General features: G+C 51.7%; 1 protein-coding gene and 3 long non-coding RNA genes across 18 annotated transcripts; 2 read left to right on the top strand and 2 right to left on the bottom strand.

The window, feature by feature from the left end:
- Nucleotides 1–20,224: 20,224 nt before the first annotated feature.
- LOC140618699 (uncharacterized) lies at nt 20,225–23,311 on the top strand. Its single transcript, XR_012018772.1, has 3 exons — nt 20,225–20,400; nt 20,717–20,864; nt 21,284–23,311. It is a non-coding gene; the product is annotated as an uncharacterized lncRNA (long non-coding RNA).
- A 1,611-nt stretch (nt 23,312–24,922) lies between these two features.
- On the bottom strand, nt 24,923–33,263 carry CIMIP1 (ciliary microtubule inner protein 1). Of its 4 annotated transcripts, none has more exons than XM_072801554.1 (4): nt 33,138–33,263; nt 30,739–30,820; nt 29,205–29,306; nt 24,923–25,330 (listed from the first exon to the last, which is right to left on the bottom strand). In XM_072801554.1, the coding sequence occupies exons 1-4, from the start codon at nt 33,203–33,205 to the stop codon at nt 25,169–25,171; spliced, it is 414 nt and encodes a 137-aa protein (XP_072657655.1). In that variant the 5' UTR covers nt 33,206–33,263; the 3' UTR covers nt 24,923–25,168. The 4 variants fall into 4 exon arrangements, with proteins under 4 accessions (XP_072657655.1, XP_072657657.1, XP_072657654.1 ...); XM_072801556.1 differs by having other exon boundaries at nt 25,192–25,419; nt 29,120–29,306; XM_072801553.1 differs by having other exon boundaries at nt 25,192–25,330; nt 29,120–29,306.
- LOC140618700 (uncharacterized) lies at nt 27,010–28,134 on the bottom strand. Its single transcript, XR_012018773.1, has 2 exons — nt 27,688–28,134; nt 27,010–27,358 (listed from the first exon to the last, which is right to left on the bottom strand). It is a non-coding gene; the product is annotated as an uncharacterized lncRNA (long non-coding RNA).
- A 53-nt stretch (nt 33,264–33,316) lies between the features above and the next one.
- On the top strand, nt 33,317–45,284 carry LOC140618697 (uncharacterized). 12 transcript variants are annotated; one of them, XR_012018768.1, is made up of 9 exons: nt 33,317–33,652; nt 34,129–34,364; nt 37,466–37,567; nt 39,283–39,534; nt 40,604–40,727; nt 40,817–42,041; nt 42,340–42,515; nt 42,697–42,951; nt 44,448–45,284. It is a non-coding gene; the product is annotated as an uncharacterized lncRNA (long non-coding RNA). The 12 variants fall into 12 exon arrangements; XR_012018763.1 differs by lacking the exon at nt 34,129–34,364 and having other exon boundaries at nt 33,337–33,652; nt 44,448–45,283; XR_012018767.1 differs by lacking the exons at nt 34,129–34,364; nt 37,466–37,567 and having other exon boundaries at nt 33,338–33,652; nt 40,817–41,832; nt 41,932–42,041; nt 44,448–45,283.
- Nucleotides 45,285–69,391: the final 24,107 nt, after the last annotated feature.

The raw sequence follows: 69,391 nt of genomic DNA, 5'->3' as shown, positions 1-69,391 counted from the left end.
CAGCATCCCCTCTGCACTCCGTGCTCCCGAGAGCAAGGGTGGGGGGGGGGCGGAGATGGTGCCCTGGAGCTCGCTCAGACAGAGAACTTGGGGGTTTCACCTCTGAGGGTCACTGAGCTGTGTTGGGGGTGCGGCAAGATGCCACCAGCTGGAATCAGGCACAGGATGTGGACCTGACTGAGTCCCACGGGACAGGGCAGCTTCTGCTCCCTGCTCCTGGCCCCAACACCAGTGGGGGCGAGAGAGGGGAGAGAGGGACTGGACCCCAGCATCCCATAACCCGCTCTCCGCCACTGGAGCCATGCTGGGGAGAGGGCTCCGAATGGAACATTCCTTTGCTTATGCCACAAACTGTTGAGTGCATAGCTTGTGTTCGAGTGTATGGTATGGTTTAAACAGAGACGTTTTGGGGACATCTGGGTGGTTCAGTGGTTGGGTGTCTGCCTTGGGCTCAGGGTGTGATCCGGGGTCCTGGGATCTATCCTGCATCAGGCTCCCTGTGGGGAGCCTGCTTCTCCCTCTGCCTGTGTCTCTGCCTCTCTCTGTGTGTCTCTCATGAATAAATAAATAAATAAATAAGAGTCATTTTGAACAGAAAGGGACAGTCTTATTTATAAGTTTATATTTAATAGAAGAAATTGCTACACTTAGAGCAGAATACTTCCACAAAGGTTGCTGGGTGGAGGGGGAGGCAGGATCCATCACCCTTGCCCGACCAGGGAAGTCCCTCCCGACACTTGTCCCTTATCTTCAGCGTTTTCCGAGCATCTCAGTCATGCACGTGGTGTGCTGTTTCCTGATCACGCGGTTCCAGGTGTCAGGACAGGCTTCTTGCCGGGAAGCAGGATTTGGGTCTTTCTACCCCTCAAGCACCCCCTGCTTGCTTCCCAACCCACCCCACCCCCTTCCGGTTATAGATCACTAGTCAGTGTTTCCAACACGAAATTGTAGGTGGACTGGGCCACAGGGTGAACAAACGAGGACATCCCTTACTTTCTGTCCTCTCTGTCTTTCCTGGGGTTACTGGCAACCGTTTTCCTCGTTGGTTTAGTTTCCTCGTGTGTGTGTGTGTGTGTGTGTGCACGTGTGTGTGGGTTTCAAACATACTAATTGACCTTCAGCTTTTCAGTTACCCGAGGTCCCTCTCTATGCAGATATATCCATCGTTCAATAGATTTTATCTTCCCGAAGACATTCTAGGACTTTCTGAGCGGGCTGCTCCCTTCACCTGCTGCCCGGCATCGGCCCTGAGCTCAGACAGGTCCGAGTTCCAAGGATCGCCTCCTCCACCAGGTACTCTCTGGATAGCCTCCCCCGCCCCGGGGCTGGCACCTCTGCAGGCCTAGGCGCTTGCCCGGCGGGGTGGCCCAGATGCTCGTCCCGGAGGGGTCTGGGCTCCTGGCCCCACGTCCTCCGCGGGCCGGGGCTGTGGTCCTTGCCCACGTATAGGGACAGCCGGGCGTGCGAGCACCCCTACGGCACCTCTAGAAGGCGGCCGGTTACCCCTGTGCTGGGGGCTGCTGTGGTCAGGACATCGGCTCACGCAGGCCTGCTGTGCCCTCTGCCCTAGCACGTGGCCCTCACTGGGACACATCTGTCCCCTGTGGTGGGTGCTACACCCCGCGGCCCTGCAGCTCGGTGCTCTGGCCACGCGGTCCTCCGTGTCTCACGGCCAGGTGCTCCGTTCCTACCCGCAGCGGGCAGCGTGCCAGGAGCCTTCCGGGCTATTTCTCCATAGAGGACACAATCTTGATCTAAAGCTTCGAGGTCTTCATTGTGACTCTCCCGTTGGGGCTCACCAGAGATGTCCCAACGCATCTTTCTCTCTTTCTAGTCACCATGGAATTTTCTTGACCCGCTTGCCCTGCAACCTGGACCTGCTGCAGCGTCCCTTCTGGCGCTGGGCCTCTTCCATGCTGCCCGCTGAGGGGCACAGCAGCAGCCCCGGGTGCTGAGCCCTCCGCCCCAGCTGTATGCTTCGCCCTCCCTGATCCTAGTGCCAGAGTAGGGCAGGGGTGGGGACGGTGGTGGCGGCGGCACAGGCGCTGTAGCACTGGCTGCAAATGGCCCCTCTCTTTCCATAGCAGACCCGTGTCCCCATGTTGGGTTCGGTCCTGGTTCAGGCTGTGATGTTGGGGGCAGACCTGAGGAGGGTGGGCATTGGCATATGAGGCACCAGCCTCCTCTGGGGCCTCCGTCTGTCCTTCTAGCAAGAGTGAGCTTGTGTCTTCTGAGAAGGGGGCAACACCTACAGGCCCATATGGTCCCGGGGAGTGTGAGAGTCAAGGCTCTTCAGTGCATTGACCTGCCTTGCGATGGAAAGAGACCAACTGAGAGACCAGAGAGAGCCAGAAAGCCAGAGAAGACAAAGGGAACAGAGGCCCAGCCAGCCCAGGTCCCAGCGTCCCAGCTGTGCCATCCCCAGCCTGCAGCAGAGGCGAGCCATTCGGCGAGCCCTGCCCGGAGCCCTGGCGCCAGGAGCCTGCGTTGTCAGTCCCAGCCACTACGTGTTGAGGTGGCTTGTTAGGCCGCACTACGTACCTGGAAATCACTCCCGTCAAGGAGCACAGGATCTTGGGGGGCGTGGGGGAAAATGTGCTCCAAACCCAGTAAGTCGGAGAAGTCCAGACTGTGATCAGGGCCACGGCAGAAACGGGGTGTGACTGAGTGGCCAGTGTGGGGGGGGGGGGGTTGTGGAAGCTACTTCGCTACGGTGGCTGCGGGCAGGGGCTTCCTGGAGGGGTGCGTTCAGGCTGCCAACAGAAGCTGTCACAGAGAGCTTACCACAAACCTGCTCCGGCCCGCCGAACCCTCAGCACACCGGTGAGGAAGGGGTCAATGTTCCTCCTGCTTTACTCAGAGAACCGAGTGACCTGCCCCACCTCACACAGCTCCTCAGGGGCCAGATTCGAAGCCCCAGGCTCCTGGCCTAGTGACAGTTTGGTGATGGGGACAGGATGGGCTCAGGCAACAGACCAGAGCCACAGAGGGTGCCATCGGCCTGCAGGTGGGGTGGGTCGGACACCTGGAGAGAATGGTTTGCTTTACCAGAATCTGGTGCTGCAGGCTTTTGTGAGGTGCCTGGGGCCCCCCAGAGGATGTGGGGGGAGAAGGAGTTGTCGATGTTGCCAGGAAGCTTGTCTAGGTGCACAGGTGAGCTAGACCAGGTGTACAGGTGAGCCAGACCAGGTGCACAGGTGAGCTAGACCAGGTGCACAGGTGAGCTAGACCAGGTGTACAGGTGAGCCAGACCAGGTGCACAGGTGAGCTAGACCAGGTGCACAGGTAACCTCGACCAGGTTCACAGGTGAGCTAGACCAGGTGCACAGGTGAGCTAGACTGGACCCGCCTCTCAACGCCCAGGTCCCCAGCCCTGTGATCTCTGCCCAGTGATGGAGGAACAGATCAACCCCTAGTCAGCCAGCCAGGTGACCACTTTTCCAGCGGTGCTTTGAACACTTACTGGCTGGTGAGTGTGGGGCGGCAGTGTCCACAAGGGACCCGGTAGAGAACCATATAATCACCAGCTGCGGGGGCATGTTTTGAGAGCAGGAAACGGCACCTGACAGGAGAGTCAGGGAAACCCTCATTGAGCAGCTGTGCTGAGCCAGAGTTTGGGGAGATGGGCTGAGGTTTCCGGGCAGCTGGCAGAGCTTGGGCCTTCCCTGGTGGTCCACACCCTCCCTGAGCCTCAGTTTCCCCACCGAAAGGATGGGCTAGTGGAACCTGAAGATATTGGAATATGCTGCTGGCCTTTTAGAATTGTTTAAAAATGATTTTCCGAAACTCAGAAGGGCACAATTGACTCACAGAACTTCAATAATTGCATTTAAATTGTTTGTACCAGATCTCAGCTCAGGAACACCCGGCCTGTTTTGTGGGTTACAATTCTCCAGGGTCCTTGTCTCAGCCTGAGAAATTGTCAGCCAGAGAATAATCCAGCTGGAGGCATAAATTAGGGGAAGGAGTTGCCATAGGCCACTGTGGAAACTAGTTAGCAGGTCCCGCACCCTGGGGCAGGATGGGGCAGGCCATCCCGAAGGGCTGGAGCCCTCAGGCACAGGCCGAGGCCGCAGACCACAGGTGGAATTTCTTCTTCACCAGAGAGCCTGAGCACAGCACTTACGGCCTTTCAACTGATTGGACCAGGCCCACCCAGAGCATCCAGGATGGTCTCTCTTCTGTAAAGTCATCTGATTAGGGACTGTAATCACCTCTACAAAGTAGCTTAGCAGCAACACCAAAATGGGTGTCTGATTGTACCATGGAGACTAGTCTGGCCAAGGTGACATATCCAATCCCTGCCTTTCACAGGTTTCCTTTGAAGATATCCCCCCAAATCCTGGGAGACTGGAGGTGATGAGAAAGAGATATAAATATATTTATCCATTGACAGGTAAGTATCTGTATGTGGATAATATATTTGTGTAAAATCTCTCCTGAGCCAGATGGGCCCGTTGACTCTCCTTCCTTTGGAAATTGGTTCTGCACAAAGGATTGAGATGTAATTTATATGCTTCCGTAAATGACAAGGGTTTGTCCGTATAATTAGCAATAATGATAAATAAAAATAAAATGTGGGCTTATCCATGGCCAATTATACATAATACAGAGTAATTCCACCTGTAGGGATCATAAACCACTGAGCGTGTGTGGGCTCCTGTCACCGGGAACTGCGCGAAATGACAGCTGACCATATAAAAATGGGTCACACATCATGTTTGAATGATGTATCCCTGGGGCGCAGGGGGCTGGGGAAGCCAGGTGTCTGAGGAGGAGAGAGGCCTGCACCCCAGTTCTCCCTCCCCTCCCCCTGGGTGGTGGGGTGCTGGGGCAGCTCCTCCGCAGGCCGAGCAGGTTGCTGAATATTCTCTGGGCATGTTCTCACTTCACCCCCTGGGCGAGTATCTCATGTGGACCGGGCCACTGAGGCTGGCGGTGACGCGGGCACGCGTCCAAGGCCACGGCGCCGGCGAGGCACAGCACAGAGACTTGGCAGGTGCTCTCCGCCAGCCGTGTCAATTATGATTCTGCTAATGAAGGTAATGTCAGCGGGCATTTACCGAGCGCTGTCCCGGTGTCAGGGACTCTTCCAGCACTTGCTCGTCGGCCCTTAGGAGATACAACCAGCACTCTCATTGTAGAGGGGAGGAAGCTGAAGGTCAGAGAGCCAAAGTCGTTTGTCCCAAGGGTCCCGGTGAGTGAGGCTGGAGCGAGGAGTGGCACTCAGCTCAGTGGAGACCCCCGCACCCCAACCCTGTGCCAGGGAGAGGAGGATTCAGAAGGGACTGGATGTTCAGTGACTTGATGGAAAGGCAGGGATGTTGCGCTCCAGGTTTTGGGCTCTCCGTGAGCATCCTCGGCAGTTGGAATGTTTTTTTTTTGTTTTGTTTTGTTTTGTTTTTTGCTGCCTGTACACATCCTTCCAAACCATTGCTAGGTTCTGAATTGCAGACTATGAAAACGGAGGCCGTCACCAGGCTTTTGGAAAGATGCTGGCTTAAGGCTAATTGCTTCACACGCATCATTAGCTCCTTTAATCCTCCCAACACCCCGCCTGGTAGAAACCACCGTGATCCTCTCTATGTGGCAGACGAAGAAACCGAGGGTCAGGGAAGTCCACTAATGTCCCCCAAGTGGCATAGATGGTAGTAAGAAGCCTTGTGGCGCTGAAGCAGGTGGGCCTGCCTGCAGAGGCCACCGAGAGGCTGCGGGGCCTGGAGTCAGGAGTCGGGGCGGGGGGCCACAGCTGGGGCGCAGACCGCGGTGAGGCGAGCAAGGCACTCGCTTGGGGCAAACATTTAAGGCGATGCCAGAAACAGTAATCAAGACAAATGATATTTTAATGCAATTTTAAAAAGATCAAAATTAATGCAAAAAACCCATGAACAAAAACATCAAAGCTTTAAATAAAGACGGATAAGTCACCGCTCTGCACCGAGCCGCCTTGGAGCCCCAGGCAAAGGGAAAAATCAGTAATACCGATCCTGTCTTCATTTAAAATGTTGATGTTTTTGTTCATCATGGATACGTCTGCAATGATCTTGAATTTTAGAATGTGACTTATCTTGAACACTTTTATTTTTTATTTTTATTTTTTTTAACTTGAACACTTTGGTTGGGTTTTTTGGTGCCTCTTTAAATTTTGCTCTCCATTTCATTCCACTCTCTGTCTTGGGGGTGCTGGGGGGGCGGTGTGGGCATTTCCAGGGACCCCCCCACCCCCGGGCACCGTGCACGCAGGCGCCACCCGCCTCTCCACGCCTGTCCTTGCCAGTGTGGGGCGGCCCAGCACCGGGACCCCCAGGTCAGCTCTCCTGGCCGGGGTCCCCCCTGCCCACTGTCCTTTCAGGTGTGGGCAGGCCCAGAGGGCATCCTCCGCAGAGAGGCCCTGGTGCCTCCCTCCTGCAACCCCAAGTGTGCCCAGCAGGGGGCGGCGTGGGCACGCGCATCCCCAGCCCAAGGCCGGGGCGGGGGTAGGGTAGGGGTGGGGGTGGGGGTGCAGCAGGGGAGGGCTTGGGGCGCAGGGCTGTTCCTTCCCACTCGTGCTGCTTTTCCCACGTCTTGCAAACAGCAGGACCAAGTGACCAACGGCAGGGCCGCACTCCCCTCCACCTGGAACTCGAGGAAGTTTGCACGTTCACACCTACAAACACGCATGAGTGTTTGCTATGTGTCCTCTCGTGAGCCCCCGCGGGGTAGATGTGCACCCCCTGGTTCAGCAGAGGGTCCCCCCCCGGACAAGGGGGAGCAGGGGCTGCAGACTAGTCTCCCCTGCTCCAGGCCTGGGTGTGTCCACCCTGCCGCCCTGGCCCTGAACAGCGGCCCCCACCCCTGAGGGGTTCGCAGAGCTGAGAGCTGTCACCCCCACATTGGCCTGGCCTGTTGCATGGAGGTGGAGGGCCGAGGCTGGCCAGCCCTTTGCTACCCTGCCCCCCACCCCCCAGCACAGACCCAAGCAAGGTGGGCTTGAGCCCCAGGGGCCCAGGGCAGCGGTTGGCCTTGATAACACCTCCCCTGTCCCACCATTGCCCCCACCAGCAATGGCACTTATTGGTGCACTTATTGAGCACTTACTGTATGCCAGGCATCATGGAAAGGGCTTTGTGGCATTTGAATCCTTAGAGTGGCCCCATTTTATGGATGAGGAAGGGGGACCAGGGTCACAGGGCCGCTAGGATTCAGTCCACTGGCCTTAGCTCTTCGACTGGGTGACAGAGGGGAGACATGGCAGACACAAGAGGAGGTGAAGGAATGAATGCATGCGTCCCGGCCGGTCCCTTTGGACACCTCTAGGAAGTGTGACGTCATGGATGAGGGGCGTCCCCTCCAGAAGGCGAGGGTGTGCTGCTCCTCCAAGGAGTCCCGCCCTCAGGGACACAGTCATTACTGACGTTTATGTCACGGCGACCATGTGCCGTCCCCACAGTAACCCCGGGAGGTGGGTATTACTGTTTTTATTAGCATTCTCATTTCCCCAGAAAATTGAGGGCCAGAGAGGTTAAGTAAATTGCTAAAGGTCACACAGCACAGAAGAGTGGACCAGGATTCTAGACTCTGCATTTGGCCCCAGAGCCAGCTCCTGACCTCCAAGGGATGCCACGCCTCCTGCCCCCCTGCCCCCTGCCCTCGAATGGGATGCCAGCATGGTCTGTGCAAAATGTAGACATTTCTAGAACTAGTGAAGAAGAGTCAGCACCTTTGAGGTCCTCAGGGAAGGTGGTATCCTCCAAAGAATGTGCTCAGGGGTCAGCAGACCTGGGTGTGTGGGGCCCCACGGCTCCACTCCTGCCTCTGCAGGCTCAGAGGGGGACACTGAGGCACAGAGAGGCCAAGGGCCTGCCCACAGCCGACCACCAAGGAGGCAGCCCTCCTGCACTCACTCCCTGTGGACTTTGTCCCTGTCGCTGGTCCCACCAATGAGCGGACCAGGGCTGACCTTTGAGGTGCTCCCGGGGTGGCGGGGGCACAGGTCCCGTGTCTCTGGTCTCCTCGGACCCCACTGTCCCCTGCCGGGCTCTCCGCTGGCCGCTTGTCCCACCTCCAGACACCATCACCCCCCACACACTTGGCCAAATTCGTGGCTTGATGCTGACCTTCTCGGGGTCCTTCCCAGATGCCCCCGCACTAGTTAGGCCCCTCACCTCTCCCGCCTCCAAGTGCTGGCCGGAGTTTGCTGTGCTCCCTTCGGGTCTGTGGCTGTGGCCTGAGCCCTGATCACCAGGCCGCCAGCCACGAGGGGCCACGGCACTCGGCCTTGCTCGGAGCGGGGCGGGGGCGTCCTGGGGGCGCGGCCGGGCGCAGGTGTGTCAGGGACAGAGTGCACAGGGGAAGGGGTGGGCCAGGCGTGCGCTCCAGCTGGGGGGTCGCAGGGCGGCTGGCAGAGGAGCCCGGAGCCCTCGGCTGTGGCTGCTGTTCCTTTTCTCGCTGAACAAAACGTGATAAGGAAGTTCCCAGAGTCCTGAGATCGAGTCCCACATCGGGCTCCCTGCAGGGAGCCTGCTTCTCCCTCTGCCAATCTCTCTGTCTCTCTCTCTGGGTCTCTCATGAATAAATTAATAAAAACTTAAAAAAAAAAAACTTAAAAAAAAAAAAAAAAGGAAGGAGCCCTTGGCTTTTGCTCCCCAGGGAACGTGGATACTCTCTGGTCACTTGCCTGTCCTAGCCCACATCTAGCAGGGCAGCTTTTCTTCTTCTGACAGGTGGGGCCCTGATGCCTTGTCTGCCCCGGGGGTCCCGGACGCCTCCCCGCCCTGGGCTGGGGTCCTTGGCACACACAGCGGGTGGTGAGCCTCCCGACTGCAGGCGGACGAGCTGGCAGGTGAGGGCTGCTCTGTCGTGGAGCCAGGAGGAGAGCCCGGCTGGGGAGGGTCGTGGGGCCTCACCTGGCCGTGGGGCATTGGCTCCTCCAGGTGCAGGAGACCCCAGGTAGCAAGAGAAGTTTCTGGGCCCAGGAGCCTCCTGGTCCTCCCACGGTGAGGATGGGGGCCTGAGCATCCCCCACTGGGCCTTCCCCAGGTGGGAAGAAGGGGGTGCCTGGAACCCAGAGGGTGGAGGTCTGGCTGGTGGTCTGGGTGGTGACCCGGGGCCTGTGCTGGCTGCGGAGCCCAGAAGGGGAGGGGTGGGGGAGGGAAGCAGGGGAATGGCAGGGGCCTGCTGGGCTTTCTGTGGGTGTCTGGCTGGTGACCTTTTGGAGGAATGGATTCAGAAGTGACTGCTATTTGTCGAGGCCCCCGTTCAGAGCCATCCTCGGCGTTAAATGTCAGGCCCCCACCGTCACCCAGGAAGCGGGAAGTGCATCCCGGCGGGATTCAGGCTGGCTGAGACCTGACAGGCTCAGAGCCCTCAGAAAACAAGCGGGTGGCCTCCTGCTTTATTGGAATATTAATTTGCGATGCATCCTCTGAGTGTTCTTTTCTTTCTATCCTTCCCAGAAGGTAGCAGGACTTTGTTCCCGACCTCCTTTGGGATTTTGGGGCAAGGGGCAGGGAGCAGAGTCGGCTTAATGATAACCCGGCTCTGGTTTTTATTTTTGAAAGGTGGGGTCTCCTTGGAGGGGGCGTGGCCGGGGTGACGAGAGCCGGGGAGGGGTTTTTCAGGGCTGGGGAGCCCCGGACCCAGCCCTTGCCGGCCCCGGGGCAGGTGATAGAATCCCGGCTGGCGTGAGCTGGACTCTGGGTGCTGGGCCCTGTTAACTCCGGGCCCCCGGATCCCATATTCGGCCGTTGCCCTCAGGGATGCTAAGGTCTGTGTAGTCGATGGCCAGGGTCCAGGGCCAAGTCATCACTGAAGCAGGCTCACCCCCCTGCTGGGGCCTGTGGGCAAGCCCCTTAGGGGCTGGGACTGGGATGGGAACGGTCCTGGCCCGTCTTTCCCTGACTTCCTCGCTTGCCCTTCTCTGGATCACCAGCTCCTAGTGCTTTGGGGGGACCTTGCTTAAGATGGGTTCCTGTCAGGGACAAGGCCTGCGATGCTCCGGGTAGGTGAGCTCATCCTCGGTCCCAGCGCTGGGACAGCTCCGAGCTCACCAGCCTCACTGCCAGCACGAAGGATCCGGAGCCACCGGGTGCACACGGTGCATCATTGCGCTCAGACAGCCCCAGGCCACCTGTCCCTGTGGGGACCCACGTCACCCGACTTGGTGTTGAAGGTGGGGCTTGAGGCCAGGCCAGCCCCAGCTAGTGGCCAAGGGGGCAGTGCAAGGTGGCCAAACAGGGGCGATGATTCCACCTGGACAAATGCTAATTGGAATTGTCCTCAGTGGGGGTGGTGGTGGCTGGTACTGGGGGTGCGTGGCCGGTGTACCACGTGCTGTGTGTCAGCCCCTCCCAGCGCTCCCAGGGGTGACAGGACCAAGTGGCCACCAGAAGGCAGCTCATCCGAGGACCCAGAGCCGGGATGTGACCTCGTGCGATCTGGTTCCAGGTTCGTGGCCCAGCGCACACCTCTGCTGCTTCGGGGGGGCTGTTTCTTTCCCAGGAAATCCCATCCTCCCCTCCTGCTGGAAGTTCAAAGGAAGAAAAGAAGAAAACAAATCAGCCCCTCTTGTCCCCTGCCCCCTCCTCCCTCCCTCCACTCTGCCTCTGTCCCTCTAGCCTCCTGTCCTTTGCATGTCTCTCTCTGTCTGCTTCTGTCTCTTGTTCTGTCCTGCCCCGTCTCTTTCTGTCTCTGTTTCTCCCTCTTTGTCTCTCTCTATCTCCCTTTACTCCCTCCCCGCCCCCCCCGGGGGGTGCTGGAGGTGGGGCTGTACTTGGGCTCTGTCCCACTTCAGGGACTTGACCTCTTCTATTTTGAGGGGAAGGCCCAGGCGTAATTAGCTAATAGAATCTCCTGCCTGCTGACAAATGGAAATAGGGTCTCGGGAGCGGATGCTGTAGGACCCATTCAAAGGGCCAGGGGTGCTGGGCCTGGGCCGGGGGTGCTGAGGGCTCTGGCCATGGCCATGGGTCTTCACAGACCCCTGGGCTTCCTCAGAGGTGTCTGTGAGTCCAGGGAGGGGAGGTGGGGTCCAGCAGCTTCTCTAAGGATTCAGGAACAGACCATTAGTGCATTTGGATTCTCTCCAAAAGGTTTAGAGAAGGGTTTGCCCTCTGCAAGCCCGTGGCTTTCTCCTGCTCCCGGGCCTGAGAACAGTTCGGTCTGGGTTGTTGTCTGTTTTCTTTCCGGAGCTGTCTGTGTCGCCGAGCTGGGTGGGTCTGCAGTGACACGCTACACGCACGCCCTGCGTCAGAGCCGGGTGTCCAGAGGGGATCCTGAGCGAGGGGAGACCTATTTCTGTGCGCCTGAGACAGAAGTTGTAATGAGCCCTTGCAATCCACCTCCTGTGTGCTCAGCTTCCTTCAGGGGCGTCTTAACATCCCAGGGTATGGAGGTTTGGATCCTCAGACTCACCCATCTGGCAGCTTGCAACCTGAAGCCAAGGCCTGGGTCTGAATCTCGAAGATTTGGCAGGAGATTAAATGTATCTGATGGATTTACGCATTTATGATTTATATTTAAACTTCTCTAAAAGTGAAGTGCGGCATAATGCAGGGAAGCACACACATCCCAAGTGTTTAGCTCAATGCGGTTTCACAACTGAACACACCCAGGTCACCATCATCCAGATGAAGCCACAGCCAGTGCCCAGCTACCCCCTCCCTCCTGTGCCCCCCCAGCCCCCGCCCCTGCAAAGACCCCACTTCCCTGACTTCTCCCTGCATCCCTTTCGCACTTTATGTAAATGGAATCACACAGCACATTCTCTTTTGTGTCTGGCTTCTTTGGACCAGCATGCCGAGGATTTATTTTTATCTCTGATCCCACCCGAGCAGTTTTCCAAAGGCAGGGAAAGATTCCACGACGTGGGTCCACCGGGTGGGTGGTGGCGGCTTACAGAGGTAGGTGCGGGGAAGGCCATCACCGGGGGTCAAGATCCAGGCTGGCAAACTGGCGGCTCCGGGGCCGGTCGTGTTCTCCGTCGGGTGTGATCTGACCTGTGCGGTGCATTGTAGATCCTTCAGCGTGCATCGCAAAGTTGAAAAAATAGAAAAGGATAATTTCACCCACAATGCCCAGAATGGACGACTTAAAAAGCCTCCAGTCGTCTTTGTGGTTGTTGCTGTTATTGAGGTGAAAATCACATTACGTGAAAGGAACCAGGTGAAGAGGCACCGTTCAGCACTGCTTAGCACCTTCACCGTGTTGCACAGTCTTCTCCTCTACTCCCAGACCACTCTCATCCTCCACAAGGAAATCCCACCCCCCGGGCAGCCTCTGCTGTCCCCTGCCTCCTCCCGCCTCTGCTGACCACTAACCTGCTTACCGTCTCCACCGGTTCTCCCTTCGGGAGAGTTTGCATAGGTGGGACTGTGCGTAATGCCCTCTCTCTCCATCCACGTTGTGGCAAAAGGCAAGATTTCATCCCTTTTGACGGCTGAGTAGTATTCCATCGTGTATATAGACCGCGTCTCCTTTATCCATTCGTGGGTCAGTGGACACTCGGGCTGCTTCCCCACCTCGGCTATCGTAAACAATGCCGTGGTAAGCGGAGTATGTACCTAGTTTTTTTGGATTCATGTTTTCAGTTTCTTTGGTAAATACCCAAGAGAGAATTACCGGATCATATGGTGATTCTATTTTTATCTTCACACGCTGTTTTCCGTGCAACAGGTGGCCTTTCGTGTCGGGATTCTCTCCTTTGGTATCATGTTGCTGAGGCTCATCTGCGTTGTAATACAGTAGGTGCTTCCTGCATTTCCATTTTTTTATTTTTTTAGTGACTTCTGGTCATTTTTGCTTTGAGTCATTTTTTAAAAAAATGAAACATTACTGGGACGCCTGGGTGGTGCCATTGGTTAAGTATCCGACACCTGTATTCACTCACATCATGATGTCGGGGTCGTGGGATCAAGCCCTGCCTGGGGCTCTGCGTTCAGCGGGCAGTCTGCTTGAGCTTCTCCTTCCGTCTGTCCCTCCCCTGCTCACTCTCTCTCTCAAACAAACAGATAAACAAACAAAACCTTAAAAAAATGAAACATTAACTGTTATGGTGCTAGAGTCCCCTTTCCCGCAGATCTTCTGTTCCCTGTTCTTCAACCCCCGTCATGAAATCAGTCCTGTATAGTTTTCTTTCTAAACTGGGAATTGAGGTGGGCACTTGACGGGATGGGCACTGGGTGTTATTCTGTATGTTGGTAAATTGAACACCAATAAAAAATAAATTTATTATAAAAAAATAAAATAAAATCAACACCTAAAAAAATAAATAAATAAATTGGGAATTGATGGGCGACCTGAGATCTGCACAGCGCCGCCCCCCAGGCGGTCCCGGGTTCTGCAGGCTGCCCCAGGCCCACCTGACCCACTTCACTTTCCTGCCGCCCCAGCCTTGGAGTTTGTAATCCCCGAAGGACACCTGTCTGTGGCCCATGGCACGGCTCTGGGGGAGGTTTCTCTCTTTGCAGATTCACGAAAAAAAAAAAAAAAAAAGAAGACATCACATCTTTTCCTTCAAGGTCTGACTTAAGAACGGGCCTCTAGTCTGCGAGACCGTGTTCTTTACTTTCTCGTTGTTAAATTGTTCTTTTATGCGATGGTTGTGATAGCGAGTGGTGCTGTCCAGGGGTAGGGAGGCCTTTTCTGTCAAGGGCCAGAACGTAGATATTTTTAGCTTTGCAGGATCTCCAGTCTCCGTTGTAACCACCCCACTTGGACGTGTAGCAGGAGAGAAGCCCCATCTGCAAACAAAGCCACCGGCTGCAAACAGTGCTGTTTACTAGAGTCCCAGTAAAACTTTACTGAGACGAAGAGATGGCAGGCCACATGTGGCCAGCCGTCGTTTGATGAATGGAGCTAAAGACGATATATTTTAAATATTCTTCACTTACAAAAACAAAAATTCAGTAATGAAAGGAGCTGCCCATTCCTGCAGTGGACACTGTTAGTGCTAATGAAGACTTCTCCACCCTCCTACCCCCCGCCTTGAAGCTGGGGTGGTTGGGAAACTTTGGGTAACGAGCCATGGACAGAAGTGACATGTGTCACGGACTGCACCGTCTACCACCACCATCACCCCCCCGAACAGTGTGGTCGCATGCCATGGGCCTCTTCTGTCGCAGAGGCGGGGGTGGCAGCGGAAGGGGCAGGGCCCACGGATCGCTGCGGGGGCCGCGGGGAAGCCGGGACTCGCGGCTGCAGCAGATGCTGTGGAAATGCTGGAGTCAAGAAATTCGTTTTTGACATGTCAACCTTGAGATGCCTCTGAGACATTCCAATGCAGGCGTCAGAAAGGCACTTGGAAATACGAGCTTATTTTAGAAATTGGAAACCGGACTGCTGGCATCTTTGGTTTAACGTGCATAGAGTCTTTAACAGGGATTTAAACATAAAAAATGAAAAGATTTTTAAACCTGTAAACATCTGGGAGGTTTTACATTTATGAAATTCAAAGCATCCCGCCTCCTCTGAAGAATTGGGTGCATGTGGCCATGCTGGGCCCCAACCCTGCAAGGGCTGAGCGTCAGCGGCCTCTTCCCACAGGACCTGGGCTCTACAGTTGGCCGCCGTCCCTGCCACTCCCAGGAGGGTCCTGGATCTGGACTCTGTGCCAGTCACCGCTCAGAATGCTGTGGTGGAGAGGAAGCTTAGTTATGTCTCCGTACTCCAGTGTCTGCTGAAGCTGGGGAAATAATGCAAGAGAGTCATGTTTCAAGGAAATTTGGAAGACATATGTTTTTTCTTATACTTGCTGCATTTTCTTGTGCGTTGGAGGGCAACCCTTGCTGGCTCAACCAGCAGAGGGATTTCAGCTGTCACCCGGTGTGCAGCCTGCACACCCAAGATCAGGATGGGCCCCGGCACCGTCTTGGTAGCTCCCTTGACTTTTGTTGGTGCAAGTGTGCGAATATGCTCCTATGTTTCAAGTGTCATTATGTTATTATAAAGATGATCAGGGAAGCAGGAATCGCTAAAACCAGGAGTGAGAAGAGAAGGTCTCCCATATTAATGCCATTGCCACAGACATGGGTGTGTTGTATTGGTTAGGGTTCTCCAGAGCAGTATCTCCAGTAAATATGCGTTTATTTGTTACGAGGAATTGGCTCGCGCAATTATGGAAGCTAAGAAGTCCCAGGATCTGCCATCAGCGAGCTGGAGACCCAGGAAAGCTGGCGATGTAACTCCAGTCCGAGTCTGGAGGGCCCCGGGGGAGCCGGGGAGCTGGGGGCATAAATCCCCATCCAAGGGCAGGAAAACAAGAGAGGAGATGTTCTTGCTCAAGCTGGCAGACAGGAAGATGGGGCAAATTTCTCCTTCCTCCACCTTCTGTGGATGGGGTGAGCCTGCACCCCCACTGGGGCAGGCAATCTTCTCTCCTGAACCCACTGATTCAAATGCAAATCGCACCCAGGAACACCTTCACAGATACATCCAAGAGCTATGAGACAACATGCACAACCCTGGCCCCCAGGGATGGTCATAGGAGGGCAGTTTGATGGTTTTCCGTCTAGTGTAATAAAAGAAAACAACACTAGACAGCAGGAGTCACATTTGAAGTACAGCACTAAATGGTACAGCGGAAGGTCAAGGGTTAGCAGGGACTTTGTGAAAATGTTTCTCTTTTCCGAGAAGAGAAACTTCCTAACGCCACGTAAAGTGACTGCTGGGATTTTATTTTATTTTTTTTATTTATGTTTATTTTTTTATTATTATTTTTTAAAGATTTATTTATTTATGGATGATAGACATAGAGAGAGACAGAGAGGTGCAGACACAGGAGGAGGGAGAAGCAGGCTCCATGCCGGGAGCCCGACGTGGGACTCGATCCTGGACTCCAGGATTGCGCCCTGGGCCAAAGGCAGGCGCCAAACCGCTGAGCCACCCAGGGATCCCGACTGCTGGGATTTTAAACACTAAACTTTCTTTTTTTCTTTCTTTTTTTTTTTTATTAGATTTTATTTATGAGAGAGAGAGAGAGAGAGAGAGAGAGAGAGAGGCAGAGACACAGGCAGAGGGAGAAGCAGGCTCCACGCAGGGAGCCCGAAGTGGGACTCGATCCTGGGACTTCAGGATCACACCTTGGGCTGAAGGAAGGCGCTAAACCGCTGAGCCACCGGGGTTGCCCTCTTTCTTTTTTTTTAAAGATTTTATTTATTTGAGAGAGAACATGAGTGGGGGGAGAGGGGGAAGGTCAGAGGGAGAAGCAGGCTCCCTGTGCAGCAGGGAGCTCAGTGCAGGGCCTGATCCCAGGACCCCAAGATCATGACCTGAGCTGAAAGCATGTGCTCGACCAACTAGGCCACCCAGGTGCTTCCAAAACACTAAGCTTTCAGGCATGTTTTTAGGAAAGCATTGCAGTTGAACATCAGAGGTGACTGTATTTTATTATAAAACTACCTTGTAGAGATTCTATCGGACTGTGAGTATTTCAAGGGCTGAGTGGCCCTGACTTTATCACCAACAGTACCTTCCTTCTTTAACAAATGCTAAGCATCTATTATGTGCCTAATTGTTCTGGACACTGTGTGTAATGGTGAGAAAAGCCACACGTGATTCCTGGCCTACCACAAATACCAAGCTTTTAGGGGGATAAGATACCAGCTAGGATGTTGCACAGATCGGTGGGGAATTGCTTTGTGATGAGCTGGTACAAAGGAGTGGTGTGTGTTGCTCGGATAGTGTGGAGGACGGAGCGAGGCAGAGAAGGCTTCTCTCAGGCAGGGCCACGGGCTGAAAACTGAATATGGTTTGAGGTTTAATAGGGATACGGGGAAGGAAGCATTGTCAGCTCTGGGATTCCTTTGAGTTTACTCAGAGGCTACATAATTAGCATGTCGCTGCTCCACAGATGTTGTCAGAAGACTCCGATCTCTGGGGTCAGGGATGAGGCACTTGGCTGTGAGCATCAGCCCATGTGCTGCTTGCCATCGGGTCCCACGGGGCAGTGTGGTGGGTGTGGGTCACTCGGCTGAGACCTGCCGAGTTTGGGAACCAGCCACTTTATAGCAGGCAGTAGGTAGGCCCGCACACCTATCCCCCAACTCTGACCCTGATGAAGGGCCAGGCAAACAGCAGGCAGGGACTTGTGTGCTTGGCACACCCAGGGCATTAGCTTTTAGCCTTTAATCGCTGCTCTAATAAATCATCACACATTTAGGGATTTAAAAAAAATTTTTTTTATTTATTTATGATAGTCACACACACACACACACACACAGAGAGAGAGAGAGAGAGAGAGAGAGGCAGAGACCTAGGCAGAGACATAAGCAGAGGGAGAAGCAGGCTCCATGCACCGGGAGCCCGATGTGGGATTCGATCCCGGGTCTCCAGGATCACGCCCTGGGCCAAAGGCAGGCGCTAAACTGCTGCGCCACCCAGGGATCCCCACATTTAGGGCTTTAAAGCAAAACCCATTTATCATTTCCTCACTCTGGTCAGAAATCCAGACGGGTGCTGCTGTTCTCTGCCTAGGGTCTCACAAGGCCAAAATCACCGCGTCAGCCAGTCCGAACTCTTCTCTGGAGTCCTGGGGGACAGTCCTCCCCCAGGCTAATTCAGATTTTTGGCAGAATACAGTTCCATGTGACTAGAAGACTGAGGTCCCCATCTTCTTGCTGGTTGTTGGCTAAGAGGTGTTCACAGCTTCTAGAGGCCGCTGCTTTCCTGCTCACGAGGCCTCCTCCATCCTGAAAACACTGATGACGAGTTAAATCTTCCTCATGCTTCACATCTCCCGACTTCCCCTTCTGCCTCCAGCCGGGGAAGTCTCTCCACTTTTAAGGGCTCATGTGATTCTCCTGGGCCCCCCAGGATAGTCCAGATAATCCTCCTATCTCGTGGTCAAAGGTGCCATGAAACAGGTGCCTCTGTGTCCTCAGAGTCCCAGATTCTGGTGAGGAGTGTTTGGCATCCTGGGGGCAGCGAGGGGATTTTTAGAATCCTAGTGCTCGTGTGCTCCGGGCAGAGGGAACAGCTGCATCCGGCACATAGTTAGCTCCCAGTGAGCTCATGGAATGTTCCCAAAATGGTTTTGTGGCATCTCTGGGGTCACAGAGAGTGGGGCTTGTCATCTGGCTCCACTGCCCTTGGTCAAGTCACTTCACCTCGTGGAGCTTCCATCTCTCTACCTGTGCGAGGGGCTCAAAACAGGACTGAGCCTGCAGGGCTGCTGACAAAAGGCAGAGAACTCAGCGCAGCATCTAGTTGGCCAGCCTGCCAACTTGGAGGCACAGGATGGGCTCCACTCAAGATTCGGTCTGACGTAGAGGCCGGTTGCAGTGCACACACCAAGAGTGCAGGAGCATATTTATTGCTTATGTAATGAGGATTCCGGGGGAGAGCAAGGCAGCTTCCCCAGCTGGTCTTAAGGGGCTCGAGAATGCTGGCAGAGGAGACTGTTGGAGTTGTGGTGGTGGCCGGGGCTGGGGCAGGGCTGAGGGTTCCCACACACAGTTTGAACTTCCCACTGTGCCAGAGAAGTGAATGCCCTGCTTACCTCCCAGTGTGCCACCGTGGGCAGAGTGGGAGACAGATGGGCGCGCAGTCAAACATCAAAAAATGGGGTCAGACTATCACACTGACAATTAGTGGAGCCCCAGTAGATGCGATCAACATTAGTTTTTATCTCCCCCGACCCGCATCCCCACCCTCACCTCCTCCCAGTGGCTGTCCAGCTTCCCTTTCCCTGTTAGGGGCAGCAGCCAGCTCAGCCCTGGCAGTGCACGCCTTCTGCAGGGCACCTGGCGCCCCAGCCTCCAGCTCTGGGGCGGGCTCCCCTCCACTGCTCTGTGCCCCCCATGTGGCACACGTGGGGTTTTCTTTGCCCGGTGTACCCCGATCAACATTCCTTGTGTGTCTTCGTGGGAATGTTATAGTCAGACATTGAGAGGCAAGATTTATTTCCTAATTAAATGAGGGCGTCCTGCACGGCAACTCAATCAATCAAACCCACATGCCAGCACAGAGACAACAGTTGCTTACACTCGTGCCTAATTTCTCTGGGGGAACAAGCGGCTCTATCGGTGTCGGGGATTCCGAGCCTGCGGCTTATCCAGGAGTTACTAGTGAATAACCAGAATCATTATCCACCCATGCAGAACACAGCTTATTAACCATAGGATCATGTCCCCAAACTAAAGCCCAGTCAGGTCGCCTTCTGGCAATGCGATTGATTACACGTAGCAAGTATAAAATCCACAGTTATTCCTGGCTCCATTTTTAATGTTTGAATGAATGGCCCAGGAAGATCTAAAAATTTATTTTTTCATGGGTGTGTGTGTGGGGGGAGCTTAATTTATTTGTGGATTTTGGAAGGGGCACCCAACTTTCTCTTGAGTCCTAGCAACAGCCAGGTCTTAAATGCGGGGCACTAAATCACAACCCCCAAGGACAGCCCGACTTTGTGGAGGTAGGGTCACTCTAATTAACAACAGTGACAGCAAGGACAGTAGCACCAGCTTCCCTTGGCTGAATCCCTTGGCCAGTCTGGATGTCTTAACAGATGCTTTATCACCAGCATCTCATTTTGTCTTTGTCCCGTTTCTAAAGAATCTCTTCCTTTGCTTTGAGGGATGGAACTGACTTCCTTGGTACATCCTCTATCAAGCCCATTCTATCCTCATCCCCACTGAACCCTACCCCAACCCCATGAAAGTGAGTTTTGTGGGCTATTTCCCAGCTGTGGAAGCAGGGGCCTGGGAAGCTGGACCACCTGTCCAAAGCTACATGATCGAAAGGGGAGGGTTTGGATTTGAACCCTGCTCTTCACCCAGCCCACTGGGTGAGCCCTGTGTCCTCACCTTTCCACTGACTCAAGAGAAGATATATCCAGTCCTTGTGGGACTGCTAAGAATGGTCTTTAAATGGTAATTTGGGATTAAAGGGATTGTGAATTATTTTCCTGGCTTTGTCCCCCAAACTTAAAATGACAAGTGTCATCAGGAATGCCGATCCAGCTCCTGCAATTTTAAGGAAGAGCTTCCTGAAAGATAGTCCCTGCAGAGCGCTCTGCTCCTCGTGGCGAAGTCCATGTAGTTCAGGGGAATGTTCCTGAATTCCGGAATTCTTCAGAGCTTGCGGGGATTCCCTGGGCTCTCCTGAACGTGATGGTGACTGGGTGGGTTTGCTATTTAGAAATAGCCTAGATTTGTTATCTGTTACCGTGTAACAATTACCCAACCTAGTGGCTTAAGATATCATTTGTGATGTCACAGTCTCTGTGGGTCAGGAATTCCAGGGCAGCGCAGTTGGGTCATCTGGGTCCAGGTGCCTCACACGGTGTTGCCACCTTAAGGCTTCACCGAGAAGGGTCGGTGGTTGCTGGCGGGATTCGGTTCCTTGTGGGCTGTTGGATAAAGCCTCAGTCGGGTACTCGTGAGCTGCTGCTTGTCACGTGGGCACCTCCACTGAGCATTGCACCACAGGGCAGCGCAGCAGAGCGGGAGCGGAGGGGAGGGAAGGCAGGGGAGGCCGCGGGAGGGGGTGGAGAGAAGAAGGCTGTGAGAGATGGAAGTCACAGCCCCTTTAACCTAATCTGGGGAGTGCTGACAACCTTTTAAGTCCAAAAATCTCTTATCAACCTCCAACTCCAAAACACTCCCAAATCAAGAAATATTATTAGTTTGATAGCAGAGCTCATTTGGCCGCAAAAATGTGAACTTAAGTGATAACTGACTCCTTAGAGTCTTGATTTCACGCGAACATTCTTTTTTAAATTTTTATTTATTTATGTTTTTTAAAGATACAGAGCATGGGGAGGAGCAGAGCGAGAGGGACAAGCAGATTCCCCACTGAGCGTGGAGCCCGACACAGGGCTGGATCCCAGGACCCTGAGATCATGACCTGAGCCGAAACCTAGATTTGGATGCTTAACCGCCTGAGCTGCCCAGGTGCCTGCCCCTCCATGTGAATATTCGTAACGTTTTGCTCCAAAAATAGCAATGGCTTTATTTTTGTGGGGTGCCCCAGACTTGCCAGAGGGGTTATGGGATAGCCAGGATCTGCACTACCTCAAATCCACAAAGTCCTAAATTCTCGCCCACGCGTGGTCCCAGGCTCTGAGGCCGTTATACTCCGGTGCACTTGAACGTGTGGCAACAGGAGCTGTGTTTTCTCGAGGTTTTATTTTATTCGATCATGTCATCCTCTTGTAACTCAAACGTCGGAGTTTCTAATTTGTCTTGGACTGAGATGTGCTTGGGATAGAATCCGTTCTGAGTCCCCAACCCAATTATGTTTTGCATCATGCCAGAGGCCACTCGGTTAGACGGAGGCCCATCTGGAGGTTCATTGCTGTGATGTATTTCAGCGTCGCGTACACAGGTTCACCAGCCTCGCCTTGACCTTGGAAAGGTGGCGGTATTTGACAGCGCGTGGTGACATTTATGAGCCCATTGGACACCCACAACGAGGTTGATTTCTACAGACGAAATGTCAAGTTTGAAACCATCCAGGGTAATTGAATCGTGGAGCATTGTCCACTTAGATCCTCGACTGAGGCCGTTGACTGGACACTTGTGCTCCGTGATGCGCCCACAGGAGCCGCCCCAATCGCGTTGGTCAGACGGAGCCTGGGGGGCACCGCGGGCGTGGGGAGGGTCAGGGCAGTGGGGTTTGACACCCACAGAAATGATGCCTCGTTTTTACTCTGTGAAATAAAACTCTCATGTGGTTAGTCGGTAAATACATCACTGGAGGCGGAACTCGCCAATGCCGTGGCCAAGGTGTTCGTTTCTGAAGCCTGTCTGCGCGTGACACGTGATAAGGGAAAGCGTGTGTACGTCGGTGTGTCAAGTACAGGTAATTTAAGGGGCATTAAACACGTGGCCATAAACTTGCAAGGGGCTTCCTTTACATTAAGGGAAAGGCCTCAAGTCGTTTCCTAGAAACGTAACCGTGCTTGTGTCTTCACTGTCCAGAGGGCGTGTGCGCCTTCAGACTTGGATTTGAGCCTCTCCCTCTTTTTTAAAAGAAGTTTTTAGGACTGTTAGTCCACACGCAGCACGTGACATCCCCATCATTTATCTAGTTCATAACTGGAAGTTTGTACGGTTGGAGTCCCTCCACCCGTTCTCTCCCTGGCAACCACCCATCTGTCCTCTGTTTTGATGAGTTTGGTTCCTTCCGATTCCACATGTAAGTGAGATCATACAGCCTTTGTCTTTCTTTCTCTGACTTATCTCACTTAGCATGATGCCGCCCCGGTCCAGCCCTGTTGCTGCCGATGGCAAATACAAGTGCCCACCACATCTCCTGTATCCGTTCATCTGTTGATGGACACGTAGGATGTTTCCAAATCTTGGATATTGATTGTAATTAATGCTACACTCGCCATGGGGGTGCAGGTGTCTCTTTGAACTGGAGGTTTTGTTTCCTTTGGCTACAGAGCCGGAAGTGGGATGGCTGCATCATATGGCAGCTTGTTTGCCTTTTTAAAGATTTTATTTAATTGTTTGAGAGAGAGAGAGAGAGCATAGGGGTGGGGGGAAGCAGACTCCCTGCTGAGCAGGGAGCCCGACGTGAGGCCCGATCCCAGGACCTGGAGATCATGACCTGATGAGCCAAAAGGAGACACTTCATGGACTGAGCCACCCAGGTGCCCCTCATAGGGTTGTTCTATTTTAAATTGTTGGAGGCTCCTCCACACTATTTTCCACGGCGCTTGCACCAGCGTGCATTCCCACCCACCGTGCGTGAGGGTTGACATGAGTCTCTCAGATGTTTCTTCTCCCAAGACACTGGCGTTGGGCAGGTGGGACCTGGGTATGGAGGTGCCCGTCGCCTCCCCTAGTACATGGTGGACACGAGGGTTCAGGATATCCTGCTTGGTCAGGACACTCGCAGGAGTTGAGACAGGTCAAGGGAGCCCAAGCCACTCTGGGCGTGCTGCCAAGCCACTCTGGGCGTGCACACGATGGAAGGTGGCTCTCAGATTCAGCTCAAGGTGAGGAATTAGAACAAAAAGCAGCCCCTGTCCACGGCGGTGCATCCCAGACCATGGGTGTTTGTGGCCTGGTGCTGGGCGGTCAGACGGAGGCGCGATCCTGGGGGGCCCGGTGATTGGCGCCCCATGGTCGCCCCTCCTGGCTGCTCCGCTCTGCCGCGGTGGTGGCAGCTGATCACAGTAAGCGACTCGGCTTCCTTCGGGAGCAGATGCCTTGCCTGCCGTGCCCCCCAGGAAGCCGAGACATTAGGTCTGCACATGGACGGGCTCGGCCAAGCATCGGCTTGTTTAGTCTACACCAGGCGAAACATCTGGGTGCCTGGAAACATCTTCGGAGTGGAACGGGCCACGTGACTGGTTCTCCCGGAGGCACAGCCTGGGTCAAGGGCAGGGAGAGGCTCTAGACGTGGGGGCGGGGGGCTGGGGTGGGATGGGGCTCCCAGGCAGGGGAGGAGGGGCGGAGGCGCATCCAGCTCTGCACTCTTCTGCTCTCCTGACCTGCAAACCGCAGGACCAAACCGCGTGCCTTAGAGGAACAGAAGGTCCTGTCGCTCTTCTGGGGTCTGGAGGCCCGCGGTCAGGGGTCACAGGGCTGCACTCCCTCTGCCACCTGGAGCATAGAACCCTTCATTGCCTCTTCCGGGCTTCTCGAGGTCTGCCGGCAATCCTTGGCCTTCCCTGGTTCGTAGACACAACACTCCGGTTTCTGCCCCGTCCCCTGCAGCCTCGTCCCCTGCGTGTCTGTCCTTCCCATGGCTGCCGTCTCCTCCCTGGGGGTGACTCTCCTCTTCCTGCAAGGACTCTGGTTCTATGGGATCAAGGGCTCTCCCTCCTGCAGGACGGCCGCATCCCGCATCTCGACCTCTGCAATGACCCTACTGTCTACTCCAGGTCACAGTCACAGGTACGGGAGATTAGGACTCCCACAGATCATTCTTTGGGGGTGGGGGGCTCCGTTCAACCCCTAATACCTTCTTCTTGGAACCTAAGGCGCTGTGACATTCTCCTTCAAATGTGTGGTCTGTGGGTGGCAGGTGGGATGTGGGCCATGACGACTGTGGGATTTCTTGGTGGCTGTGTGGCCACGGTGGCAGGTGGTGCCCCGCTCACAGTGGCTCTGTTCTTAGCACTGGCATAGCTGGCTTTGAAGGCCTGGAGCAAGAGGGCTGCTCGCTCAAATCACGTTCTGCAGACTTTACAGGGAACAACGTCTCTGAACACGAGAAGCCCTTCTGCCAGCGGCTTCTAGGATTGACAGGCTCTGAGCCCCCCTTGCAAGGAGTAGCCCAGATTCAGTAGGATTTCTGTCCCTCTGGTATCTGGTGCCCTCAAGGTCATGGAGTTAACTTAGAAGCCGGACAGAGAGGTCAGTGCTCAGGATGGGGGGAAGGTTCTAGATGAGAGATTCTTGGATCAGTAAAACACATCCATCCACACCTGGATAGGAAGGTGGACAGGAAAAATTGGGGTGCATGGGCCTTGTAAGTGGATTGCACCATATAGAAGTCCCCCCGGGCCCCAGTCAAGCAAACACCAGGAGGGACCCACCCCGTGAGCAGTGATGTGGACCAACTGAAGGGGAGAAGGTGTGTGTCTCTGGAGGGCAGGTCACTGAGCACGGCCCTCCCGCCCTGCCCACTCCAAGTCTGAAGAAGGCATCAAGCTCTGCTACTCAGGAACGTATGCAAACCAGCTTCCACAGGCAGCTTGCAAACTCTCTGCTTTCTTACTTACTCCTTGGGGTCTGGAGTGGTTGACTTATTGCAGATATTCTGGGAAAGGTGAGTCAAGGGATCCTCAAAGTACTCGTCCCTCCTGAGAAGCAGGACCAGAATATCTGGGTGCAGAGACCCCTCCCTGGTCAACAATCTCATTATAAACAGGCAATGAGAGGTATAGGGTTGAAAGCAACATTATAGGACCTAGACAACATTTTATCTTAAAATTAAATCATGTCTCTTTTCTTCAAGTCATAGTTAGAAATTCCCAAGATATCAAAAAAAATTTATCATGCATCTATTTTATCTTATTCAGTACATTAGCCAAGGAAGAGTGCGTGATGAGAATGTTCTGGAAGGGAGGGTCGATGAATTGAAAAAGTTAAAGTGTTATTTCATATGTTTTGCAGCATCCACTGAGCAAATGTAGAGGGGAACGGCATCTGCTGGGGAGCACTCCCGTCCCTGGGCATGGACACCAGGTGCCTGGTGGTTGGCCCGCTCTTGCCCAGAGGCTGCGATCTGCTTGGACTCAGTGGATGCCTTGCTTCGGCCAGCCTAGCTCTTTGGCATATGCCCCCTTGCAGCTCCTGATCTCATAATCGTGCTCCAGACACTTGTTCAGGTTCGGCACCCCGGATCTCCAGCCGATGAAGCCCTGGGTCGTCTTCGGGACTGGAGGGGACGCAAGGACCTGGAGCGGAAAGGCATGAGGGTTAGCCACCTGGAGCCTACAGTGACGTGAGCCATGTCCACGGGTGCATCAGGATCGGCATGTGAGGCCTGATGGGGAAAAGACAGAGAAGAACAATATCCTTAAGCAGAGCGCACCCAAGGTGAGCACCCTCCAATCAGCGGGATGCTGAGACTTCTCCCCGTGAAAGTCGTGAACACCAAATACCTTCCTTCCTTCCTTCCTTCCTTTCTTTCTTTCTTTCTTTCTTTCTTTCTTTCTTTCTTTCTTTCTTTCTTTCTCTTTCTTTCTCAAAATTTTATTTATTTATTCATGAGAGGCACAGAGAGAGAAAGGCAGAGACACAGGCAGAGAAAGAAGCAGGCTCCCCATGGGGAGCCCAATGCAGGACTCGATCCCAGGACCCCGGAATCATGACCTGAGCCGAAGGTAGATGCTCAACCCCTGAGGCACCCAGGTGCCCCCCAAATACATTTCTTTATGCGGTCACACTTACTACATTAATTCATGACGTCCACTAAAATATTTTTCACTTGACAAATGAGCAAAAAGCGGGGAGAAAGTCAGGTGTAGAAATATCAAATGCAACAGTTCACATGGGCCTTTACAAAATATACAACAATATTGTCAGATGGTATCCTGGCGGTTATAAATCTGCTGGTTCTGATCAGAAGGCTTTATGATACGTGTGTATACACACCCACGCACGCCCCAAACTGTAGAGACCACGGGAATGAAAGCAATGGAATTTAATTAAAAACCAAAGGGTTTTCATCTCTGTCTGAGATGAAAAAACAGTTTCATCTGTCAATTCCTTGGGAAGACTTGAAATATGTGGGAAACGAGGGCAGACGTTCCGGCCACATCCCGCCCCCCTTCCTTTGGAAATGATGTTCCGTTCTGCTTTTATGGGGTGATTTGAATGAAGACAACATGAGGAATATTTTATTTGAATGAAGACATCACAGGAGACCTGAGACAGCAGTTTCAGATGCTTGGGGTGGTGTGTTCCACGCTCAGCGCAAGGGATTGGTACGTGAGGCGTTGGTATAGGGGGTGGTCCTGGCGGGCTGGCTGCCGCTGGCACCCACAGCCCCCAAACAGATGTTCCTGGTGAAGTGCTAAAATTAATCTCCTGAGAGGCCACATTCAGGGAAGGTGGTCAGCAGGTGCTGGAGGGGCCAGTGCTGCCTCGGCTGTCCAGACGGGCCCTTGGGACACCCAGACTAGCTTTCACGTCTCCCTCCAACTCGTAAGGGAGATGCAATCAAAATCCACCCTGGGAGGCCACCTTTCATCCACCAGGTTGGCAGGGAGATGAAAACACTGCTGTTAACCAGAGTGTGGTCGCAGGACAGGTTGGCTCACTGTCCGTGAAGGGCACTAGCGCAATTATGTACGAAAAATGAAAATGCAAACATCCTTTGAGCTGACAGGTATTCCTAGGCACCTGTCCTAAGACATCGTAATATCTGCGCACATGCACAGCAGGGTTGTTGGTGTGGGAGTTTGCTGCAGCCCCGGGGGAAGAGCAGGTCACTGGACTCAGCCTACGTGTCACCTGCAGGGGACTTGCTCAGTGGATGCCGCACAGCAGTGTAACAGGGCGAGGCAGGTGCCTATGTTCTGAGGTGGGACACTTTGAACATACGCTGCTCGGAAATAAAAGGTGCAGGAGACACAGAAAATATGGTATAATTAGTGCGACAAGAAAAAAGAAAGGCTACAGATCCACGCACACACGCTTGCATATGCACGTCCAGTGTCTGGCCACAACGGCTCCCGAGGGTCCGAGCACTCCGTTTGGGGTATAGGACATCCGTTAACAATAAATGGATTTTTAAAAGACTCTAGCCTTCTGAAGAAGGGACGGGAAGGAGGAAGAAGGAGACCATTTCTTCAGCGAGGAGGGAGGTTCAGAAGGAAGTGGGCAAAGCGCCTTTCTCACCCGGATGAAGGTCCGTGACCCCCAGGACCTCTGCTTCAGTTTCTCAAGGACAAAATTGGTTTGGCGGTGATTATATCTACCTTCGAGGGTTGTTGTGAAAATAAGATGACGAGGTAAAGCCCTTAGTATGGCGAGCAGCCAAGACATGGTAAGAGCTAGGTTTTTTGTTTTTTTTTGTTTTTTTGTTTTTTTGGGGTGGAATAGAAAGACATAGCAAAACATCTGGAAGGAGCGGCCCAAGATGTTAACCACGGGTCAGGATATGTATGGATATTTTAATGTCTTATTTTTGCTGTATTTCTAAAATAGCAGTGAATCTGTGTTGCAGTATAACCAGGGGTCGCTCTCAGCGTACCTCAGGGGACTGTGCACCCATCCAGCCACCAGACGTGACGCACCGCGCACTCACCTTGTGCCAGCTGCTGTGTCAGACCCGAGCGCCTCAGGAGAAGAGACGCCACAGAGCCTACTCCTCCCACCCCTGGCCACCTTCCGTGGGCGTTTGCATCCCTTCAGGGGACAGGACACAGAACTGCTTTCTCCGAGGCCTGGCAGAGAGCAGAATCCAGGACCAAAATGACAGACCCGCGGAGGGAGGCCCGGGATGTACCCAGCTCAGCACTTTCTAGAGGCGTCTGACCCGCGTCCACGGCTGACCGGTCTCAGTGGGAAGACCTCCTAAGTCGTCTCCCCTCCGGGATCGCCCCATTACTCACTCAGCAAGCGCAGTGGTCTTTGAAAAAGGCAACCGGCACCGTGCCGCAGCCCTGCTTCCCATTGCAGAATGGGCCCCGCGCCTTGCTCTGGCCTCCGAGGTCCAGTGGGATCCGGCCCTGCCCGCTTCTCCGTCCACATCACTTCCCTCCCGCCCCGCCCCGCCCCCGCCTCACCCACCTCCAGCCTCACAGCATCTCTTGCTGCTCCTGCAACATACCGAGCTTTGCTCTGCCTCAGGGCCTTTGTGCATGCTCTTCCCTTTGCCGGAAAACCTTTCCAGGGCTGGCTCCTCATCACCCTCAGTCCCCAGCCCAGTGGGCGCTGTGCCATCTCCTGTTACCCTCCAAAGCCTCACCTGTCTCTTGCCTCCGTGGCATCTAGCACAGCAAATAGCAGTTTTGTGGAGGGGCGCCTGGGTGACTCAGTGGGTTAAGTGTCTGCCTTGGGCTCAGGTCATGATCCTGGAGTCCTGGGATCGAACCCTGTGTCGGGCTCCCCGCTCAGCGAGGAGCCTGCTTCTCCCTCTCCCTCTCTGCCTCTCTCCCCCACTCAAGTGTGCTCTCTCTAATAAGTAAAATCTTAAAAAAAATTTTTGTTGAATTTCTTGTTTCACGGTGGCCTCCCCACCTCCCTGCCCCCAAGGCAGCCTCGTGGGCTGGAGTCTGTCTTCTTGTTCGCCACTGTGTCCCCCGCTGAGCGCCTGGCCCCACCACAGCTAACGGTCACTAGTACTCTCTGAAAGTACCAGGTGACATTTCAAATCCTTGCCACTGCCTGCAGTAGGTGCTTCCGTGAGCCCCCTTTTCGGGGGGGAAGGAACCACAGTGCAATCGAGCCCCTCGTGAGACCACACAGGAGGTGTGCAGCTGAGCAGGACTTGGGCCTCCGGGGTCTGACTCCAGAGCTCAGGCCTCTGCCCGCCGTGTCTTACTGCCCAGTCCCTGCCAGTGTCTGCTGACACTGGTCCCTCATGCCCTTGGCTGCCCTCCCCTTCTGCAGAGCTGGCCACAGTGGCTCCTGCTGGCATGGGGACGAGTGACCCGATGTGCCCCCCACCTGTGGGCTGCAAAGGACATGGAGTGGAACCTGGCGTCCCCATGAGCCAGGGGCTGCTGTGGTCTTACCTTTGGCCGTTGGCTTTGTGCGCCCTGAGCGAACACACTTATTTCTTAACTTAGGAAAACAAGTGTTCAAAAGGACTTTGCGAACCTTGATGTACTTCTCCACTGGGGTCACTGGCCGGATGCGGAACCGCTGGGGAAGCTCGATTTTGGGCTTTAAGGTGGGGGGTTCCTCTTCACCCTTGAGCAGCTGCAAACACAACCCCCAGAGACGGGAAGCCTCAGGGGAGGGTAGCGGGAGCTCCCCCAAGAACCCCACGTTTTGCAGATGACCAAAGCCACGCTCAGAATCGTCGGTGGCTTGGGTGGCTTGGTTCAATCACACGGTTCGGAAGCGGCCGCTCAGCCTCCAGATACAGCGATTAACCGCCGCGTCCCTACCACCTTTAGCAACCTGCTAATTTATCCTCCCGAGTCATAATTCAAGAAAACTTCACTGGTTACTGACTCAAATAAAAGATTGCCAACAAGCTTCCAGGACCGATCTTTAAAATATTAGAGGAGAGCCCCCATCCTCCCACCCCCTTTTAATTTTTAAAGCAATTTCAAACTCTTTGAAATCTCAATTTAATTACATATAAGGAATATTAATATAGACTCTTTTTAATGCATTTTATATTAATAAGGACTCATTTTATGCATAACATTTCAAGTTGTATAACTGTAAGTATTAAAAAATCCTCATTAAGAATGGCATAATTTCAAAGCTAGTGGGATGGGGTGAATTACAAGTGGGGTTACGCTGCCTTGAATCATGAACGTTTTGAATTATGCGACTCTTCTGTGGGTCTGCTTCCCTCCAAAGAAATGTAGCTTCCAGGCATTGTGTCCTGGGGGGGTCAGTTTGGAAGATTGGAGCCTGGTGGCCACTGTCCTACCGAAGCCCACACAGGCATTTGGTATCTGTATGGTGTTTTATAAATCTGAGCCACTATTCTGGACTTGGATTTCATTTAAACATGTGGAATTCTGGGCTCCCTTAAACAATGGGAATATGCAGTTGTCTTCTCTGTATAGCAGCCCTCAGCTGGGGTGATGGAGCTCCCCCTGCCTGGGGCTGGGGGTCTCTGCTGGCATCTGTACTGCTCCCTATTCATTACCCTTGGTCTGTCCTTGTTACCTAGCTGGCTTAGGAAAAGACCAAGAATATTTTCCCAGTAATCCCTCATATATTCACCCGGCTTCTACTTCCCATCCCATCTGGACTTCAACATTGCCCAGCGAGGCAGCAGAGGACTCTCATCCTTTTTACAGATGGGCTGTCTGAGGCCACATGGCCCTGGAATCAGACACACCAGCTTCTCCTCTGTTAGCTGTATGACTTTGCAAGTCTCTGAGCTCAAGTTCCTAATTTATAAAATGGGCATAAGACAACGCCCTCCTCTGCCCAAGAGTCGTGGGGATTAAATGAGCTAGTTCAGAGGAGGTGTCTGGAGGATGTCTGGCATGTAGTAGATGCTCAATAAATTCACTAAAGGAAGGGACCTATAGGTTTCAGAGTTAGCAGTCTTCATACACAACGCTCTCTTTACCTTTATTCTTGCAAAGTATACACTTCCTGACCATGTATTCCTTGAAATGATCACTTCTATAACCTCTGGGCTCATCAGATCTCTACTCACCTCCTCGACAGGGGTTGTTAAAAATCCCCAGTTCTGAGCCCAGTTTTGCCGTGCTTCGCCTTCAGCCTTCAGGCGGTATTTCCTGAAAAGGAAAGTTCAAGAAGGGTTAAAGTAGCAAACCCTAAAAGGGTTGGTCCACTGGGGAAAAGGTTACATCTTGTAATGTACGTGGACTGGATGATGACTGTACCAGAGAGGAAGCCAGGTGTCAGGGGGAGCATGAGTCCCTGTTGCTGGGGACTGGAAGACAGACACAGTCTAAAGAACCAAAGGTGCTGGTTGAGTGATGCCTTGGGGAGAAGATGGGCCCTGAGGCTGGCTCTGCCTGAGGGGCCATCTAGGGCATCTAGGAACTAGACTCCTCACTTTGGTGTGCTGAGTGAGACATGTGGGGTGCAAAATGTAAGGGGCTGCTCTCACTCCAGGGTTCCTACAAGTACAAAGCCAGCATTTGCATGACCTTGAGAGTGAGCCCTTCTGAAATACTGCCCACCAGGTGCCCCACTTGCCCCGTCCTAATCTTGGCCCTGCTTTTGCTATATATATAATATACATAAATATATTTGCTATAATTATAATATATATTATATAGAATATAAATACAATTTATATATTAATGGCCTACTAGTTGAGAGCTGGTGTGTCAAAATTTTGATTTTCAAGTTTCTTTTCCTATTTTGGAATCAATGCCTGCCCCTCCTCCCATCCCCCAGTGTCTCAACAGTTTTGGAGGCCCCAGAACAAGCTTTCTCTCCCACCCCACCGCCCTGGACACTGAGCATCTTAAGCAGAGTATAGTCTAATGGAGATGTAAAATGAGCCTCAAATATGAGCCACGTACATAATGAACAATTTTCTAGCAGCCACACACACAAAAAAGTTTTTAAAGTGAAAGTAAGCAGATGAGGGGAATCCCTGGGTGGCTCAGTGGTTTAGCACCTGCCTTTGGCCCAGGGCGCGATCCTGGAGTTCCAGGATCGAGTCTCATGTCAGGCTCCCTGCATGGAGCCTGATTCTCCCTCTGCCTGTGTCTCTGCCTCTCTCTCTCTCTCTCTCTCTGTGTCTATCATGAGTAAATAAATAAAATCTTAAAAAAAAGAAAGTAAGCAGATGAAGTTAATATTACTTTTTTTTTTTCATGTGTGAAATCTTCAAAATCTGGTGTGTGTTTTACATTTACCGTTCATTCCAATTTGGACCAGTCACGTTTTTGGGGCTCAGAAGCCACTTTGGACCTTGGACAGAAGAACAGTCTAAAGGTTGAGCCAGCTATCTTCACATAGGATGGGCCATTTGATTTGGGTCTTGGAGGGTGAGTATGAGCTTGTCTGGTGGAGAAGGGAGAAAGAGCCACTTTATTTTGTTTGTTTATTCACTCATTCATTCATTCATTCATTCATTCATGAGAATAAATAGACACAGAACCACAGGCAGAGGGAGAAGCAGGCTTCCTGTGGGACTCGATCCCTGGACCCTGGGATCTTTACCTGAGCCAAAGGCAGACGCTCTACTGTTGAGCCCCTATGCGCCCCTGGAAGGGGCATTTTAAACGGATGGAACATGCCTATTATGGTGACCTTATAGGATCCAAGTAGGAGGTATTTGGATAAAGATAAAGATTAAAGAAATTACTAGTCGTGTATTTTATGCCAAATGATACTGGCTTTCCATGGACAAGAGTGATATAAAGTTTCCTATAAAAATAAATTTGAGTGAAACAAAACCAGTTTAAAGAAAATATGAAGAGATTAACACAGCTTTTTACAAGGAAATGGTAAAAATCAGAGAGATGGCAAATAAGATAACTCAAGTTTAAGAGGTAAGTGGTTATGCTTTATTGTTACTAAACTTTACTTCCTTGCATCTACTAATAAGCTCTCATATTGGTTGAAACTTCAAAGAAATAGTATACTTAGCAATTTAATAGAATGTCACATAAAAACATCCATTACAAATGTCTGCTCAACATAATTCTTTTAGAAAATGGATTTTTTAAAGATTTCTTATTATTTAAAAAAGGAGAATCAAGAGAAATGTAGGAAGCATATTCATCTCTCATTCAAACTGAATAAATATTAAGATTTTTGTTTTCTTTTTTTTAATAAAAAATCCGGCAAATCTTAAAAATAACATGTTAGTCGGCTCTCAACAAGCAAAGCTTTGCAGATGGTTGCAAACCCAGATGCAGTATCTTTCATCTCTAGCGGTGCGCCTGGGAGAGGGGGAAAGGCGCTCGGGTGGCGCTCAGGTCCCCAGCGGCGCCCCGGCCCCCTCCAGCGCGCAGTCCTCGCGCCCAGGGCCGCCCGCCCCCGGGACTTGGAGGGGACGCTGAGGCCGCCAGGTGTGTGCACCTGAGGCGGGACCCGCCGGCCCACCGGGGCGCGGATGCTGGGCGTTACCAGATCTCGTCCTGCGCCACGAGGTTCATGCGCTGGGCAGCGGCCGTGCTGAGAGGTTTCTGGGCCATCGGGCTCAGGTCTGCGGAGCCCCGGGCGCCCCCCCAGCGCCTGCTCCGCGTCCCGCGTCGCCGGGGAGACCGGTTGCCTAGCAACGGGGACTCGGAGCCGGAGGCTGCGCTGCACCTGGCGCTCCCGCTGCCCGCGCTGCCGCCGCCCCTCGCCCACCGCCTCCCACCTGCCCCCTGTGCCTACACCTCATCCCTCGCCCACCCCCGCCTGCCCCCCGCTGCCCGCCGAGCTCCTCGCCCACTGCCCTCCCACCTGCTCCTTGTCCCGCCCTGAGTCCCTCACCCACCCCCCTCCCACCTGCCCCCCACTGCCCGCGGAGCCCCTCGCCCACCTCCCTCCCACCTGCTTGGCCCTCGTGACAGCAGCCTGCCTCCAGTGCCGGAAACCCTGCGGAAACCTCAACACCTGACATCCACGTCCCTTTAAGGTTTAGGCCTACATGTGAGGCAAGTGTGCACCCCAGCGAGTGTCCGGATCCCGAGTATACCAAGCTTAGTGAATTCTGTCCCAGAGGACACACCCCTGTAGCCACCACCTGGGCTATGAAATCCGGGAGGCAGATCACTGCTCGTTGCCACTCCCGGAGACTGTTTCATCCTGCTGCCCCGGCTTCCGGCCTGAGTGTTTGGCCACCGCAGAGCTGCCCCGAGTTCTCCTGCATGTGCCCTTGGGAGAACTTACGCAGGCATTTCTGTCGGCATTCACTCTTCGTAACAATCCCCCGATGAAACTCGCACCTGTCCACCGTGTGCCGATCTGGCCAGCCCACCAGCTTGCTCAGCCATGGGCTGACCCGCAGACCCCACACTCTCCTTCATGCCCATCACCACCAACCCCTCACAATTGGGGCGCTCAATCTGTTTGTTGATTGACTAATTGACACCACCCCCGCCAAAGCTTCCACCACTGCACGTTGTCATAGGTCTGGAACTGGAAGATGGGTCTAAGAGACAGCAGTGAGTGGACTGACAGCTCTGGGGCATGGGGACCTTTCTCTGCCTGGGGAACCATGAGATCCACCCGTGTGCAGGGCCTCCTGGGACCAAGCAAGTGGAGGCAGCATGCTTCCTACAGGTCGCCTCCCAGATAATTAACCAAGGCCATTCAGAGAGGGCATGGGTGTTTTATCTTCCAGTTGGGTATCCGTGATTTTCCCAGGTATGTCTCCTACCTCCCTTTACCTGACCTCCTTCCTCCCTCGTCAACAGATTTGTGCATTTATGGGGCTGTCCGGAGGATGTATTTTCTTATAACAATGCTCCCCGTACCCAAGGCATGCAATGCTTTTCTTGGCTGTTGGAAGTGATGGGTAGAGGCCCCAAATGGGGGTGATCCTTTTTGCCCACTCAACCATAATAGTGAAGGAGCAGACGGGGCTGGAATGAAGGTGAATAGGTTAATTTATGAGTGCGGAACACACTCTACCTATGGCCGAGCAAGCAGGTGGGCTGGCCAGATCAGCACATGGTGGACAGGTGTCCAGGTGGGCCCAGGGCTTGCTTTCTGGCCTTATCTGTGCGGTTGCTGTTCTTACAACAGAGGGTGGGTTATCTGGAAAGAGGTGTGAATAGTGGATGGCCGTGGAGAGGAGGATCCCTCATGCAGGAGGGCAAAATCTGCTTCCCCCTTGAGAAGCTTCTGAGATGATTTTGTTAATTAAGAATAAATTCATTTCCTGTCTATATATGCTGGGCACTGAGGGTTCGTTCATTCTACAAATGTTTGCAGAGCACCTCTGATGTGCCTTCAGATCCAGGAAGGAACAAGACAGGCTAAGTTGCTGCCTCTGCCCTGGGGGAGGGGCCGGCATGTCTACAGGCAGGACAGACAGGGAAGCAAGTGAGTAGAGGCACACGCGTGCTCAGGTGAGGGAGTGGATGCGTGTGCAAAGAAGGTGACACCATGAAGGAGGCTCAAGATACGGAAGAGATTAATGTGACTGGGTGGTCTGGAAAGACCTCTCCGAGGGTCATTTGATCACAGATCTGATGAGGGAGGGACCCTGCAACGTTTCACGGAGGAGGGAGGCTCAGGTTGTGAGCTGGAACCAGCCTGGGCCGTCTGGAGGAGGCCGGTACTGCTGGAGGCCTCCCTGGAAGTGTGGCAGGCACAGAAGTAAGAAAGCAAGTGCAGCACCTTCAGGGAGTCAGTCGAGTAGGGGCACAGACGTGAATGTCACCAGATGAGCGTGCCTCGTTTTGTCATGCTGGATGACGTAACAGTAGGATGATGCGATTCAGAGCGTGTCCCTGATGATGCAGGGAGGTGCAGGGGAGGTGAGGAGTGACTTGGGCCTTGAAGGATGAGCTAGAGTTTGCCCCTCCAGCCCCATCTCCTCAGAGATATCTGCAGGAGGCACGTGGGGAGGGGGCCAGGGTGAGAGGTGGGGAGAGTCTTGAGGTTGGAAGCATGGGCTTTGGGACTGGATGTGGCCTCCAGCCCTGGCTCTGCTGTGAGTCCCATCTCGGTGACCTTGGTCAAGTTGGCTAACCTCTCTGGGCCTGTGTCCTCGTCTGTCATATGAATATTTAGGGATCGTAGGAGGGGGAGCAAATGTAAAGGGCTCCAGGTGGTGCTGGAGCTGTTGGCATCACGAGTAATGGAGAGTGTCACCTGAGGGATAGCACGCCGGTTGTCTCAGCCCGAGACACGGTGGGTTTGGGGGGCAGTGCAGGGAGATGGAAACAGGGCTTTGAGTGGAACTAGGGGTTACTTCTTGAGGATGTCAGTTTTGAAGAAGCAGCTGAGGATGGCTGCTGGGCTGGCCTGGAGGGCAGGATCCCTTCTTTCCTGAGAGGCAAGAGAGCACTCAGCTGGGGCGGCTCCTTGGGCCGTCCTGAGGCCTGGTAACCATCCTGGTGCCAGCATTTGCCACATTCTCCAATTTCTTGGAGGAGGGATTCCTTTGTGGCCATTTTGTGCAGGGGAAAACAGGCTCAAACAATCAGTGGGAGAAAAAGGATTTTTATTTTAGGATTTTAGTTTATTTATTCATGAGAGACACACAGAGAGAGGCAGAGACACAGGCAGAGGGAGAAGCAGGCTCCTGATGCGGGACTTGATCCCAGGACCCCGGGATCACACCTTGAACCAAAGGCAGATGCTCAACCACTGAACCACCCAGGTGTCCCGGGAAAAAAGGATTTTGAAGCAAACTTCAAAGCCTCCCAGGAACTCTGGGTTGGGGGTGGGGACAGCTCTTCCTCCCTAGGGACAGGGCCTGCAGGAGGATGGGCATCCACATAGCCTGGTCCTCCTCTCTCTTTGGACCAGTCAGGATGCCCTTGTGTCTCTGGATAATTTTCAAGTGGCTGAGCTGGGCTGTGGGTGTCCAGTCTAAGCCGCAAGTGATCATGGGGAAGAAGCCCGGCTCTGGCTTTTCCGAGGTGATGCCCGACCAGGCCGGTTCCCCGTCGGCGGGTCTTACGAGGGAGTATGGGGCCCCGCGGTGCATCGGGCTGAAAGTGCTGTCAGGCGGCTGAAGCTGACGCAGGGCCCAGATGGTGCGGAGGCCCCGAGCTGCCACCTGCCCGGCTGTCCCTGAAGAAGCCTTCCTGAGCGACAGGCTCGGGACTCGCTTCAGACCGAGCCCGGGCTCCCTGTCCTGTCAGGGCGTGGGCGATCAGTCGTCAATCAGCACGGCCACCACAAGTCTCCACCAGAAGGGCTGCCAGATTCAGCAAATACAGGGCGTCCAGTGAGGTTTGAATTTCACGGAGCATGGAGCATACTTATAACACCAAAGTATACTTATACCAAGAAATTAGGAGTTGTTTACCTGAAATTAAACCTCGCTGGGCATCCCGTATCCTATCTGACCATCCCACCCTCAGCAAATTTCTTCACTGGTCGGTGTACCATACTCCGCAAAGGAGTATATTTGCATATAGGAAATCCTATTTATTTTTGATTTCTGGTGGTCGGGTGTTATTTTATTTTTAAAGATTTTATTTATTTATTCATGAGAGACACAGAGACAGAGACACAGGCAGAGGGAGAAGCAGGCTCCCTGCGGGGACCCTGATGTGGGACTTGATCCCATGACCCCGGGGATCACGACCTGAGCCGAAGGCAGATGCTCAACCGCTGAGCCCCCCAGGAGCCCCTGGTTGTCGGGTTTTAATTTGTCCCGTAGATATCCTCCTCCTCCTTCAGTTCTGGGGGTGGAAGCCTCTTCCCTATGATATTTGAAACAAGACATTTAGGGACCTCTGACCGACACCTTTTCTCTACCTGCTAATTGAATTTTATTCTTTCAGAAAAAGTGTTATTCAGCATAGACTTCAAATGGGAAGAGCAGGGACTGCCATCCTTGCTGATTATACATGGGGGACGAAGGAAATATTTACAGCTTGCGGAAGGTTTGCCGTGTTCCTGCATATTAATATTTTTGGCCCTCTCTCAGCATTCTGGGACAGTTTATTTTTTTATTTTTTATTTTTTTTCCATCTTGCTGTTGCTTTATAAAACATTTCAACAACTGGAGCCAACTGCTTCTTTTTAGTTTCTAAGCTTAAACAGTTTTCTTTTTTATTGCATGATTTTTTTTTTTTTTAACCAAAGAATACTTTGTGCAGCCAACGTCCCCGCCAGCCGGCGTGCCTTTTTCGCAGCACGGGTGATTATTACCCCCACTGCACAACAAAGACGCCAGTGCTTGAGCTGCAAGTGCCAATTTGCAGGGAAGGTATTTGATGGCTTCACAAGAGTTTAAGGAACTCAAAAGTTCTAGTCTTCACGTCCACCCCTCCCCCCCCAACGCTAGCTCCAGCTCCAGTCACAGCCAAAGGACTCTTCTACTTTAGAAATCCTCTTACTGCACACGTCTAACATAACAATTTATTTACATCACTCCGTGGGGCTTCCTGAGAAAGAACAGAGCTGCATCCCTCCCTCCACACCCCACCTCCCCGATGTGCTAGTTCTCCGCCCATCCCCTGGCCCAGGGTGCGTTTTGTCTCCCTTTCCCTCTCTCCTGCTCCTTCCTTCCCAGCCCCTCCTGTGCCAGCTCTCAGGATGTGAGGAAAGCCCAGCCCCTGTGTAAAAGGTCCATTCGATGCCAGGGAAAAGGACCGGCTTTGGTTTCTTTTGCAATCTCAGGTGGGACGTGGCCCCCAAGCCCCCCCTCCCCAGGGCAGCTGCCGGAGTGGAGAGCACAGGGTGTGCGCGGCCCTCACACTGGGCCTTGCAGGGAAGTGTCCGTGCGCTTGGACGAGTCTGCTTACAAGTGCCTGTGCTCTGAGGACGCAGGTGTCGCCCCTGCAGGGTGTAGGGGTGCCTCTGAGTCCCAGAGAGCCAATTGAACCCAAGTGGGGTCATGGCCTGTGACCTGCTCTTCCAGAGGGACAGATTTCATTCCGCCGGCCTGGCAATTCGGAGGGCTTTGCTGTCCAGGCTGCGCCGGCCACCCTGGCTTCTGCCAACAGAGGGCCACACGGGAGGTTTAGAAGGAAAACTGGACCACTGGGTGGGAAGGGGAGGCGGGAGATGGTTTTTACGTGCTTTTCTGTAAGCTTCTCTTGGTCAACTATTTCCTTCCCCGGCGTGCTGGGCAGGCTTCTCCGATCTCCACCGGCCGAGGCCCGAGGCAGGCGACCACTTCCAAGGGCCATCCATCCGCTCACTCGTTCACTCACCCAACACACTGAATGTCTTCTATGTGCTGGGCTCCGTGCCAGGCACTGGGGCCACCAGGGGCCAGGCAGGACCGGCCCCGGCCTCAGGGAGCTTCCAGTTCAGTAAACAAATAAACCAGGAGACTTTCCACAAAAATGCATGCGTGTCAGCCTCATAGGGGCTGATGTGGGGGAGGGAGTTGTCTGCGCAGGATCACCGGGGACAGTGGCATGTGAGCAATGCAGGAGGCCATCCCCAGAAGCAGCAGAGGACACCCAAGGGGACTGCACCCGCCAGCAGGTCTTGCAGGGGAATTTAGACTTTATTTCAGGTTCCGTGGGCGGTGCCCAGCGCGTGTGGTAGCTCTGTCCAGCCCAACACACAGGCTGCAGCCTTGGGTCCCCGGGTCCCCACAGTCCCCCGGGCAATGCTCTCTGATGTTCTCTTTGCTGCTTTTCAGGTTTGGTTCAGGGCTGAGACCTCATGAGAGAGAAGAGGAAGGCTGTGTCCTGAAATCTTTTGCAGACTATCCCCTTCCGTGCTTGGAGTGGTTCTGGGGTAGCAGCTAATTACATCATCCTCCAGCCTGGCTTGGGCCTGGCCGATAGTGGGGGGCATTCTCCTGGCTGTCGTGGTCGGCCAGACGGGAGGACATGTGACTGATGCAGAGCCAATCGGAGTCTTTCCCTGGGAGTTTATGGACAGACACCAGGTTGGGATGATAAAAGTCTCTTTTGGTCCGTAGGCTGGGATCGGGAAAGCTGAGCGCTGTCTGTGGCCAATCCCCTCTCTGCCTGCCCCTAAACACTGCTTTCCTGGCTGTAGGGAAGAAGTCTAAATGCCACAGGAGAAACCAGCCAGTGTGTACAGAGTGGAGAGGGGAGGGAGGGAAGGGTAGGAAGGGGGGGTGGAGAGAGAGAGAGAGAGAGAGAGAGAATCTGGTGATGATTTGAATGTCTGCAGCTTCCTGAGGCCAGCTCTGGCCCCGGGGTTCCCAGTTATTTGAACCAATTAAAACCTACTTCAATTTTGGCTGTGATGGGTTTCTACCACTCACAACATAAGATTTCAGACCGTTTCACTCTGGAACCTCACCTAAGCCTCCCGCCCTGGGGAAAGTCGTGTGGCTGAGTAGCCTAAGATCCCTCCAGTCAAACATTCTCGGTCTTAAATATGCTTAATTCCACCTCCCCGACTGCCTGGTGGCCTCAGCTGCCTCTAGGGCTGGGTCTGTGCCACAAGCACCTGCTGAGTTAGGCCCTAGGGACACCCTGTGTTAGGCCCTAGGGACACCCTGTGGTTCAGCACACCCCCGACCCCCACTGTGGCTGGGAGACAAAGTCACTTCTAGAGGGATGAGGAAGCGGCACAGGGGGGCTGAAGGTTGCTCAGGGACCAGAATGCTCATGTTGGAGCCTGGGGACACCCTCACGTCTCCCCAGGACTCCAGTTAACACCCGGAGCTGCTTCGTGGCTGTTCTTTAAAGAACAGTCTGGGCAATCCCACGTGACCACAAATGACTACAAGGGAAGCAGAGACTACCATTGCTCTTCCCTCTCCCCACCGTGTGCCCCCAGGTTTGAGTGGGTATCTGTGGGGTATCTGCAGAGGACCTACTGTGTGCAGGGCTCCTGGTGTGGGTGGCCTTGGGTCTAAGTCTCACTCCACACCCCAGCCCCAGCCAGTGGTCAGTGCTGTGCACGCAGTAGGCGCTCCGCAGACACTTGTTGGGTGGGGTGAAGGCTGTCCCAGCCATCCTGCAGCTGGACGCCTCACCCAGGACACAACACGGCCCCGCCGGGAGCTAAGAAACGTGGTCCCCATCGCTGTGTCATGCAGAGGCCTCTCCTTGTCATGGATGTGGAGACAGGACCTGCTGGGACTCCGCATATTCGATCTAAGAGGCAAATTGATTTTGTGGCTTCAGCTCCTTCTGCGTCCTCGCGTTAGAGTCTGGGGAGACGCCTCTGAGGCTCCTATTGTTCACTTTCAGATGACTTCATACCGAATGGATTTTAAGTGAAATCTTGGGGGCTCTACAGAATGCAGAAGACTAAGCTGGGGATATGTGTGACCTCAGAGATTCGGCGGCGCTGCGATGCCCGAGGAGCCACGTCGGGGCTGGGCCCTTGAGAGCCACTTAGTGGGGATCGCAGTGGCTCCCAGCTCCCAACAGCCCACCGGGGCATCGGGCAGGCCTGAGGGGGTGGTGGACGGACCCTATCAGGACATCGCCCAGGGGACCACTGTCTGCTGGCAGCCACCCTGTCCTTTTCTTTCCAGGGAAAAGCAAGAGAGAGTCGAGGCTGCGTTCGGGAAGCACCCCAGTCCCTGAGGCTGGGCACTGGGGAGGTGAGGTCCTGGGCTCCAAGCTACAGGGTCTCCCAGACTCACCGGGGAGGTGCTGGTCCTCCTGGGTGGGAGGGAGCTTGGAGCTTCCCAGGAGAAAGGGAAGCCCACTGCTGGAGACCCCTGCGTCCTGTGACAACCAGAAGACCCCCAAATACCCTGCAGCCAGCTCACAGGTTGCCCTTGCTGGGGAGCCTTTCAAAGGTTTTGATCTGGGGGAGGGGACACCAGGGCCACTTTGTCCCGCTTTGTTTAGGTTGCTCTGGCCTGGAGAATGGGTTGGGAGGTGGACTGGAAGCAGGGGACCAGCCGGGGGGCTGTTAATGATACCTGGACAAGTGGTGACGGGGCCTGGGCCCAGAGGAGTGGCATTTGGGGTGGGGAGAAGGAGATATGGTGGGATATGGGAGGAATTAGGAGGATGTGTTAGCCAGGACTCAAACCTGAAAAAGTTAGACATGCCACTCAAATCAGCATCAATAACAAAAGGGAGATGTGTAGCTCCCATATGCGGAAACTTCTGAGGCTTCAGGTAAGGCTGTATCCAGGAGTTCCAGTGACACCCTCGGGACTGCTGCCCTCTACTCCTTGGCTTTGTGCACCTCCCAGCGCGCTCCTCTCAGGCAGGTTCTCTCTGGCCGAAGCTGCTCCAGCTTCCAGGTTGGGTGCCGGATCCTTCTTTCCCCATTGTTCCCCCACAATCTCTGGATTCTCTCTGACTCCACGGGGCTGTCATGGGTCATGTGCCATCTGTCACAGGATCACCATGGTCGGCAACAGGAGGAGCTGATTGATGGGCTGGGGCCGTGTGTCCACTCCAACACCTGGATGGACAGGGAGGCATGTTGGTTCCAGGAGAGATGGTCAAGGTGTGGGGGAGGGGGGCCAACGCTGGCAAACCTCCACCAACAGGGTGGGGGGCCCAGTGGGCACGGGGAGGAATGGATGTTACGGGTGGCCCTGAGCATCACGCTCAGGTATGAGCTGGGTGCCACGCACTGAGCCTGCCAACAAGGGGGCGCGAGGCAATGACATGTGGACAAAATCAAACCAGAATAACTGTCTGGCTCTGCCCGACGTCCGTGTTCCTGATTCATAGATTTGTGATGATCCGGCCTTTGTGTGCCTATAACTCAGCTGTCATTTCCACTTTATCTCTTACTTAAGATCTTGTCACACTGCTATGTGTTCACTGCTTCTCGTTCAGGGAAAAAGGATGAGCCAGAGCAATTTTGCTTTTTATCTCCTGGGACAATCGGCTTATCACGCTGACGATAATCGGGATGGGTTTTACAGGAAAACAACTTTTTTTTTTTTGGTCCAACGAAGAAAACATTTTGATGGTAAGTTTGTTGTGTGGGGGGCCGTCAGGGCCCGAGTTCAGGGACATGTTTGGGTGTGTCGGGGCAGCTCAAGCCATGTTCTTAAATTGTGAGGCTCCCTCCCTACCCGGCGTGAGGGGCTCCAACCCACTTGCAGCCTTTTGCTGGATCTTGTAACAAAAATGTGTCTTCCCATCCGCAGGTTCCTCGCTCTTTAGGATCGACATCAAGGTCTTTGGGATCGTAGGGTGCCGTTTGTCCTTGAGGTCTCTGGGCTTGCGGTCACTTCCTGTCTCTCAGTGGCTCCCCTCTTCTGTCTGTGGTTCCAAAACAGTGAAGGGCATGGGCGTGAAGGATGCCTGGGTTCTGTTGCTCCTGAACTCTGGTCTCTAATAACAATCACCCCCAAACCACACAGGAGCCACAGTGGGAACCGTTCCATGGAGCCAGGCAAGGGGTATGTACTTCCACGTGTGGTCTGCATAGAATCACGGGGGAATCAAGTCATGTGTGCCACCGACCCACGGCAGAGCATGACCCCCACTCTGATAGCACCAGTGACGTTGCCGTTGGTGACACGGTTTTGTGAGACAATTCACCATCTTACCTGAATTCGTCCAGGATGAGGGGGGACACCCACGTGGCTGCAGGAGGGCTCAGGTGTTCTTGAGTGGCTCTGACCACTTGCCAGTCTCCCAGAACTTTGACCTTTAACTGGAAAAGCATCAGAAATTCTTAACATCGTCAGTTCTGGAAGCTGAAGGCTCATGACACCGTGCACTGTCTATTTTAGTTCAGTTCACGCTGAAATTCATTCATTTAACAGAAGTTTGTGAGCATCCTATGTGTGCATGGGTAGGTGAGCAAGGCTTTGTGGTCCCTGCCATCAGGGGCCTTTCTATAGGTCCCAGTTGCTGGGAGGCCCAGGGTGGAAAGTGGGGTACAGTGGGAGGAAGCCCAAGCCCCCAGGAGCTCCCGGCCTGTGGGATCGCTGGACGTGTCTAGTCACCGGTGGGCCGTGAAAGAGGGAGTGCGGTGTCTCACCGGGGACTCAGCCTGTCCCAACACCACATGGTCAAGGGGACATCCTGCTGTGGCCGGATCACAGAATATGAGCCCTGGGGGGGTAGTGGGGACCAGGAGGATGTCCTGACGGCAGAGAGAACCGGTGACATAGCACTGGGGTGGGAAATAGCATGTCCATGGCTCCTGACCTCATTCATCTGCCTCCCATCTCACCTGGTGAGCCCCCGCCCGCCCCTCTCACCGCCTCTCGTCTCACCTGGTGAGCCCCCGCCCGGCCCCTCTCGCTGCTTCCCACCAGCAGCCAGAGTGGGCTGGGCAGCCACAAGCTGGATCATGTGCCCTCCCTGCATTAAGCCCCCAGAGCAGTGACGTGGGATGAGCGCTGGGCTGCTGAGCGAGGCTCCTCGGTGTGAATCCTTCCTTATTTACCAGCCATGCTCAGTTGAGAAGATTCCTTCATCTTGGGGGGTCACAGGGATCCCCACCTTGACAGTTGTCATGAGGAAGAAATGACTTACTGCCATATATGAAAGGCATTTGCCCTCTGCCTGGCTCGTGTTAAAGGCAATGAAAGTGTTTGCTCTTAGGGTCAGGTGGAGGTTGCTCATGGTGGGCACGGGCCCTGCCTGGGCTGACCCGTTCACCTTGACCTCACCTCCAACCTTTCACAGTCTGAGCTCCTGCCGCACTGGCTGGTTTCCGTCTAGGAGATACTTCAGGCAAATTCCTGCCTCTGGGCCTTTGCACTTGCCTTCTCTATGCCTGGAATGCATGTTGCTTTTCTCCCTCTTCCCTTAGAAAGTAACCCTGTTGTCACTTCCTCCAGGAAGGCTTTCCAGACTAGCCCAGATGGTCTCCCCACAGTTTGGTAACAATTGTAGAAATGTTCTTTCCCTCAGAGTATGTTTTCACAGTGTTTTTTCACAGGTAAATTTTGCACAACACTGGATGTGCGGAGTCCAGGGCAGTGATGGCTCTTGGTTGGCACTAGTAAATAGCTGCTGAATGCACGGATGAGGCAATGTTGAAAGCATGTCAGCCTGCCGTTCTCACCACACTCGTGCCAACTGGCTGCAGGGACCAACAGGTGGATCAGTGTGCTGCACGTACGTGGAGGTGTTTGCTGAACGTACGTGGAGGTGTTTGCAGAACTCAAGACGAGGCAGGAACAGGACAAGACTGTCTTTCCCCTTCTGTCTTCCTCCTTCCTTTGGGGTGCCATGTTCTCAAGGGTGCGTGCTGCACCCCACTGGGCCCTCCTGGGTACCCCCTGAATGCTGCTGGCGAGGCCATGCAGATTAGGGCAGAAGTAAAAAGACAAAACTTTGAGTTCTTTGGCTCCTTTGGGTTTAAATCAAACTCTCACTGTAATTTCAAACTACTTTTTTTTTTTTTTTGGTGGGTATATTTTATACAGAGCATATTTCAAATCAAAGAGAGAGAACATTTCCCCCCCTTCTTCCCGTGAAAGGCAGGGGGTCTAAGACATTTTAATAGCTTTCATATTCCTCGCTCCAAATATATTATTTCAGCACAATAGTTTCTTTGCGGGAGAATTGCTTAAATGATTCAAAATGGATTTAAAAATATATTTCAAGTTTTAATTTTATGCACAGAACATTAATGAGCGGAGTGCCTTAGAGACTGCCTGTCAGTTTAACATATTCACAATATTCTCAACACAGATGTTATTCCATCTAAATCCTTTTAGAGGGAAGAAACCAGTAATTTTTTTCTTGGGGGATGTCAGAAAATAAATTATTTTTGAAATTGTATTTTGATCCCAGAATTCTGCACAAAGTATCGTCGTTAGGGTCTGGGTGTGTTGAGTCCCTTGGACACCAAACTTTTAAAAAGTCCAGAAAAGAGAAGCAGCCAGAAGCCTTTGTTCGTTTCATGTTGTTCGTGTTCTCTCGCGAGGACTCTGAGCTTCGACAAGTGGGAGTAGAAATAAGGAAGACTTCCCCGGGCTGCGCGTCGGAAGGGTTAGGGTCAGGGTCAGGGTTAGGGGGTAGGGTCAGGGTTGGGGTCAGGGTCAGGGTTAGAGTTTAGGGTAAAGGTTAGGTAGGGTCAGGGTTAGGGTTAAGGGTGAGAGTTAGGGTTATTGGTTACGGTTAAGGTTGGGCATCTTTCAAACAAGTGGTGGGGTGGACCCATACTGGGTCTGATGGGGAAATAGGTTGAAAGAATGACTCTCATCATTTTGTTTCATTCTCTTGAATGAAGCTGGTTCCTGGCATCAGTGCAAATGCATCTCCTTTGCTTCTCAGGAGGCAGTTCAGGCCCAGCCAGTTTTGGTTAGATTTAGGGCGGCCTCGAATGCATCTGTTCATCCCTGTCCCGATTGTCGGTGAGCGTCTGGGGGAGAGGTGGCGCCGGGCCTGGTGGCTTCGATCCTGCCTGGAGGCCTGGCAGGCTGCGGAGCAGCGTGGAGCCCACGTGCCCCTGAGCCGGTGGCTGTGGATGAGAGTTCAGCTCCGAGAGGCTTCTCTGTGAAATGCGGGAGTTTGGGGACTGGCACAGCGCAGTGTGTGGCCTGCGACGAGAGCCCAGCGTACCCCCTATTTTATCTGTGTGGTGGATGCCTTCCTCCTTGTCCACGCGGGCTGCCGGCCTTGGGCACTCTGGAGCTCTGCTGCCTGGGAGAGGGAACACGGCTCCATCCAGGCTCTCTGGGGGGGGGGGGGGGGGGCAGCTGGGCCCCATTCAAGCCAGTGCCCTGTCCACGGGCTTCTAGCAAGGGCACCGGCTCCCAGCCAGGAGAGCGGTTGTGTAGTTAGTTCTGGGGCACAATCCTGCTCCCGGCACAGTGTTTGGTGGTCTGAAGGGGACTTTGCAGGAGGGGACGGGGCACCGGACTGGGGCCTCCTGGGGTGTGGGGCCCCATCCTCCCGTCCCCTGCCTTCCGGGTGCGGGAAGTTTAGGGAGCCTCCCAGGGGACCAGGGCCTCGGGCCAGATGTAGCCGCAGCCGCCTTCTGTTTCAAATGCTGGCATTCGAAATCCTTCGAAATCCTTGGTGTATAAGAAGCAGACATTGCAAAGACTCCTTCCCTCTTTTTAATAATGAAACTGTATTTTGAAAAATTATTGAATGCGTAAAAATATAATCTTAGAGTTCACAGGGAGGAATCAATGATCCCAAAATTGCTAGGGAAATAGGGAAAATAAAGCCAGTGATGAGGAGTTACCCCTCCAGATACTAGCATGTGCTCTAAAGACCCAGGAAACAGGTCGATGTTGGCGCAGGAGCAGATGCTCTGGAGCGGGGCCGGCGTATAACTCAGGAGGCGTCTATACCGACGGCCAACGCGGTAGCTTACTTCCGAGGAGGAAGGGGGGACCCGTTGACAAAAGTGAGAAAAATGGAACCAATCATCCACCACGTACAGAAATAAAGACTTACAAGTAATGAAACAATAGTAAAAGTATTGTGAGAAATTTATGATACTGCACGTACAATCTAGGGGCTGAAGAGAACATTCTAATCCGGATTGCAAACCCAAAAGCTGTAAAGAAAAGATTGATTTTTTTTTTTGACTCTGTGAAAACTTTTTCATGCCAAAGATGTCACAAAGGCAGTACACACATGACTAAGCTGGAAAAAATATTTATGACTTAAACATCAGACAAAAGGTTAATGTCTGTGCGAAATAAAAATTCAAATAATCCAGATGGGTCTAAAGTAAAAAAAAGTGACTGTTTCTCCCCCGCCCGCCCGGGCCCCCAAGCCCCTTACCCGGGGGAATCGCTTTTAGTGGTTTGGTGAATTTCCTTCCGGTCGCTTTTTCTTCTCTGTCGCCCTGCAAAAGGAATTAATTTTAGTTTTCTTTTGAGCTGCAGCAGTGGGAAGGCAGGAGAACCCACTTGGATTTTATTCTTGGGGACTGCACTCTTTCCCAAACCTGTCATTCGGATCCCCCTGGCCCTATCTCTGCTATTATTTATGCAATCTTTTCTTTTACATTTATACACCTTTAAAAGCCTACATTCCTTTAAAAAGGAAACTTTAAATACTCACTGTAAATAGAAAACCAGTACCATTTGCCATAGGGAGAAGGGGGCCGTGAAAGCAGCGGACACCAAGATGGTGAAAGTCCAGTTTGATGCTTCTTTCTCTTTTTCTTTCTTTCTTTCTTTCTTTCTTTCTTTCTTTCTTTCTTTCTTTCTTTCTTTCTTTCTTTCTTCTTTTTCTCTTTCTTTCTTTCTTTTTTTTTAAAGTCCAGTTTGATGTTTCTTTCTTTTTTCTTTCTTTCTTTTTATTCATGAGAGACACACAGAGAGAGAGAGACAGAGACACAGGCAGAGGGAGAAGCAGGCTCCATGCGGGGAGCCCGATGTGGGACTCGATCCCAGGACCCCAGGATCATGCCCTGAGCCCGAAGGCAGATGCTCAACCAACGAGCCACCTGGGTGCCCTAAGTCCAGTTTGATGCTGTCGCCACTTGCTCTCTTGATTAAATGCTGCGTTGGCAGCATTAGGGATTGGGTAAAAAGTAGGGTAGGCCCCGGCAGAGATGTTCTTCGGTTGAGTTGGGGGGATTACAGGGGAACAAGTTTATCAGTGCGTGTCCCACTTTGTGATGCCACCTGTACCTCCAGAACCACCTCTGACCTCCCTTTGGGACCTGTCCCCACTCCAAGACGGTGCTCCTCAAAGTCAGTACAGTTTGCAATCAGCTCTTCAGTCTTCCAAATACCACTTTACCTTTAAAGTAGTATCCTTTATCTTTAGGATGAACATGGCCTCCGAGGTGGGGCTCCAGTACGAGGAAACTTGCTTCTCCCCAACCGGACATTTTTCAAAACTCCCAAAGCACTTCTTTTTATTACTTGAATTTGTCAACATAGTATTTTGAGAAGCCCTGGACTATTTAGAGAAATTTGGTTGTTACTAATGACAGCTAAATGCCCTTGCTTTTTTTTTTCCTTTTTTCTTCTTCTCTCTCTCTTTTTTTAATAAAGGAAAAAAGTGATCGTTTAGTGAAGTTTTCAGAGTGCTTGCCAGTCACTGCTGGGAAAGATGTTGTTTGTTTCTCGCAAGTGGGGGGAAAAATGAAGACTCTGATCTTGTGATTACTTTTTTCTTCTTTTTTCATCTTGGTATTTTCCCCCCGACACTGAAAGGTTTGTCTTTTTGACAAATTGAGGTAGAAAGCAGCACATCGGTGACCGAGGGAGAGATGGGAAAATATGCCTAATCACAGAGAGTTCAGATACTGTAGCTTTGGCGTGAATTTTAGAAGTGATGTCGCTGAAATACACCTTTTATGAGGGCCCTGTGCCCAGCTTGGTACTGGCCATTGGGGAACCCCGGGGGCAGCCTCTGAAAGAAAGGGTGATTTGAGCTCTCCATTGACCATGGTGGGGAATGGATCTGATGTCAAACAGACTATTTCAAAAAGCATCACTTTTTAAAAAGATTTTATTTATTTATTCATGAGACACACAGAGAGAGGCAGAGACACAGGCAGAGGAGAAGCAGGCTCCCTGCGGGGAGCCCGATGCGGGACTCGATCCCGGGGCCCCGGGATTACGACCTGAGCCAAAGGCAGATGCTCCACCACTGAGCCACCCAGGTGGCCCTCACTTTTGGTTTTCAGGTATGCTCCAATTCACCATCTTCTAAAGAACACCAGAGAGAAGGAAAGGTTTCAAAGTGTTCTTTCTCAGTGGCATCCTGCCATCCCGTAATTATGTGTTTCTACGTGTTACTATTTGTTACCGTGTTCCCAGCTGCTCTGGGCCCCTGGTAACTAGCTCACTGCCTGGCACACACAGCAGAACTGAAGAAAATGGAACTGCAGGTTTAGGTCCCAAGATATAAATAGATACAACAAGTGAGTGTGGTTCGAGTGATTAGCTCCATGATTGCAGGCAGAGAGCGTCAGACTTTCTGCTGGTCTCCCGAGGAGTGTTCAGTATCTAAAAATCTCCCAGCATTGTCAAAAGCAAGTGTCCTAATTAAGTTAATTCAACTAAGCCGAGGAAGGGAGGGGGGGAAATTAAGACGCTTGCAGTTCGTGGCAAAGAACCAGGGAGGATGAGAATAAGGAAAGAATTCAGCAGAGGAACAAACTGCAAACCCATCTGAGTACGGCTCTCATTTTCCCACGCCAGCTGCCCCGAGAAGCCAAGTTCAAAGTCATCTGCAAAATGATGACTCGGCATCCGCAAGACAGACAGACGGGGCGGGCTGCGGGGAAGAGGAGGAGGAGGGCAGGACACCCACCCGGTCCACTCACTCACTCACTCACTCACTCACTCTATTGGACAAGCCCAGGAGGGACTGGCTGCTGGTAGGAAGCCACAGAAGGAAAAAGTTTGAAAAGCCTTCTAAAATGTTTAGAGACCTGTCTCTTCTTTAGAGGCTGAATTTTTAAAATTGGCTTTTATTTTCATAAAGTATGGTACTTTATGATTTTATTTATTTATGCCTGAGAGACAGAGAGAGAGAGGCGGAGACACAGGCAGAGGGAGAAGCAGGCTCCATGCAGAGAGCCCGATGCGGGACTCGATCCCGGGATCCCGGGGTCACACCCCGAGCCAAAGGCAGATGCTCGACGGTTAAGCCCCCCGAGTGCCCCCAAATCTGGCTCTTTGTAGTTCGTCGGTGCCACACGCATTCTCCCTGCCTCCCGGCAGGCTTCCCGCAGATTCCAGCTCGAACTCGCTTTCCCCTGTTCCTGAGCGGTGGCGTGGTCCTGGAACGTGCTCCCGCGGCTCTGGGCCTCAGTGTGCTCAGCTGTAAAATGGGCCTGACGAGAGCCGTAGCTCGGAGCCCCGGGCACGCCGTTCCCCAGGCGGGACTCTGGCAGCCTGTAACCTTGGGCGACTCATCACAGCCCCGGTGGCCTTCAGGAGGCTGTTGAGGGGGAGGGAAGTCAGGGGAGACACAAAGCAAAACACAAATCTGAAAATACCAGTCGTTGCTAAGCAAAAGAACCAACAGGCCGCACTGGTACCCTGCCTCGGGTTACAAAGTGCTGCGAGCCGGTGTCTTGGCGTGTGTGCGTGTGCATGTGTGTGTGCAAGAATTCCCACTTTAGACACCAGGACACCCGAGCTCAGAGAGGTTAGGTTACTTGCTGGGGGTCCCACAGCTGGTGAATGAACCTACCCCGGCCCAGCTTTCCTGGCTCTCAGGCCTACAGATGCCAGGCCATCGCTGCGAGGGGGGTGAACCAATTAGACGGGCCTCAGAGGAAGACGTGGTTTGCTTTAAAGGAAAGCAAAAGGAGCCGACAGCTTAGGGGCCCCAGAGCTTGTGGCGGGAGATTTATCTCTGGGGCACATGCCTTAGGTGACTGGCTTACAGACCCAGGGAGCATTCGTGGATGACCCACGGACGACGACAGGGGAACATCTCTGTCCCTGGCCCTGGAGCTCTGGGTGGCTGTGCGGAAGGGGAGGATGTGGTCGGGGAGGCACTAGGGCATCCGGCGGACGTGCGGTCAGCTGAGCCACTCCGGGGACACTGCCAGGTGGGCCGCCCCTCTACAGCTGGTGGCACTTGAGCAGGAGGGGCAGTCCTGGGGGAGGGCAGGGGAGGGGGGAGGCGGTTTGCTTGGCTGATCAAGTCCCAAGGCCACCTTCTCAGTTTGCATCCTAACCCTGGGAGTGCATACAACAGAAAAGGGCAAGGAGCTTGTGCACCCCCCAACCCTTGCCCCGAGATCCTTATTAACAGCTCAAAAGCCAGAACTGGAGTTTGGGTCAAGCTGTAGGGAAGAGCTGTGTTTTTAAACCCAGAGGGAGGCACCCCGAGCTTCCCATGGACGCTGGGAATGGGGAGGCAGTTGGGGTAACTGTGCCCTGATACGTGGGGAGACAGGCCGCCCTGTCCATCCCGGCTGGGCGGCAGCAGCGGGGAGGGTGGAGCTGGGACAGGGGCGATGCTGGCCGCGGCTGGATGCGGGGGAATGTTGCTGCTGGAATCCAGGACAGCTCGTTCCTGCCGGTTAAATGGGAAACAAAAATTTGGAGCAACATGCCAGACCCTGCGCTTGGCCCTGCGAGTAAAAGAGGCACAGTTCCTGCTGGACCCCAGTGCTTGCGCACAGTGGCTGCCCGTGCAGTGCTTGTTGGGTAAATGCAGGACGAACAGAGCAAGTGATAGGACGCTCAGAAGGCATCTTCACATCCTCATGCTGCGGCTTATGGAGAGGAGGCCGGGGCGGGCTTTACCATTCCAGGGGCAGTTACGTGTCCAGCTCGCGGAACCTGCAGCAGAGCCCCTGGCCCCGCCCCCTGCCTCAGTGGACGTGACACCTCCAGTCGGTGAAACCACAGAGCCAGCAGGGGGCCGTTCCCCTCCCCACCTGCCTGGCTGTCAGAGTGAGGCCGAGGCTCTGGGGTTTAGAATAACTAATTCCGTTCTGACTGCTGGTGACGGAACAGCGGTAGGGATTTCAGGGGAGCACACGTGAGAGCTGAGGGTGGAGGTGGGCAGGTTGCCAGGGGTGGGCGAGACAAAGGAGAGGTCTGCGTGGGGAGGTGTCTTTTGGGGGCAAATGAATAACATCCTTGGTGGGGATCAGCTAAGCACAACAAATGGGGATGAGGGGTGGAGAGGTCTCCTGCTTGCGGGCGGAGTAGGGCTACTCATTTTCCACCTGTGGGGAGCCCAATCACTTTGTCTCCAGAGCCAGGAAACAGCTGGAACGTTTTCCCCAATGAATATATTTCTGCGGCATGCATATATGGCGTGGGTGTGTGCACACACGTGTCCTTGAGTCTGTGTGTGTGAGTGTGTGCAGACCTGCGAGCGTGGGGCAGTGGGCAGCACACACGAATGCCTGCCCGTGTGAACGCTGTCTTCGGGTATGTGCGTGGAGATCTGAGCATGTGATATGTATTGGTGCCACAGCGACGTGTGCAGCGCATCTCAAGAAGTAAGGTTGGGGAGCGGCTGAGGCCTTGAATGCCACACAGACCAACTCTAACACTCACCAGCTCTTACCAGAGATCTCGGCATATGACCGAGCCACTCTTTGCCTTTGCTTCTACCTCTGGGAAGCACAGCTGCTACTACTACCAATGCCACTGAGTTTCCGTCAGGTAGAAATGAGACACCAGATGTCAAGGGTGTAGACTGGTGCCTGGCACCACAGAAGCAGATGCCTCTGTGCCCTGACTTGCAACCTCTTGCTTCCCCCGTAATCTCAGCCACGTCTGTTGTGGGTTCCCTGAGAGCTTTGACTCACTTCGCCGTCGGACCTCCAGGTGTGGCAAGTAGGTTTACTTAATGTCCCTGCCCTGGAGATTCTTTGATGCCGTGCTGACTGCTGGGAGCTTGCTCATCCGTCACACACGTTCCACCTGAAAGTGCAGGGAAGTTCATGCCCCAGGGGAAACCCACAGCAATGGAGAAATGGGAGCTTCTGAATAACTCTCTAGGTAGATCCTTGTGTAGACAATCCTGAGAGGTGTTCTCCTTCAGCCCTTTAGACATGTCGTTCCATTGTCTTCTAACTGCCATTGTTTTTAGATGGAATGTCAGTATAATTCTTCCTCTCATCTCCCTCCCCCATACCCCCACCCCCCCATATATAAAGTGTTTCTTTTCTTTGGTTGATTTCAACATTTTGTCCTTGTCTTTGGTTTTCAGCAGTTTAATAAGGATATGCCAAAGTGGATTTTTCTTTGTATTCGACGTTCCTTTTTCCCCCTCCCCTTTGTACTCATTTTGTTTGGGCTTTTTGGAGCTGCTGGGATATGTAAGTCTATGTTTTCCACCAAATTTGGGAAGTTTTTAGCCATTATTTATTCAAATACATTTTCTGCTCCAGTTTTACTTTGTTCTCTTTTGGGGACACTCAAACACACATACGTTTGATTACATGATGTTAAATGAGCATCTTTTTATGTATCTGTCAGCCATCTGTGTATCTTCTTTGAAAAAATGTCCATTCACGTCCTCTGTCCATTTCTTAACTGGGTTATTTGTTTTTTCGGTGTTGAGTTTAATAAATTCTTTGTAAATTTTGGATACTGACCCTTTATCAGATATGTCATTTGCAAATAAATATCTTCTCCCATTCTGAAGGTTGCCTTTCAGTTTTGTTGATTGTTTCCCTCACTGTGCAGAATATTTTAATCTTGATGAAGTCCCAATAGTTCATTTTTGCTGTTGCTACCTTTGCCTCTGGAGATGTGTCTAGTAAGAAATTGCTGTAGCCAATGTCAAAGGGTTTGTTGCCCATGTTCTCCTCTTGAATTTTCATGGTTTCCTATCTCACATTTAGGTCTTTCATCCATTTTGGGTTTATTTTTGTGTCTGGTATAAGAAAATGGTCCAGTTTCATTCTTCTGCATGTAGCTGTCCAGTTTTCCTAACACTATTTGTTGAAGAGACTGTCTTTTTTCCATGGGATCTTCTTTCCTGCTTTTTCAAGATTAGTTGTCCCTACAGTTGTAGGTCCATTTCTGGGTTTTCTGTTCTGTTCCATTGATCTGTGTGCTTGTTTTGTGTCAGTCCCATACTGTCTTGATAATCATAGCTGTGTAATAGAGCTTGAAGTCTGGAATTGTGATGCTCCCAGTTTTGCTTCTCTTTTTCAAGATTGCTTTGGCTAGTTGGGGTCTTCTGTGGTTCCATACAAATTTTAGGGTTATTTGTTCTAGCTCTGTGAATAATGCTGATGGTATTTTGATAGGGATTGCACTGAATGTGTGATTTGCTTTGGGTAGTATAGGAATTTAACGATATTTGTCCTTCCAATCCATGAGCATGGAATGTTTTTTCATTTCTTTGTGTCATCTTCAATTTCTTTCATAATTGTTCTATAGTTTTCAGAGTACAGAACTTTTACCTCTTTGGTTAGGTTTATTCCTAGGTATATTATGGTATTTGGTGCAATTGTAAATGGAATCAATTCCTTAATATCTCTGCTACTTCATTATTGGTGTATAGAGATGCAACAGATTTCTGTACATTGATTTTTTTATCCTGAGACTTTACTGAATTCATGTATCAGTTCTAGCATACACTTTTTTTGGGGGGGGGGGTGGAGTCGTTTGGGTTTTCTATATACAGTATCATGTCATCTGCAAATAGTGAAGGTTTCACTTCTTCCTTGCTGATTTGTATGCCTTTTACTTCTTTTTTTTAATAAATTAATTTTTTATTGGTGTTCAATTTACCAACATACAGAATAACACCCAGTGCTCATTCCGTCAAGTGTCCCCCTCAGTGCCCGTCACCCATTCACCCCCACCCCCTGCCCTCCTCCCCTTCCACCACCCCTGGTTCATTTCCCAGAGTTAGGAGTCTTTATGTTCTGTCTCCCTTTCTGATATTTCCCACACATTTCTTCTCCCTTCCCTTATATTCCCTTTCATTATTATTTATATTCCCCAAATGAATGAGAACATACACTGTTTGTCCTTCTCCGATTGACTTACTTCACTCAGCATAATACCCTCCAGTTCCATCCACGTTGAAACAAATGGTGGGTATTTGTCATTTCTAATGGCTGAGGAATGTTCCATTGTATACATAAACCACATCTTCTTTATCCATTCATCTTTCGATGGACACTGAGGCTCATTCCACAGTTCGGCTATTGTGGACATTGCTGCTAGAAACATCGGGGTGCAGGTGTCCCGGCATTTCATTGCATCTGAATCTTTGGGCTTTTACTTCTTTTTGTTGTCTGATTGTTGAGGCTAGGGCTTCCAGTGCTATGTTAAATAAAAATGATGAGAGTGGACAACCTTGAGTTTTTCCTGACTTTTCCTGACCATAGTTTTTCCTTGACTTTTTCCTAATCATAGAGGAAAAACTCTTAGTTTTTATCATCCTCACTGAGAATGATATTAGCTGTGGGATTTTCATACATGAACTTGGTTATTTTTTATAATTTTCATTTGCTGTTGAAATTCCCTACCTGAGCAATCATTAAGACCGTATCTTCCTTGAATTACTTTAATATATTTACAAAAGCAGCTTTAATGTCTTTGCTAAGTCCAACATCTGGACCATCTTGTTTTAGTTTCTACTGACTAATTTTTTTTCTTTGACTATGAACAACATTTTCCTTTCTTTATAGGTCTTTTTTTTTTTTTTTTGAATCTCAGAGATATGGAAGCTATATTATAGAGACTCTGGATTCTGTTATCTTTCTTTGAAGACGGTTGATCTTTGTTTTATCAGGCTATTCAGTTGCTGGCTGTTTTTCCTGAAATTTTTTTTTTAAGCTTGGTTTATGCTTTCCTCTTTGAGTCTGTACAAGACATAAGCTTCTTCCCAAGCCTCCAACTTAGTGAGACTTAACCTTTAAGCACTGCAGCCCCCTGTAGATCATATGAGAGCTTGATTATTGGCTTTGTTAAGGAAGTTCTAAAGTAGGCTCTACTCTCTGGTGTTCTTACTCCTCAGAATAATGTGGTATCTTACCTAGGTGTTGGGTATGTTAATGAGCTGTTAATAAGTTCTCTTCACTGTGGTGAGGCCCAGAAGCACATCTCTAGTGCCATTCAACCTCTAATATGCCTCTACTCTCATTCATACAGAAGCCACTACCTGGTAGACCTCAGATAGTCCAGAATGAATCTCTAATTAAGGAGGGGGTCCCCACATAGGCCTCTGGGGTCCTGTGCACAAGCTTCCATATTTCTGCTACCCCAATTCGTAGGTTGCAGCTGCTTCAGTTGCCTTGAGCTCTGCTTCCTGCCTCCTTAGCTCAGTGGGCCTATGAAATTCTACATGGGCTCCTCTTGCACCATGGCTAAGAATTCTCACAAGTTATACACTGGCATTGGTTGCATTCACTTCATGGGTTTCCTTTATTAGGGACTGTAGTCTTGTACTGCCTGTTGTCCATTGCCTGGAAACTGTTGCTTTGTATATCTTGTCCAATTTTATATTGTTTATGGTGGGAAGATTAGCACAATACTGGTTCATCTGTCATAGTGAGAAACAGAAGCCTGAGAGGCACTTTATATGTTCCTCAGAAGGCTAGGGGCAGGACTGAACACAATTACCCTCTGGGAGACCTTGACAATGTGTCCCCACGGTGATATTTCCTCCTTCCCTGTTTCCTATTCCCACACTCCTGCTCCCTGGCATTGCCTCCCAAAAGAATTATTTGCACACAGGTCCTTCTCTCAGGCTCTGTTTTTTTGGGAGAAAAATAAGATATAGAGTAAGTGTTGTATAAATCTTAGCAATCATTACAAGAGCAGCATATTTGTATAGGCATGCAGAATGTGTGTCTGCAAATTCTCTGTGTTTGTGTGTGTTGTGTCTGAGTGTGTCTCCAATCAGCACATGTGCATTTAGTCCACCCTGCATGTCTTTGTGTAGATCTGTGTCTCTCTGTGCGAATACACAACACGCGTTTGCAAGTCCAGACTGGGAAGGCACTGCAGGCGACAGACATCCTAAGAGGCCATGGTTTTTGTGAATTCTAATTTGTCTATATATATATATATATTTTTTTTTTTGCTATTTTTGTCTTGAGTGTCCTATCCAAGAAATCATTGCCAAATCCAACATCATGATGCTTTTGTCCTAGTTTTTTTTTTCCCCTAAGAGTTTTATTGTTTTGGGTCTTGTGTTTAGGTCTTTGATCCATTTTGAGTTAATTTTTGTATATGGGGCTAGTTAAGGTACAAATTCATTCTCCTGCATGTGGATATTCAGGTTCCAGCACTTTCTGTTGGGTGGGGATGGGTACCTGCTGTTGTGCTAAGAGCTGAAACTGACTGAAATTAACCATGATTTGCTGTCCAAGACTTCCTTTGGAAGTTGGAACCTTCAACAGATCCCAGAGTTCCAAAATAGTTATATTAGACAGAATCTGCCAGAACAATTGTTGTCTAGGTGGGGAGACAGATTCCTGGTGCTTCCTGCTCCCCCAGCTTCCCAGGACACTAATACCCCTTTACTTTTAACCCACCAGGGTCTTTAGCTTAAGGTGTATTTCTAGTATACAACATACATTGGGTTTTGTTTTGATGTACTCTGAGAACCTCTGTCTTTTAATTGTTGTATTTGACATTCGCATTTAAATTGACTATTGATATAATTTTATTAATATCACTCACTGATATAATTTTATTAATAGCACTGGTTTCTAGTCCATTACCAGAGCCTTCTTTTTCTGCCTTCTCTGGTTTTAATCGATCATCCTGTAATTCCATTTTATCTCCTCTCAGTGTGAGTTTTGCTTTTTTAAAAAAACATTTTCTTTTGTGGTTACCCTAGAGTTCATAGGATACATGTTTAATGCCTGTAAGTCCACCTTCAAATATTTCTGTAAAGCTTTCTGTGCCATGCAGACATTTCATAATGTAGTATTCTCAGTTCCTTCCTCCTATTCCGTATGACACTGCTGTCACGTCTTTCACTTATCCATATGCTATAATCACCCAATACAATGTTATGGAATTATGTCTCCTTCTCCCTCACAATTCATATGTCGAATCCCTAACACCCAGTGTGACTGTATTTGAAGACAGGGCTTAGAAGTGAGTAAATGTCAGGTAGGGCAGGGCAGGGAGAGATAGGTAGGGGGCATGGAATGAGGCTCGCAGAAATCCCAAAAGTGCTGAGATATAAGGAAACCAGAGATAAGAGAATAGACCAGACTACCTGGTCTTGGATGTCAGGGAGTATTTTTCTTTGGCAGCTACAAGGTAATCACAGAAACTTACCAGACCAAAAAGAAAGAAGTCATTAACCCAAGACCAGACAAGAATCTCAAGGCCACAAACTTCCTGGTCAAGTTTTCAATGAAAGACTAGCCTAAAAACCTTCAGTGGCCCCTCTCACTTCTGCTTTCTCTGTGTCCTCAAACTTCTATCGCTTTACTCACTCTCCTTCATCCTTGAGATTCATTCTTGACTCTGGGAGACAAGAACCTAGCTCTCCTGCCTCAGAAGGAGGTATTTAAAGTTAAATGAGGTCATAAGTGTGGGGCCCCGAACCACAGGATTAGTTTGTGATAAGAAGAGACATCAGAGAGCTTGCTCTTGCTCTCCCTCCCTGCGAATGCACCAGGGAAAGGCCATGTGAGGACCAAATGGCCATCTGAGAGCAAGGAGGAGGATGCTTGCCCGAAGACAATTGAGTTGGAGCCTTGATCTTGAACTTTCCAGCCTCCAGAATTGTAAGAAAACAAATGTCTGTTGGTTAACCCCTCCCTAGTCTGTGGTCTTTTGTTATGACAGCCCAAGCTAAGAAACTATTATTGCTTTACGTGTTATCTTTTAGGTTAAATACAAATACGAAGAGTAAAGGATTTTACTTTCATTTATGTCTCCCCTGACATCTTTCCTTTTTCTTTTTTAAAAGGATCCAAGTTTCCGACCTCTAGCATTTTCTTTTTGCCTGAAGAAAATCTCCTAACATTTCTCAGAGAGGGTGAACCCTGGCAATACATTCCCTTAGTGTTTGTTTGTATGAGAAATGATTTCTCTTGTGGTTTTGAAGGATCACTTATTGGAATATAGAATTCTAGGTTGTTTTTTTTTAATTATTTTTTACTTAGTTTTTAAAAGATTTATTTATTTATTATTTTTAATAAATTTATTTTTTATTGGTGTTCAATTTGCCAACATATAGAATAACATCCAGTGCTCATCCCATCAAGTGCGCCCCTCAGTGCCCGTCACCCCCACCCTATTTATTTATTTATTTATTTGAGAGAGAGAGAGAGAGAGAGAATAAGCAGATGGAGCAGGAGAGGGAGAGGGAAAAGCAGACTCCCCGATGAGTGGGGAGCCTGATGTGTGACTTGATCCCAGGACCCTGAGATCATGACCTGAACCAAAGGCAGATGCTTAACCCACTGAGCTACCTATGTGCCCTGGTCTTTTTTTTTTTTTTTTTAATTCAAGATTTAGAATATTTTACTCTACTCTTTTTGCTTGCATGGTTTCTGATATAACTCTTATCTTTGTTCCTCCAGAGGTAAGGTTTTTCCACCCTATCCCAGCTTCATTCAAAATTTTCTTTTTGTCTTTGATTTTCTGCAGTTTGAATAGATCTGCTCAGGTCTTGTGGTCTCTTGGTATCCTCGGAGCTTCCTGATTCTGTGTTTTGGGATCTATCATTAACTTGGAATGTTCTTAGCCACTACTTCTTCAAATATTGTTCCTTGTTTTTTCCTTCTGTTTCTGGCATTCTAATTACATATATGTTACATCTTTCGAAAATTTCCCACACTTCTTGGGTGTTCTGTTCCATGTTTATCCTTTTTTCTCTTCGCGTTTCAGTTTGTGAGGTTTCCACTGATGTATCTTCAAGACCTCCAATTCCTTCCTCAGCCGTGTCCAGTCTGCTGAACCCATCAGAGGCATTCTTCATTCCGTTAGAGTGGTTTTGATCTTGAGTGTTTCCTTTGATTATTTCTTAGAACTTCTGTTTCTCTAGCCTTATTATCTGTTTGTATTGTGTATGGTCTATTTTTACCATCAGGGTTCTTAATAGAATTGTTTGGAATTCCCTGTCCGATGATTTCAACACCTGTGTAATACCTGAGTCTGGTTCTAAGACTTGCTTTATCTCTTCAAATTGCTTTTTTTTTTTTCTTTTGGTGTGGCTTGTAATTTTGTGTTGCAAGCCAGACACGTTGTATCAAGTGATAGATTTTGAGGCAAATAGGCCTTTAGTGTGAGGATTTATTTTAGTCCCACTCAGGAGTGCCTGGCTGGCTGAGTTGGGTAAGCATCTGCCATCCCTTCAGGTCATGATCCCAGGGTCCTGGAATCGAGTGCTGTGTCGGGGCTCCCTGCTCAGAGCAGGAGCCTGCTTCTCCCTCTCCCTCTTCACCTTCCCCTGCTTGTGCTTTCTCTTCCTCTCTCAAATAAATAAAAAAAATATTAAAAAAAAATCTGGCTCAGAGCTCACTGTGTTTCATGTTTGCTGTAGCTATAGGTGCCAGAGGCCTCACATTCCTCTGGACTCTGTTTTTTAACTCCCCCTTGACTTTGAACTTTCCTAACTCCTCTTCCCCGGGAGACCCTGTGTCCTAGACTCTTCAGTTGTAACTGCTGCTGTTACGCTTACTGAAGCCCTGCTGGTGTGGTGCTAAGGAGTGGGGGGTTGAGGGGAGGGAGATATTTGGTAATTTTCAGGTAAATCTGTCTTCCGTGGGCCTGTGTGTCTGGCCTGTGACTGTCACAAGTGTGTCACCCACACGCCCATCCTCAGGTGAGACAGGAGGGCTGCAGTTGAAGGGTTGAAGTGTGCAGAGTGCCCTTTCCTGCCAGCACTAGGCTCTGGCAAAGTCCTTTCTCTGGAGAGTAGACTTTCCTTACGGAGAAGGCTCTAGAGTGTAATTAATGGGGATTACTCTCCTTCCCCTGCCAGAGCCAGTGGGGGGCATCTTTCTGGGGTCTTCCCAGTAAGATCCTGGTTGACTTCTGGTGAAAAAGCTCATAAAATTGTGGGTCCCTCCCCCACCTGCCACCCCCCTCCTTCCCAGAGTTCCTCACTCTCGCCACTTTCTACTCCACCTCTAGCAATTCAGGAGAATTTGCGCTTGACTCTTCCTACTACTCATAGTTTCTGCTTCACGTAAGTGCAGTTCAGCGGCGACTCTGGATTCATCCATCTTTCCAGGGTCCTGAGCAGCAGTGTATCTTGGAAGGTCAGTTCTCTGGTGGGTCCAAGAAAAGTCATCAATCTTTCAGTTTGCTCGGCTTCCTTTTTTTTTTTTTTTTTTTTTTTTTTTGTTATTGTTGTAAGGACAAGAGTGACGACTCCCAGGCTCTTTACATGTCAGAGCCCACACTGGGAGCCCATGGCATCTTCTATGCCTTAGAAAAGATTTTTCTCTTTTGGTACGTTTTCTTTTTTGACAGACCACGAAGACAAACTTTGGGAGGAAGGCGCCAACAAATTTCATTCAGCCGCCGAGCATCTGATCCTTTGCGGAGCGGGTGCCATTTACTCCACTTGTCTCGATGACCCTGTGCCAGAGGGATTGATAGCTCAATTTCCAGCAGAGAGCTCACGGAGGGTAGGTCCAGAGTCATGTGGCCTGCTGGTGACAAAGCCGGGTTTCAAACGCAGCTTCAGTGCCAAGGTTCTTCCCATAAATCCAAGCCCCAAGACCCTCTTGGCGTTGTCATCAGCTGGGATGCAACCAAAGGCCCCAAAATATCTGTCTTTCTGGTTGCTTCCCAATCCATCCTAATAGGTTGGGTCTTGGGGCTTTCCAACATCAGCTGTGAAATTGAGGAAGACTCCAGAGATAATGGTTTTATTTCCTCCAATGAATATCAGTAAACTTCCTGTAAGGGACATATAGTAAACATTTTCCAATCTACAGGTCACATGTCTCTGTGGCCACTTATGGGCTCTGCTCTTGGGCTCACAGCACAGACTTTACATAAATAAATGGGTGTGGGTATGTCTCCATACAGGTATTTGTAGGCATTGAAATTTGAATTCCATTTAATTCCCACACCTCACAAAATAATATTTTTCTTTTGATCTTTATCCATCCATTAACAAATGTAAAACTGTGATTTAGCTCACCAGGGGTGTTTATGAGGGAGGCATGTGCTAAGTCATCCATGTATAGTGTCCTCCTCGCTTCCTTCCACAGCCCTGAGGAGGCCCTATAATGGATACGCCCATTTAACAGATGAGAAACTTGAAACTGAGTCACACGCTAAATGACAGAGTGGAAATTTGGTCTGAATGGCTCCAGTCGGTTCTGCTTCTGGGGGAGCAGTGGGGTGGGGGCTGCGAGGACGACGGCGATGTGAAAGCTGCCATCTGGGACAGAGTCTCTATCACACATGGAAAGGATGGGAAGAAAGGCATTTCTCTGGATTCAGAAGCTGGGACACCCCTCCTTTTCAGCTTTCATGGGTTCACCCACCTTTTTCCTGGTGATTCCAGGACCGTCCCCAGAGCGGTCATTCTGCTTAATCCGAGCGGCCAACCCCGCGCCCACAGCCGGGGATGCTACCCCTGCACCCGTGTTAGCTGGGGAGGCAAATCGCCGGGCGTCAGAACACTGCCGTGGGCTTTGGCATGGGGGCCTCATCCCCGAGAGTCGGTGCCTCGCCCCCAGAGCTGGCGGGTGGCTAATTTAACGCGCAATATGACTTCACAAAAGCCCGCATCTGGGCCCTTTAGCCTGTTCCTGCCTCCGTACAAGGCACTTTGCACATTAAAGCAATTGCAAAAACTTATGAGGACGACAGGAAAGTTGACTCTTCCTCTTTATGGAGAAAACAAATGTGTTTTTCTGCAGACTCTGCCAAGGCTCCGTTTTAATGATTTAGCAGATGGAGCCGGCACATGTGAGCCTGCCGGGCGCAGCTGTCTGCTTTTTCCAGTCTGAGGGGTTTGTGACTGCACCCATAGCACAGACGTGGGCAACAGCCTCTCCCCCTGCAGCCCACTCGCGAGCCTGCGCTGTCGCCTCGGGTGGGGGCGGCGACCTGTTGGGAGACGGGGTGGGGGTCCAGGGGTGGGGGGTGAGAACAGGGCGGGCGCATCGGCCACTGGGAAAGCTGGCTGGCTGTTCTTTCACTGTTTTACTCACATTTGGGTTGAGGCCCCTTCGAAGTGCTCTGCTCCCGCGGGAAGGGGTGCCCTGGATGGCCCACGACCCAGGGGGAGGTTAAGGCAGAGCTACGGCTCCTCTCTGACATCCCCACTGTTTCGGTCCTCAAATAAACCATTTCGGGGCAAGGGGCCAGCAAGAGAAAGGATAGGGAATTCGCTTTTGAAGATTCACATGTCTGTGAGATTTTGGTTCTATCCATTAAGTGCTTTTTCTTTTGAATTCAGCCAGAATTTTAGACGTGCGTCCTTTTTTTTTTCCTGACTCCTCTTTAGTATGAATAGTTTAGGGGAAAGGGAAACAAGAACTGCAACAAGTTTAGGGTGTGGGCTCATGAGCAACCCGCTAGGCAAAGTTATGTTAGCGCTCTAACAAATGAAGACAAACTTAGTGTCTTAAAATGGCACAAATTCATTCCAGCTCTGGAGGTCAAAATTAAGGTGTTAGCAGGGCTGCGCTCCTTCTGGGGGCTCTGGGCGGGGGGAGTCTGCTTCTTTGCTTTTTGCAGCTTCCAGAGACTGCCTGCGCCCGTCGGCTTGAGGCCTGTTTGTTCCGTCTCTGAAGCCATCAGCATAGCATCTTCTACTCTTTCCATCGTTGTTTCTCCTGCTTCCCTCTTTTTCTGATAAGACCTCTGTGATCACACTGGGTTTACCTAGATAATCAAAATTGTTTAGAATAATCTTCTCATCTCAAATCCCTTAACTTAATCCCACCTCAAAGTCCCTTTTGCCACACAAGTTAGCAAATGCACAGATCTTGTGGATTAGGATGTGGACATCTTTGGGAGGTGATTATCCTGTCTACCACAAAAACATTTTGCATTAAATTTCCCCTTACTGATGGGCTAAGGACGTGCCCAGGAGCAAAGACTCCTGGTTAATGGTTGGAATCAAGAGACTAAATTCTATGGTTAAGGCTTTTTTGGTTGTAAGGAACAGGAACCCACCTGACTAGCTTAAGAAAAAGAGAGGGTGGGATGCCTGAGTGGCTCAGTGGTTGAGCATCTATCTCCCTTTGGCTCAGGGTGTGATCCCAGGGTCCTGGGATCGAGTTCCACATGGGGCTGCCTGCATGGAGCCTGCTTCTCCCTCTGCCTGTGTCTCTGCCTTTCTCTCTCCAGGTCTCTCATGAATAAATAAATAAAACCTTAAAAAAAAAAAAAGAAGAAGAAGAAGAGAGGGTTTCTTATTGCTAAGCTCCGAAGACCGGGAAGTAGTCAGACCCCAAGAAGGCTCAGAACCAGGAGCTGGGAAGATTCTTCACTCTTTGGAACACATGACCCCCATCTGTGTCTCACCTTCAAGCTCCCCTTCCCTACTCAGTCAGCTCAGGCTGTCATAACCAAGGACCACAGACTGGGGGGCTCGGACAAGTGAAATTAATCGTCCCCTCATTCTGGAGGCCAGGAGTCTGAGATCAAGGTGTCAGCAGGGTTGGATTCTTCTAAGGCTTCTCTCCTAGGCTTGCAGATGGCCATCTTCTCCGTGTCCTCACATGGTCTATCCTCTGTGCGTGTGTCTGTGCCTTCTTATGAGGACATCAGCCATGTTGGGTTAGGGCCCACCCTGGCGACCTCATTTTCACCTCCTCACCTACGTAAAAGACTCACCCGTCTCCCAGTGCAGTTATAGTCTGAGGTACCGTGGGTTAGACTTTCAATATATGAATTTATGGGTGGGGGGAAGATATAAGTCAGCCCCTAACATGAGCTTTCGCCTCTCCTCTGAGCATCTGACCACTGCAAGGCTCCTGCATGTATTTATTTGCCAGTAGAGACCACTTAGGCTTCTGAGTACCAAAGCCAAATTATTTGGGGAGAAAATTCATTGGGTCTAACTTGGGTAGGGCAGTCACTCCGGTGGCAGGTGCTGCTGGCCAAGAAAAGGAGGAGTCTCCTAGACCGTTGGGTTGATTAGGCGAAATGTCAAAAGCTACGTCTCAGTAGCTTCACATCATCAAAATTTGACCTCATCCGTAGCACGGTCACCATTGCAGACCACAGTGAGTCTCCAAAGAGCCTTTTCCTCTTCAAGCTAATGAGCTCCCAGGCGGGCACCTACTTGGCTTACCAAGCGCCTCTTCGTTCGGGCGACCAATGGTTTTCCTGCGCCCAAGAAGGACCCTGACACACAGGATTTTCAATTTTAAAACTGGGACAGGCCCAGAGAACCCAGGATGAGTGGGTCACTCTCATGTTTGTTCCAACACATTTTCCAGTAACAGAGAGGACTCTGCTTTGCCACCCTGGAATTAATGAGAAACTGAGAGAAGCTGACATGCGACCATATGAGCCACCCCACTGGCAAATGCCTGTTCCCCAAATCTCATTGATCAAACTCTCTGCTTAACATCTGGCCCGAGGGAGGAATCTGTCTGAGGCTCCCTGGGCCTGGCATCTGAACATTAAAAAAAAAAATTGTGATTAGGTCTCATCATTGGGAGATCTGAATTAATACAAGTATCTAAGTACTGAAAAGTCAAGAGATCGGTGCCGGGCTGCCCTCCTCATGGCGGCTGTCGTCGGGAGCCGTGTGCAGGGTCCCCTGGGATGGGAAATGGGGGGCTCAGTTCCTGTGGTGTCGCCATCCTCTCTTTTCTCTCCTGTCCAGCTCATGGACTGCGACATCCCCGACCTGCTGCCCAGGCGCTTGGGTGGGCCAGAGGTGGGGTTCGCTTCTAGACTTTGACCCAGTCAATCTTGGAAGAAGGAATCTCAGTTTGGGTTTCTTCTCATGAAACACTCATCTTTCCAGGGCAGTTGTAAAATCCACCCCCCACAACACCTCATCTCATTTTCAGGATCTATTTTACCTTCACAGGAGAAAGAGGTCAGGGAAAAGGCAGCCGGGTGGGCCGAACCCGGTTTCCCCGGTGACTTTGAGCAGCTCAAGCCCGCAGCCAGACAGGTAGCCCGCCCTGGGGGTCTCGGGGTGCCGGGGGCTCAAAGCAAAGCCCTCACCTGTCATATTTCTTAGCAACGGGGCCTCTGCCGTCTTCGGGGCTTGTCTCGCAGAGTCAGGAGTTTCTATTTATCGGCCCCAAAGGAGGCTGAAGGGTTTGATGCTTGCTTTGAAATCAGTACCTGGGGTTTGGATTGTGCGCTCAGTGTCCTGGTGGGCCTGTGCTTCACTTGAATCAAAAGCAAAAGGAAAAGAGACAGACTGGGATAAAAATATTGGAGCAACTCAAGACAATGCTGTCCTAGTTTATCTTCAGAGGATTTCACCCAACAGTTCTGATGCTGCAAGAATCTGCTGCAACTGTCTCCCACTCCCACTGACCCTTACGAAATTAGGGGATGACGATAGTGCAAGAGGCTTTGTGACGTGTGAATTGACTGAGTGTGGGGTGGTGGGGTGTGTAGTGATGGGGGTCTCATTCGCGGGGTCAAAGTGGCTCTCCTGAAATACTTACTCAACAAACGTCTGAGAGTATCTATCATGTTACTGGCACCAAAGTGGGGGGCATAGGGTCACGACGGTGTCCCAGGGCAGGTTTTCTCCCAAGCAGAGTGTATTAGGGTTCTTCTGAGAAAACCAGTAAGGAATATACATATATATCATTTATTGTAAGGAACTGGCTCATGCAATCGGAGGCTGAGATCCCACAATCTGCCATTTGCAAGCTGGAGCTGGAGACCCAGGAGAGCCAGCAGGGTCCTTGGCTGCCTGAGAGCAGGAGAACCCGTGGTGTAGACTCCAGCCCGAGTCTGAAGCCCTGAGAACCAGGAGCCCTGAGGGCAGGGGATGACCTCAGTCCCTACTCAGTCAGGCAAAGCACCAACTCCACCTTCCTCTGCCTTCTTATTCTATTTGAGCTCCGAAGAGATTGGACGAGACCCACCCACACTGGGGAGGGCGACCTATTTACTTTGTCTACGGATCCAGATGTCAGTCTCACCCAGAAACGTCCTCACAGACGCACCCAGAATCATGTTTGACCAAATGCCCGGGCACCCCACAGCCTAGTCATGTTAACACATAAAATTCTCCATCACTGACAGGTCGGGTGAGTCCCCGTCTCAGCCCAAGAAGACCCGGAATCTCTCACCAGAGGGGAAAGGACATGGGGCAATCAAAACCAGAAGGTGTCCTTCACATCACTACAAGGTTTCCAGGGTGGGAGGGACTGCTTCTTTTGCATTTTTCACAGGCTGGGTCTGTGATCACCTGCCTTTGCCAGACCAGCAGCCAGGGACCCTTTGGTGGGCCGCACGCCCCGGCAGGTCGATCCTTGTAGCTGGTTCCGAGTGACTGGGTTGGTCCTGGCCCCTCCCTCTGCGACTCCGAGTCATCCATTCACCCTTGTCCCAGCTCCCTGCCTTGCAGCGTGGGACAATGGCACAAGTCTCCTGGTGTCGCAACAACCACTGGATAAGTGTCACCATAATTTATGCGATGCTGCGGGCTCCCCACACTGAAGTCACAGCTCAATCTCTGCTGCTTGAGAAGCATCATTTACTTCCACGTTTGTTACCTTAATCCCGCAGCCTGTGGGCAGGGTTTCCTGAAAGCAGTTACAGGGGTGGGGGTGGGGGTGGGGGTGGGGAGATTCTTAAGACTCTGTTGCCTGTCGCACCGCTGGGTGATGTCCTAAGTGCGCTCAGCTGGTCCGAGGATTGAACTACTGAAGGGATTTTGCTGGGTGATGACCATGTGCAGAGATGCTGGAGCCAGAGCCAGATCGCGTCCTGCCTCCCTCCCTCCCTTGGCCAAACCGCCCTGCACGCTCCAGCTTTGCTTTCAAACTGGCCAAGGCCCCCCCCTTCCCCGCCCCGCCCCGAGCTGGGTGCATGCCTGGGCCCGACACAGTGGCCTGTGGATGTGTCAAATGCAGGGTCTCCCGGAGAGGATACCTGCTGCCGCCTGGGCACACGGGGGTGGCTGCACACAGCAGGGAACCCCAGATGGAGAAACCGTCCCTTTTCTACTCATTTCAGCCGCTCTCCCTGCTTCAAGGGGAAAGTCTCAGTGTGGTGTGAATCTGTCCTTCCTGCCGTCTGCCTTCCAGCGAGTGGGATGCAGGCTCAGAGCCTTCAGGTGGGGATTTGTAGCCAGAGGGGAATCACGGTGAGAGAAATCCAGTATAATTATGTTTACAGGCAGTTTTTAATTGTGCAAAGTGATGCCTATATTTCCTTCAAGATAGTTATTTAAAATATACTTTTAAATACAGTTAGGAGGGGCGCCTGGGTGGCTCAGTGGTTGAGCATCTGCCTTTGGCTCAAGGCATGATCCCGGGGTCCTGGGATCAAGTCCCGCATTGGGCTCCCGGCAGGGAGCCTGCTTCTCCCTCGGCCTGTGTCTTTGCCTCTCTCTGTGTCTCTCATGAATAAATAAATAAAATCTTAAAAGAAAAATTGTCCATTGCTCTGAAGTTTGTGTTGGCAGCTGTAGGGGGGGTTCTCGGGGTGACTCCCCACCAGAGGCAGGCTCTCATATACACAGTTCACTTGGAACATGAGCCTGGGAACCCCTACAGGGCTGTAAGCAGACAGGAAAGGAAAGGAAGGCAGGTGCCATCAAGCCAGCCATCGCGGTGGGCACCTGGAGCTCGTGCCTCGGGGGGCTTCTGGAAGCCAGTGTGGAGCACGGGACTGAGGCTGACGTCCCACCTGACGGTGTTTCCACCTCCGGCCAGCCGCCGGGCGCCCATGAGCTCAGCACTCACCCGCTCTGCGTGCGCCCAGGGACATGCTTTGGTGGCCTGACATGGGCCGTGGTGGTAGCGTTTCCACCACGGGAAATGGCAAATGCTACAACAGGGCCCTCCTTCCCCCGCAGGTCCTGCTGTCAAGCATTTCCCAGCACACGGCTGCTCACGCGGAGCAGGCCCTGGCTGCCAGGGAAGGCTTGCACACGGGAGCGGCGGTGGTGGGTGTGGACTGAGTGGGGTGGGGGGCCAGGGTGCAGGGATGCAGACCTCAGAGCCATCACCTGGCCCTTCTTGGTCCTTCTCATCATCCCTGCTGTACCTTTGGGGATGTGACGAGAAGGGAGCACATCAAGCAGACGGCCGTGCTAATTATGATTTTCACTTGAGTCACAAAAGATCTTGAAGTCAACGACTGAGATGAGGCCCCTGGTAAGGGAGGGCCGCCCAGTGCCCAGAACGTTGGGAAGGGCCAAGGACCGGCCCCAGACATCCCGGGGTGCAGCGCCGGAAACAGCAAACAACAGAGGCTTGGTTGGATACATGTCTAAGAGCCTCACAAGGAAACATTGTGCCCCCAACAGACACAATGAAAATGAGCCAATTAGAGACAGTATTTGCAGGAGGGTCCAATTTTGATAAGACAAGTAATCTGGAGATTACACGGAAATGCAGCGTGCATT

The sequence above is a fragment of the Canis lupus genome, chromosome 26 (genome assembly GCF_048164855.1).
Source record: "Canis lupus baileyi chromosome 26, mCanLup2.hap1, whole genome shotgun sequence".
Classification (NCBI taxonomy): Eukaryota; Metazoa; Chordata; class Mammalia; order Carnivora; family Canidae; genus Canis; species Canis lupus.
The sequence above is the reverse complement of the archived record's forward strand: the minus strand, read 5'-3'. Positions and strand labels throughout refer to the sequence as shown.

Bases quoted from the DNA above. Each gene is read 5' to 3' on its own strand.
- CIMIP1 (XM_072801553.1), bottom strand. From the start codon at position 33,205: ATGGCCCAGAAACCTCTCAGCACGGCCGCTGCCCAGCGCATGAACCTC. The intron at 30,821-33,137 runs GTAACGCCCAGC...TTTCCTTTTCAG, and splicing joins GTGGCGCAGGACGAGATCTG to GAAATACCGCCTGAAGGCTG. The intron at 29,307-30,738 runs GTGAGTAGAGAT...TTGTGTTTGCAG, and splicing joins TAACAACCCCTGTCGAGGAG to CTGCTCAAGGGTGAAGAGGA.